Source organism: Carcharodon carcharias, chromosome 8, assembly GCF_017639515.1.
Source record: "Carcharodon carcharias isolate sCarCar2 chromosome 8, sCarCar2.pri, whole genome shotgun sequence".
NCBI lineage: Eukaryota > Metazoa > Chordata > Chondrichthyes > Lamniformes > Lamnidae > Carcharodon > Carcharodon carcharias.
Genome location: NC_054474.1, coordinates 13,985,585 through 14,057,498, shown reverse-complemented (window position 1 = coordinate 14,057,498; position 71,914 = coordinate 13,985,585). Strand labels below are relative to the sequence as shown.

The following is a 71,914-nucleotide window of genomic DNA, read 5'->3' as shown; positions in this document are numbered from 1 at the left end:
GCAAGGATGGCAGATTTCCTTCCCCTAAAGGACATTAGTGAACTATTTGGGTCTTTACAACAATCTGCAATGGTTTCATTGTTCTAATTCCAGATTTTTGTTGAATTCAAATTTCACCGTCTACCATGGTGGGATTCAAACCTGGGTCCCCAGTGAATTACCCTGAGTATCTGGATTACCAGTCCAGTAACAATACCACTACACCACTGCCTCCCCTTGGCCAATAGTACCATTGAGCAGAGACAACGCAGAGTTGGACAAGCTGCTCGGAGAAGGAGGAGGAGGAGGGGGAGGAGGGTTCTCAGCTGGAGGCAGTGAACTTAGAGTCTTCAGGAAGCAATTCTCTTGGAAAATTCTCTTGCTGAGGTACCTGTAACCTCAGGGAGGAACAATGGTTGGTATTTAATGGGGCCTGTAAGAGTGGGAATCGAGGCAGGTGGGTTGACTTAATTAGGCAGGAGCTGAAATCTTGGTTTTCCGATGGAGGGTTGAAATGTAGACATTAAGTCAGTGGCAGGTCATCTAGTGGTGACTCCCTATTTTCAATATGTTTGCATCACATGAATACTCATTATTTTAAAACGATTTCAAATTAAGAGCACAGAATCTAGGCCCACGCCTTCAGTGCAGTACTGAGATAATACTGCACTGCCAGCAGTGTCATCTTTCAGTTGAGAAGTTAAACCCAGGCCCCTGTCTGCCCTCTCAGGTTGATTTGAAGTATCTCACATCTCCATTTTGAAGCAGAGCAGGGGAATTCGCCCAGTGTCCTGGTCAATATTTGTCCCTCAATCAGCATCACTAAAAACAGATGATCTTGTCATTTACCGCCTCACTGTTTGTGGGATCTTGCTGCATGCAACTTGGCTGCCTTGTTTCCTGCATTACAGCAGTGTCATGAAGAGATATTAATGTCTATAATGTTATAGGAAATTATTGTTAAATTGAGATAGTAGTAGGGTCTGTGTCTATGTGTGTGGTTTAATAGGATTAAAGCCAGCTAGTCTGGGTATTTTGATGTATAGTAGTTTGAGATGTTAATCTGATAAACATAAGGAGGAGAAGGTAAAGTGTACATTTGATTTGTTGAATAAACCATTCAAGAGCGGGAGTAAAATCTTGCACCTAACTGGGAGTCGCCAAGCAATGTGTTTACATTACTAATAAAATTGGTGGAATGAAAGGATTATTGTTAGGAGAGATAAAATTAAACAAACCCAGTAATACAATGGAAAATTTACATTCAAAGGGGAAGCTGGGTATAAACAGAAAGGAGTTTGTGTGTGTGTGTCAGAGGCATCTAAGATCTAATCAGCCTGTTAGCCTACAACTGTCTGCAAAGGAACTAAATTGCAAGAGATCTCATTTTGAATTCATAAGGTCAAATGTGCTTTGCCTGGTGTCTGTTTAGTCTATGGGTTATTGTTCCCTTGCTGAAGATTTACCTGGGAGTGATTCATTTGGGGATTTGTATGTATGTAGATGTGTATGTGTTTAATTTGTTGTTAAATTAATAAATATTTAATTTAGTTTTATATAAAAACTCGTGAGGCTTGCTGGTCTTATTCCCAAATTCAGGGCTGCATCTCAAACATGCCAATTGAAAATATAGGTTATGACAGTTGTTCAAGTTTCCCCTGGGATTTAAACAACTCAGCCTTTACCAACTGGTGTGTCATAACAACAGTAACTACACTTCAAAAAGTACTTAATTGGCTGTAAAGCTTTTCTTCAAGACATGGAAAGCATCTCCTCTCTAGTACACACTTCATTTTTGTTCCATTCAATTCCATGCATTTGAAGGTTGGACAGGTTCTACAATGGGCCTGAGATCTGCTCCCTCTAGGTTACTGCCCCAAGTGGGAATGCTAAAAACTGCACCCTATCTGCAGCTCCTGTAGGAGTTCTGTGATAGGGGTTTTGTGGAGTCAACTGAGAGTCAGTTGGATCTACAATCTCAGCTGGTTCAACTGGACTGATTCCAAGATCCTGGTCACATAGAAATATCAGAACCACATGAGAGTTCCCCTTCCACTACACCGCATGTTTCTGGACAGAATGAGGATGCTGTATTTTGGCACGAGCGGTGTGACACTGCACGTAAGGCCCATGGATCCAGAGATTTGGCTCAGTATCTCCCAGATACGTCGTAGATAATATACCAACCAGAAACTGAACTGGACTAGCTGTATAAATACTGTGGCTACAAGAGTAGGTCGGAGGCTAGGAATCCTGCAACGAGTAACTCACCTCCTGACTCCCCAAAGCCTGTCCACCATCTACAAGGCACAAGTCAGGAGTGTGATGGAATACTCCTCATGTGCCTGGATGACTGCAGTTCCCACAACACTCAAGGAGGTCAGCCTCAACCACCGACTTAGGCAGTGAATTCCAGGTGCTCATCACACCCGCTGGGTGAAAAAGTTTTCCCTCATGTCCCCTCTAATCTTTCTACCAATCACCTTAAATCTGTGCCCCCTGATATTTGACCCCTCAGTTAGGGGAAACAAGTCTTTCCTGTCTACCCTATCTGGGCCCCTCTTAATTTTCTACTCCTCAATGAGGTCACCCCCTTAGCCCCCACAGTTCTGAGGAAAACACTTCAGGCCTATCCAATCTCTCCTCATAGCTGCAATTTTCACATCCTGGCATTCTTGTAAATCTCCTCTGTACTCTCTACAGAGCAATTATGTCCTTCCTGTAATGTGGTGACCAGAACTGTACACAAAATTCCAGCTGTGGCCCAACCAGCATTTTATACAGTTCCAGCATCACATCCCTGCTTTTGTATTTAATACCTCACCCGATAAAGGAAAGCATTCCATATCCTTTCTTGACCACCTTGTCCACCTGTCCTGCCATCTTCAAGACCTGTGGACATGCATTCCAAGGTCTCCCACTCCCTCAAATCCTCTCAATAACTTCCCATTTATTGAGTATTCCCTGGCTTTGTTTGACCTCCCCAAACGCATTCCCTCACACTTTTCCGGATTGAATTCCATTTGCCAATTCTCCTCCCACTCAACCAAAAGCTTTGTCTTTATTACTTTAACTATTATTTATATTTCACCTTTTACAACCTCAGCACTTCCCAAAATACTTTTCAGTCAATTAAATATTTTTGGTGTATGGTCATTGCCGTAGTACAGAATTCGCCACAGACAACTTGCACACAGCAAGATCCCACAAGTATGACCAGAATGTTTTTATGGTGTTGATTGAGGGATAAATATTGGCCCCAAGACACTGGGAGAACTCCCCTGCTCTTCTTTGAAATAGTGGCAATGGGATCTTTTACATCCACCTGATTAGGCAGATTGGTTTAACATTTCAGCACATCCAACAGCACAGCACTCCCTCAGCACTGCACTGGGCGAGTCAGCCTGGCTAACGTACTCAAGTTTCTGGAGTAGGGCTCAAACCCCATGGTTCTCTTGATGCAGAGACAAGAGTGTTACTCACTGACCCCATGACAGACACCAATTGTATTCACAATTACTTCTATTAGAAAATATTGCATTCAAAGCTGGATGTGATTGTGTTTTTGTTGTGATGTGTTTAGACTTTGCCTTTTTTCCCTGGTTCCTTGCCAGATTACCAGAGATTCCTGGGCACAGGAAGTGCTCCTCCCCAATGCATTTTGTATTTTGCAAGTCTTCCCTTCATTAGCCTCCGAATAATTCTACCTGACTCTACACCAATTACAGTTCTCCTTTACTCGAATGGATTCATAGAACCTTACAGCACAGGAGGTAGCTACTTGACTCTTTGTGTCTGTGCCAGCCATTTGAAATATATCCAGTTGGTGTCTTTCTCCAGCTTTGTCCCCATAACCCTACAATTTAATCCTCTTTGAGTAAATGTCCTCTTTCATTTTGAATATTCCTATTAAATCTGATTCTGACACCTTTTCAGATAGTGTGTTCCAGGCCCTCTGTGAGAAAAAAAATCTCTTAATTTCCTATCTAGTCGTTTTGCCATTTTAATTCTAAGATCTCTGATTTCTGACCTAGGTATTTTCTTAACTCATTCACAGAATGTGAGCTTCCCTTGCTGGGCCAGCATTTATTGCCCATCCCTAGTTGCCCTTGAGAAGGTGGTGGTGAGCTGCCTTCTTGAACTGCTGCAGTCCATGTGGTATAGGTACACCCACAGTGCTGTTAGGGAGGGAGTTCCAGGGTTTTGGCTCAGCGACAGTGAAGGAACGGTGATTTATTTCCAAGTCAGGGTGGTAAGTGGCTTAGAGGGGTAATTCCAGGTGTTGGTGTTCCCATCTATCTGCTGCCCTTGTCCTTCTAGATGGCAATGGTCTTGGGTTTGGAAGGTGCTGCCTAAGCAGTGCATCTCATAGATGGTACACACTGCTGCTACTGTGTGTCAGTGGTGGAGGAAGTAAATGTTTGTGGATGGGGTTCCAATCAAGTGGGCTGCTTTGTCTTGGATAGTGTCAAGCTGCTTGAGTGTTCTTGGAGCTGCACTCATCCAGGCAAGTGGAGAGTTTTCCATCACACTTCTGACTTGTGCCTTGTAGATGGTGGACAGGCTTTGGGGAGTCAGGAGGTGAGTTACTTGTCGCAGGATTCCTAGCCTCTGACCTGCTCTTGTAGCCACAGTAATTATATGGCTAGTCCAGTTCAGTTTCTGTTCAATGGTAACCCCAGAATGTTGATAGTGGGGGATTCAGTGTCTCCATGTGACTGAACTCCTTCACCTCTGGTCTGATCTGGAAAGGTTCCTCTGTACCCACTCCAAAGGCTGGTTAATATTCTAGATGAGGATTTTGCCTTTAATTTCTTTTTGCCTCATCTCTGACAATGCTGCTTCCAGCCATGCTGTGGCAGATTGTTGGCAGGGGGTGGGGGCATTTAATTGGACAGGAGGGTAGTGGGTGCCACCTTTCTGCCTCCACCCCAGTTAAGTCCCGCCACCAACTGAGCCCCTTAAATGGGCAACTGATGCCCACTTAAGGGCCTCATCCCACTGCTGCTGCGGTAGGCAAGGGGGTCACCATGTGGAGAGCACGACAAGCAAATCCTGGTGACTGGTGTGTTTACTTGTGGGCTCCCGGAGGGGGTACCTTGTTCAAAAGCGCTCAGTGCCTGATCCAGGGACCCGGCAACAGGAAGAGGGAACCTGCTGAAAGCCACCCCACTGCCTGTGCTGCCAATGCCCACCACCACCACCCCCCCCCTCCCCACCCCACCACAACCCAACAATACCCTCTCTCCTACAACCCCCACTCTCCCCACTTTCCAACCATCACTCACCTCTGCCTGGGTCCCTCCTCGATCTGAGACCTCAGGTGGGTGCAGTCCCAGCAGCAGCCACCACCTGCCCAGTGGGGCTGCTGAGTACAGAACAGCTGCCGGCCTCTCATTGTCCAGCAGCCCTCGCCGGGCGGGTCTTCCACCTCTGGGGCCCTTGACCCTGGGTGAAGGCCTGCTGCTGGCCTGTAGAGTGCCCGAGTGGCACGGGATGTAGCAGACCTTCTCGAATAGAGGTGATGAGGCAGTCTCGCATGCTCTCCAACCAGCGGTCAAGAGCCCCTTCACCACCACAAGATTCTGCCCATTCTTTCAAGGAACATAATACGAGAAGGAAGCCATTCAGCCCTTTGAGTCATTCAAGTCAATCATGCGTGTTCTCAGTTTTAACTATTTTTACTCACCTTTGTTCTGTAACCTTTGATATCTTTGCCTATCAAAAAGTCTATCAAGCTCAGTTTTGGAATTTTCAGCAGGACTTCACCATCTTGAGGGAACGTTCAAGTGTGGAGTTCCAGCAAAGTATGTCACAATAGGGGAAGGGGTGCAGTTCAGACTCACTAGAATAATAACAGGTCTAAAAAGGTTAAAGTACAAGGACAGGCTGTGTGGGTTAGTTTTCGATTTCTTTGAGTTTAGCAGGCTGAGGGGTAGTCTGATTCAGGTTGATTGAAATGATGGCAAAGATTCAAGAAGGTTGACAGAGGGAAGATATTTCCTCTGGTTGGGGAGTCTGAAACAAGGGAGCGCAATCTTCAAATTAGGAATGAAATCTGGAAGGTTTTTTCACATCATGGAATCTCTCCCCAAATCTGGAATCTCTCCCCAAATATATGTTGATGTCGATTGGAGTTTTCAAGACTGAGATTGGAATATTTTTGTTGGGTAAGGGAATCAGCTGGAAGGACAGAAGGACAAATGAGTGTGTTGAATCAAGAGTAAAGGCTCAGAAATCAAATAGGTTGTTACGTACAGTTAGAGAGACAAAGGTAGCCAAATTTGGACATTGGAAACAAATTGACAGCCTCACTCCAGCAACAACTGAAGGAGAAATTCAGGGTAAAAACAGAGAGGAAGAAGAAATGTGGGGCAGATGGATAACATTGAAGGAGGTTTGAAGAAAGCCAGAGAAGAAGCAAGACGATATCAATATCCACTAAGGCCATGGTGACAATGAATGAGTGAACGAGTAGTATTGAGGAGTAATGAGCCAAGGCAGGTAAATGAAGTTGAGGTACAGATCAGCCATTATAAAATTAGTGGCAGAACAGACTCAAGGGCCTTATCCCTGTTCATATAAGTCTCAGAAAGGATCAATGATCATCCAAAGACCCTTTGTGGAATGTGCACCTGAATGGATTTAAGATGGAGGAGAGAATCGGGCTTGGCTATGAAGATTATGGGGGCGATCTGAAGAAGGCATGAAAGATGATTAAAGGGTTTAACAGGATAGCTAGAGTGAAGTTATTTTCTCTTGGGGGGTTTCAGAACAAGGGGACAGAACCCGAAAAATAGAGCTAGACAATAAGCACTCCTTCCCACAAAAGGATAACTGGAGATCTTTCCCTTCAACGGAACCCCCAACCTCAGCAGCATTTGAAGATTTCAAAACAGGGATGGACAGATTTTTGTTGGACAAGGATATCAAGGATTGCAGGAGCAAAACAGATGGATGGAGTTAAGATAGAGATCTAACTGAACAGGCTTGAGGGGCTGAATGGCTTTCTATTCATACACTCCTGGTGACTGGAGAAGCTGGAATGTTCATCTTAGAGCGGAGAAGGTTAAAAGGACACTTGACAGGGGTGTTCAAAATCAAGAAGGGTTTTGATAAATTGTTTCCAATGGCAGGAGTAACCGGGTTGGGTAGAAGGAGTTAAGATACAGAGCAGCATAATCTAATGGAAAGGCAGATCAGACTCGAGAGGCCCTCCTCCTATTCATACAGTCTTATGCCCTGAGGATAAACTTGCCAGGATTCGTTTACATGCAACTGTAGGCCTTTTCATGATCAAAAGTAAACATTCAAAGTCCTGAAAACAATTCAAATCGATCCTGTTTGTGTTTTTTTTTTAAATATTAAACCAAATCAGGAAGCAATGTGTCGGGGACTTTCTACTCCAGATTGTTGCTAGGTGATGTGTCATACCTCTTTGGTTTCATTGAAGTGGTATGCAATGGGCGGAGTTACCCTCCCACATGGAAAATCCCCACTGTCCAATTCTGAGGGCTGTATTTATCGAATCACAGAATACAGAGGCCATCTGGCCCATTGTGCCTGTGCTAGCTCAGTCCCACACCCCTGCTCTTTTCCCACAGCTCTGGAACTTATTTCCCCTTCAAGTGTTTGTCCAATTCCCTTCTGAAAGTTACTATTGAATCAGCTTCCACTGTTCTTTCAGGCAGCGCATTCCAGATCATAACAACTGCTGTTGATGGGGCTGATTTTAACACAGTCAAATTGGTAGAATGAAGAAAAAGGACAGAAAATGCTGGATCTACTCAGTAGGTCAGACAGCATCTGTGGAGAGGGAAAAAGACCTAATGTTTCACAAGTTCTGGGGACTTCTAGTCATCGTGCCCTCGGTAGCTCTCTTAAATCTGAGTCAGAAAGGGACTGTTTTCATTAATTCATGGGATGTGGGTGTTGCTGGGAAGGCTAGCATTTATTGTCCACCCCTAATTGCCCTTGAGAAGCTGGTGGGAGTGGAAAGGCCAGGTCAGAGGACAGTTAAGAGTCAAACACATTGCTGTGCTAATGGGGGGGCGGGGGTGGGGGGAACTGAGTCAAGTTCCACTCCCTGGGCATGAGCACAAGCTGATACTCCCAGCGCAGTACTGAGGGAGGACTGCACTGTTGGACATCCCGTCTTTCAGCCGAGATGCTAAACCACACCCCACCCCCCACCCCCCAACATCGATCAATTCTCTCAGGTGGACATAGAGAGCTCTCAGCGCTACTTGAAAGAAGAGCTAGGGAGTTCCCCCTGGTGGCCTGGACCATTGTTCCCTACATTACAGCAGTTGCTACATTTCTAAAGTTCTTTGTTAGCTGTGTAATGAGATGACCTGAGGTCATGAAAGGCGCCATATAATATTTTCACTTCTCTCTTGATGTTAAGGGATATTAAGATTAACACAAAGGGCTTTTACAATTAAAAACAAAAGGCTGACGCAGACCTTTTAAAAACAAAAGCATGTAATATTGATAACGAAAATGAGGAAATGGCCAACTTGTTGAATAAGTACAATGGAGGAAGAGGTTAACGTATCCAGGGAAACTAATGATGAACTAAAGTTAACATAAGCAAGAAAATAGTGTTAAGGAATATAATGGCACCTAAAGGCTGACATATCCCCCAGGAATTGATGGTTTCCACTCCACGTCTACATACACTTTCCGATGGAAATACTGATGCTCTAACCATAACCCCGCAAGGCTTCTTATTCAGGAGCAGTTCCTTTAGAGCAAATTGCAAATTAGCTCTGATACTTCAGAAAGTCGTGCGAGCGAAATGCGGAAGTTACAAGACTGTTAGTCCAACATCTGCTATGGGGAAGTTATTGGAATCTATGATTCAGGGTAGAGTGGCTAAATACTTTTGAGCTGATTAGAGAGAACCAACATGGATTTATAAAGAGTAGTTCATGGCTAACAAACCTCATTTCATATTTTGGGGAACTGACTAAAGCAGTGGACAGGGGATGTCTTCGGATGTAGTTTATATAGGCTTCCAGAAGGTTCCACATAAAAATTGTTAGCAAAATTAAAACTCATGGAATTGAAGGCAAACTATTGATCGAGTAAGGTGATTGGTTAAGCAGTAGAAGACATAGAATAGGGCGAATGGGTTTCCACTCAAATTGGAAGGAAGTGACTACTGGTGTCCTACAAGAATCTTGTGCTGGGGCCTCAATTATTCACTACAGTTATTGATTACTTAGGCAACACAATGGACAGCAAGATTGGTGGCTTAGTTGTGGTATAGTCAGGAGCATAAGATTACAAAGAGAGATATTGATGGATTGAGTGAGTGGGCGAAACTGTGGCAAAATGAATTTCAGTGCAGGTAGGTTTAAGTTTCAGAATTACCTGGAAAAACTCAGCAGGTCTGGCAGCATCGGCGGAGAAGAAAAGAGTTGACGTTTCGAGTCCCCATGACCCTTCAACAGAACTTGAGATCGAGTCCAAGAAAGAGTTGAAATATAAGCTGGTTTAAGGTGTGTGTGTGGGGGGCGGAGAGAGAGAGAGAGAGAGAAGTGGAGGGGGTTGGTGTGGTTGTAGGGACAAACAAGCAGTGATAGAAGCAGATCATCAAAAGATGTCACCATCAACAGAATGTTACCAGGTCCCCAAGGGAGTTCTGTACCCCAGAGGGCTGTGGAGGTTCAGTCGTTGAGTACGTTCAAGACTGAAATCGATGGATTTCTACATATTAAAAACATCAAGGATATTGGGATAGTGAACGAAAATAGTGTTGAATTGGAAGATCAGCCATGATCTTATTGAACGTTGGAGTGGGCTCAAAGGCCTGAATAGCCGACTCCTGCTCTTATTTCTTATCTTCTTATCTTCCCAGATTATGAGGAGGAATTACATAAACTGGTATTCCCTGGAATATAGAAGGTTAAGGTGTGATTTGATTGAGATCTTTAGGAATTTGAAAGGAATTTAATAGCCTAGGAGTAGGGGGCATAATCTTACAATCAGAGCCAGGTCAAGACCTGGCTGCAGTGCTGTAAAAAGCTTAATGACCTCACAAGGTCAAGGTCAGTGAATGCATTTTCAAATGCCAGAACCTGCCCATTATACTCCACCAAACTCTCACACTGTTCAATGTAGCACACCCCCATCACTCACCCATCAGTAATCCCTTTCAATAAGGGCTAACCCTCACCGACCACTTCTGCATGCCTCACACCCACATATCACAGCATTCACATATTTCTAACTATTTAGCTGTGGCAGGCACATTACCCAGACACATTGCAACACACTCACTGACATACTTCCATCTCTCCTGCCAAACAAGTTGGCCCATCATAGGGCAGAGCAGCAGAGAATCCCTGGGGCAGGCATACCTACATCCCCTGCACCCCATGGAGTAGACAATGGTGCAACTTATTTTTTTAATGGTTTTTTTTTTATTCATTCATGGGACATGGGCTTCGCTGGCTGGGCCGGCATTTTTATTGCCCATCCCTAATGGCCCTTGAGAAGGCGGTGGTGAGCTGCCTTCTTGAACCACTGCAGTCCATGTGGTGTAGGTACATCCACAGTGCTGTTAGGAAGGGAGTTCCAGGATTTTGGTCCAGCAACAGTGAAGGGATAGTGACACATTTCTAAGTCAGGATGGTGAGTGGCTTGGAGGAGAACCTCCAGGTGGTGGTGTTCCCATCTATCTGCTGCCCTTGTCGTTCTAGATGGTAGTGGTTGTGGGTTTGGAAGGTGTTGTCTAAGGAGCCTTGGTGAATGCCTGCAGTGCATCTTGTAAATGGTGCACACTGTTGCTACTGTGCGTCGGTGGTGAAAGGAGTGAATGTTTGTGAATGTGGTACCAATCAAGCAGGCTGCTTTGTCCTGGACAGTGTCGAGCTTCTTGAGTGTTGTGGGAGCACTCATCCAGGGAAGTGGGGAGTATTCCATCACACATCTGACTTGTGCCTTGTAGATGGTGGTTAGGCTTTAGGGAGTCAGGAGGTAGGTTTCTCATCGCACGATTCCTAGCCTCTGACCTGCTCTGGTAGCCACAGTTTTTTATATGGCTTGTCCAATTCAGTTTCTGGTCAATAATGACCCCCAGGATGTTGCTAGTGGGGATTCAGCAATGGTAATACCATTGAACATCAAGGGGCGATGGTTGGATTCTCTCTTGTTGGAGATGGTCATTGCCTGGCACTTGAGTGGCATGATTGTCACTTGCCATTTGTCAGCCCAAGCCTGGATACTGTCCAGGTCTTGCTGCATTTTGACATGGATTGCTTCAATGTCTGAGATGTCGCTAATAGTGGTTAACATTGTGCAATCATCAGCGAACACCCCCACTCCTGACCTTCAGAAGGAAGGAAGATCATTGATGAAGCAGCTGAAGATGGTTGGGCCGAGGACACTACCCTGAGGAACTCCTGTGGTGATGTCCTGGAGCTGAGATGACTGACCCCCAACAACCACAATCATCTTCCTTTGCGCTAGGTATGACTCCAACCAGCAGAGAGTTTTCCCCCCGATTCCCATTGACTCCAGTTTTGCTAGGGCTCCTTGATGTCACACTCGGTCAAATGTGGCCTTGATGTCAAGGGCAGTCACTCTCACCTCACCTCAGGAGTTCAGCTCTTTTGTCCATGTTTGAACCAAGGTTGTAATGAGGTCAGGAGCTGAGTGACCCTGCAGAACCCAAACTTGGCATCAGTGAGCAGGTTATTGCTATCAAGTGCTGTTTGATAGCACTGTTGATGACCCCTTCCATCACTTTACTGATGATCAAGAGTAGACTGACTGGGCGGTAATTGGCCAGGTTGGATTTCTCCTGCTTTTTGTGTACAGGACATACCTGGGCAATTTTCCACATAGCCTGGTAGATGCCAGTGTTGTAGCTGTACAGGAACAGCTTGGCTAGGGGCGCAGCAAGTTCTGGAGCACAAGTCTTCAGTACTATTGCCGGAATATTGTCAGGGCCCATAGCCTTTGCAATATCCAGTGCCTTCAGCCGTTTCTTGATATCACATGGAGTGAATCGTATTGGTTGAAGACTGGCATCTGTGATGCTGGGGACCTCCGGAGGAGGCCAAGGTGGATCATCCACTCGGCACTTCTGACTGAAGATTGTTGCAAATACTTCAGCCTTATCTTTTGTACTGATATGCTGGGTTCCCCCATCATTGAGGATGGGGATATTTGTGGAGCCTCCTCCTCCAGTGAGTTGTTTAATTATCCACCACCATTCATGACTGGATGTGGCAGGACTGCAGAGCTTAGATCTGATCTGTTGGTTGTGGGATTGCTTAACTCTGCCTGTCACTTGCTGCTTATGCTGTTTAGCATGCAAGTAGTCATGTTGTTTCACCAGGTTGACACCTCATTTTTAGGTATGCCTGGTGTTGCTCCTGGCACAGCCTCCTGCACTCTTCATTGAACCAGGGTTGATCCCCTGGCCTGATGGTAATGGTACAGTGGGGGATTTGCTGGGCCATGAGGTCACAGATTGTGTTCGAGTACAATTCTGCTGCTGCTGATGGCCCACAGAGCCTCATGGAGTCTTGAGTTGCTAGATCTGTTCAAAATCTATCCCACTTAGCACGGTGATAGTGCCACACAACACGAAGGAGGGCGCCCTCAGTGTGAAGGCTGGGCTTTGTCTCCACAATGGGCAGATGCATCTGCGGCAGGAGGTTGGTGAGGATGAGGTCAAGTATGTTTTTCCCTCTTGTTGGTTCTCTCTCCACCTGCCGCAGACCCTGTCTAGCAGTTATGTCATTTAGGACTCGGCCAGCTCGGTCAGTAGTGGTGCTACTGAGCCACTCTTAGCGATGGACATTGAAGTCCCCCACCCAGAGTACACTCTGCGCCCTTGTCGCCCTCAGTGCTTCCTCCAAGTGATGTTCAACATGGAGGAGCACTGATTCATCAGCTGAGGGAGGGCGGTATGTGATAATCAGCAGGAGTTTTCCTAGCCCATGTTTGACCTGATGCCATGAGACTTCATGGGGTATGGAGTCAATGGTGAGGACTCCCAGGGCAACTCCCTCCCGACTGTATACCACTGTGCTGCCACCTCTGCTGGGTCTGTCCTGCTGGTGGGACATTATATACCCAGGGATGGTGGTGTCTGGCTAAATAGCTGTAAGATATGATTCTGTGAGGATGACTATGTCAGGTTGTTGCTTGACTTGCCTGTGAGACAGCTCTCCCAATTTTGGCACTAGCCCCCAGATGTTAGTATCGAGGACTTTGCAGAGTCAATAGGGCTGAGGTTGCCGTTGTCGTTTCCGGTGCCTAGTTCGATGCCAGGTGGTCCATCCGGTTTCGTTCCTTTTTTGTTACAACTGAGTTGCTTACTAGGCCATTTTAGAGGGCATGTAAAAGTCAACCACATTGCTGTGGGTTTGGGGTCACATGTAAGCCAGACCAGGTAAGGACTACAGATTTCCATTCCTAAAGGACATTAGTGAACCAGATGGGTTTTTTACAACAATCATTGTTAGGCACTTAATTCCAGATTTTTATTGAATTCAAATTCTGCTACCTGCTGTGGCAGAAATTGAAGCCAGGTCCCTGGAGCATTACCCAGGGTTTCTGTATCACTAGTCCACTACTCCACCGCCTCCCCCCATTATTGGTGTGGCAATGACTGAGGCCATTGAACCCTCATCCAGGATGGCAGTATTTTCCTGCCTAACTTACCTTTCCTAAATCCCACTTCATCCCCATCCTGCTATATGGTGTAAAGAACAAGTTTCCAGATACTGCTGCCCATCCTGAGGTGGTGTAATCTGAAGACAGCCCCTCAAGGAGGGGCTGCTTGAGGTTATCCTAGGAAACTGGAAACAGGAGTAAGCTACTTAACCCTTTGCACTTGTTCCATCATTCAACGGAACCATGCCTAGTTTGCAATCTAACTTCACAGCTTAAGCCTTGCAAGGCTATCTGAAGTCTCCCCCACTAAATGTCAGCAGCCTTCCACAGCCTTGCTGCGGCCACTGTAGTGTTCAATTGTGTTGTGTTTGATTATGTCGGCATGTTTGCAATTGACGCTCACTGTGCTTGATGGTTAAGCCTGGGCGTTGACTCAGAGAAAAGTAAACAAAGCTGTAGAAAGAGCTGGAAGCCAGAGTTGTGGCATGGGGTCGACATTTTAAAGCACTGTACACTAGGACAGACAAAGACACCCTTAAAACAGGCACCAAGAGAATGCACAAGGATGATTAATTGAGTTTTACACGTATTATTGGAAGTGTTGTTGGATAAAATTGTCAGGCAATTATTTCTTTGTGTCTTTCATTTCAGAATTTTGACCCAGGAGGACACTTTCCTGTCCTGGAGCTAAGGGATGAAAAGATGGTGGAGTTGTGGAGCAAGGGTGACACTGGGATATTTTCAGAAGAAAATCCGGAGCCTGATTAGCTACTCATGGGAGAGGAAGTTTCTTGGATGTCTCCTTCCTTTCTTCTCCCCCTCCTCTCTCTGTGTAGATCTCCCCCTCTCTGCTGCCTCTGCTCCATCTCTCTGTCATGCTGCAGTTCAGTAGGGTCTGCAACTATAGTCCCCAGCCAGAGAAGGCCTTCAAGGTTGCTTGGAAAAGTCCAGAACCACTTCCTTCTGACTCCAACAGCTTGGACGCACTCCTCCACAGAACCTCCGCTCACTCTGCAGCAGCAAAGGAAAATCAAAAGCACCTCCCCTCAACCGAAATCTTTAAATCATTCTATCGGTGGTCCCTTGTGCAGTTGAATGCAGGTTCAGCTGTGAATGTTTGAGAGAGGGACACATTTTGGCCCAGGACACTGAGGGGAGAATTGCCCTCCTCTTCTACTAGATAGTGGCCATCGAGAGGGCAGCTGGGGCCTCAGTTTAACATCTCATCCAAAGAGTCATGTGTTTCTACACAATTAGTGTAGAAAGCTTCACTCCAATTTGATTGGCTGGTGAAGACGTTCTGCCTTCGGTCAGTTGAACCAATCGCTTTGTAAGCTGGGAATTATCAAGGGGAACTTCGGCTGCAGAACCTCTGTGAATCATCTCATTCAATTACACCATTCCATCACAAAAAGCTCCCCAACATCTTGATCCGACACCCATTCTCATTATTTAATCGAGTGATTGCATCAGATTTGAGAGAAGGGAAATTCTGGTGATTTAGACAGGTTAAGTGAGTGGATAAATACATGGCAGATGCAGTGTAACATGGATAAGTGTGAAGTTATCCACTTAGCTAGGAAAAACAAAATGGCAGAGTATTATTTAAATGGTGATAGGCTGGGAAATGTTGATTTACAAAGGGACCTGGGTGTCCTTGTACACCAGTAGCTGAAAGCAAGCATGCAGATGCAGCAAGCAGTTAAGGAGGCAAATGGTATGTTGGCCTTCATTGCAAGAGGATTTGAGTGCAGGAGCAAGGATGTCTTACTGCAGCTGAACAGGTGAGACCACACCTGGAGTATTGTGTGCAGTTTTGATCTCCTTACTTAAGAAAGGATATACTTACCATGGAGGGAGTGCAGCGAAGGTTCACCAGACTGATTCCTGGGATGACAGGATTGTCATATGAAGAGAGATTGGGTCGACTAGGCCTGGGTTCACTGCAGTTTAAAAGAATGAGAGCAGATCTCATAAAATTCTGACAGCAATGGACAGCCTGGACACAGGGGGATATTTCCTCTGGCTGGGAGCGTCTAGAACAAGGGGTCACAGTCTCAGGGTACGGGGTAGACCATTTAGGACTGAGGTGAGGAGAAACTTCTTCACTCAGAGGGTGGTGAACCTGTGGAACAGAAGGCTGCAGAGGCCAAGTCACTGAATATATTAAAAAAGGAAATAGACAGATTTCTGGACTCTAAAGGGGTCAAGGGGTATGGGGAGAGAGCGGGAGTACAGCGTTGAGATAGATGATCAGCCATGATCACACTGAATGGCCTATCCCTGCTCCTATTTTCTATGTTTCTATGTTTCTGTGGAGCCAAATTCTTCTGCTAATAGCGCACGAACATAATTGGATAGCCAGACAAAGAGGAGATGCAGGTGCGGTGACCAAACACTTACACTGGGATTTTCCCACTGTGGGACCGGAAATTCTGTCAACTTTTCCGTCTTGCCGGCGACCATTCCCACCGGGGGGTGGGACTGGGAAATCCTGGCCTTCGTCGAGGGGTCTCAGAAGGCACCTTAAAGGAGGAGCAAGAAGTTGGGAGGTGGAGAGGTTTGGGATAGAATTCCAGAGTTGAGAGCCTCGGCAGCTGAGAGCAGAGTGAAATGATTATGATCAGGGACGCACAGGGCGCCAGGTTTGGAGGACCACAGAGATCTCAGTGGGTTAGGGCTGGTAGGCCGGGAGGGGTGGGGTCAGGGAGGGATTGGAAAACAAGGGTGAGAATTTTTTAAAATTGAGGCGTTACCACGCTGGGAGCCAACGTAGATCAGGAGCACTGGGGGAACTAGAGTTGGTGCAGGTTAGGGCACAGGCAGCAGAGTTTTGGATGAGCTCAAGTTTATGGAGATGGAATGTGGAATGTGGAAATGAGAGCTTTGGAGTGGTGGAATCTGACGATAGCAAAGGCACGGATGCAGATTTCAGCAGAACGTGGACTGCGTGCTCCGTGGAAGTTCCTCACCATCGCCTCCCCCAGGACAGTTAGGGATGGTCAACAAATTCTGACCTTTCCAGCGACACACACCCCAGCGATGAATGAAACAAGGGAGAGAGGGGCAAACTCACACAAGAACGACACAGTCCACGTAATTTTCCTCTGTCCTTTATTCTTCTGTTTCTCCTTTACAACAAATCCAAATCTTTCACAAATCAGATTAATCAGAAGCCATTCCTCATATCTCAAATGGATTTCAGAGCCTTTCTTGAAACCCACCAATCCCCTGAGCCCGGAGTCACCATTTTACTACAGACAGCACCTGTTTTCCCAAGTACACAATTCATTGCCCAGAACTCTGTTGAGAGACAGTAATGGTCATTTCTGTATAAACCTGCATTCTAGGCTAATGTCCCTATTTCTTAACCTTAACTGCCAACATCAACTCAATTACATGCAGGAAAACATTTATTGAAGCAAATCTTAATTATAATGTGCAAATCTCAAAACAACACAGCTTTAAAATGCAAAACCACACAAACTTCATCAGGCACAGCGATGATTGGTTAAATCTGTTGCAAAAAAGTGCCAATCCAAACTAAAATGAATTAATAATCCAGGATAAGCCTCCTGCTTTTAAGAAAAGTTCTGGTTATAAACTCGTCACTGCCAAAGATATTAAAATAGTAGCTACGTCTTTTTAATGTCGATTGCAAATCAGCAAAAAATTATCAAGTGGCCCGATACGTGATAACACTGGAGAAACCTTTTCCACGCGCTCTTACTCAAACCCAAGCAAAAAAATATGCAATGATATATATTGTTTAAAAGCAGCAATGATTCTCGAGGCCCATCTCAGGCTGACAGAAGAGTTTGGGAACCTGCCAACCCGCCCAGTTCAATGGGGACGTCCTACCATTGAGGCCAAGATGTCAATGGGAGTCACGATTTGACCTGCAAAAGGTGGCAAAGTGGCCAATTGGGTCACCTGATGTCAAGTGCAGCCACTACCCAGCTCAGGGCTTAACCTCCCGCCGTTTCGATTGAAAAACCAACAAGGTAGGGTCTCCAGGAGGAGCCTGTCGCCTTATCAGGTTATTTAACAGAGTAACACTGCTGTCACTGGCAAACACCAGCGGGGGGGATTTGATTGGTTTAGATTTGGCATGTGAGAGAATCAAGGGGAATGAACAGAGAAGAGTTTCCACCCTTGACTGAGTTAAAGTTGATGGTCAAGGATATTAATCTGTCCGCAGGGAATTTGTTTGTCCAGGGCCTTATTAAAGATGTACAAATTTTATTCAAATGGAGGATTAAGGGTTTTCATCTTAGCCATTAATGTGTCATTGCTAATACCGCACAGCAGGATTCCAGCAAGAACACAAGGTGAGATAGCTTCCCCGCTTACCAAGCCCCAGGTGGTTGAGGCCAGTGAACGTTTTTTCGCCTTCTACTTCTTGGTGTTCTGGTTCTGCAGGGATTCCAAATTCCCTCACCTTTCATGCCTGCTGGCTCCAGGTTTAGGAGATTCAGCTTCTACCTCACTGCGTGAGGGAGAAGGGAATAGAAGGGTATGTTGATAGGGTGAGATGAAGTAAAGTGGGAGGAGGCTCTTATGGAGCAGGAACACTAGCACGGACCTGTTCATAGAATTACAGAATCGTTACAGCGCAGAAGGAGGCCATTTGGCCCATCATGTCTGCACCAGCTCTCCGAGTGCCAATAGCCCATCTTCTCCCCATAACCCTGCGCATCCTTCCTTTTCAGATAATAATCCAATTCCTCCCTGAATGCCTCGATTGAACCTGTCTCAGGCAGCACATTCCTGATCTTCAACCAATCATCCCCACTGTTGGGCAGAATGGCTTGTTTCTGTGCTGTGCACTCTCTGTAAATAGTCACAGATTTCTCCTCAAGGTTCTCTCAAGTTCATTCTAATGCGCCAATCATAGATGGAACAGCCTCAGCAAGAAAACCACTCAGAGCCCCAAGCAGACGGCTCAGAATTTCTGCATGAAAGGCTTTGAATCTCTTTGCAAAGACTTGCAAAATCAACTTCCCTTTTCTATTATAAATCTATTGCGTTTGGCAAGTTCTTCTTAAACATCTGAACTGCACCCTTTACATTTTTCAGACTATTATTGAAAGATGCCAGAGCCCTGATACAAGGTGCATCATCGAACCACCAGCAATCCCTGTTGTTACCGCATTCCCTTGTCTACCAACCTTATTGCCTGTCCCGTTTTATAGAGGAAATTTCAAAAGGAAATTGGATATACAAACGTGAAAATGGAAACAATGGCAAGAATATAGGTAAAAGAGCAGAAGGTAGTGGGATCATTTGGCACCTTCAAACAGCCAGCACCAGGCACAATGAGCCGAATGGCCTCACTCAGTGCTGTACAATTCTTGAAGGGAGACCCTGAACCTAGTCAAGGTTGAGATCTCACTGTCATTCCACAACCTGATTAGCTATAGTGCATCAGTTCACCATTCTCCTTCTGTAACATGGGATTGGATGAGTTTGAGAATAGAAATTACGCATTTTATATTTTTTTTCTCTTCTGCTGAGCTGTCATAAAAAACTGGCAAAGCATGATATTTCTACCTCATGACTGATTTCCTGAGCGGTTAAGGATTAGCATGTGGTAGACACAAGGTGAAACTAGCCCTTTATACCAATGGTTTCCTGAGAGTCTGATTTTCACTATTTCTGTTCTTTTTACAGCACACACGTGATTCATTGGAGAATAGAAAAATCGAGAAGGTTTTGTCAAGTCTTTATTTTCATGGTCTATAAGAGGCCATCTTTCTTCACTAAACAAGGGTAGTTTCCTTGACCTTGTGTATGCAAAAGAACCAGAAAAAAGACAAATAGACACTAGACTTTAGTTGCCAACTCTGGTCAAACATATAGATAAAAACAAAAAAACTGCGGATGCTGGAAATCCAAAACAAAAACAGAATTACCTGGAAAAACTCAGCAGGTCCGGCAGCATCGGCGGAGAAGAAAAAAAAGTTCTGTCGAAGGGTCATGAGGACTCGAAACGTCAACTCTTTTCTTCTCCGCCGATGCTGCCAGACCTGCTGAGTTTTTCCAGGTAATTCTGTTTTTGTTCTGGTCAAACATATCCCTGGTGGGTTCATCACATGACCCCCCCTCCTCCATCTGCCCCACCCACACACTCCGAACATCGGTTGCCCAACATGTCTATCTCCCCCACCCCCACCCCCGACCATTAGAAAACCAGGATCATAGCTACCGGGTTGGAAGATGCTCGAGTGCCAGTCAAACAGGCTCATTATCCCTTCTCCACTTCAACCAATAAATGAAAAATAATGACACACAGAATTATTTTGAAATGTGACTATAATTTTTCTCATCCAGATGTGTCCTGGCAATTAATCTTTAATTTTTGGAGGCTCCAGGACAGTGCTGGAGATGTGGCAACCCTGCAATAAACCTTTCCTATTCACTGCTCATAATGTGAGGGCTTGTTATTGGATTGAGGCCTTGTTGCTAGGTCCCATGAACTGGGCTGAGGCTTAATATTTCTGTCAGCCAGATATAGGCACTTCTATTGACGAAATAAAACACAAGAATAAAATTCCCTCCCTTTATTGCAAATAATTTTCCCCATCTACAGTTAGCAATCACCATTGAGTAACAAATAAAAAGCTCAGGAAGAAATATTATTTTTTCATAAGGCAATACTAGCTTCAAACCAAGTGATCAATAACCAGGCATAATATGATGCTCCTGTAAGGTGTGGTAAAGTATGCCTTGGGAATATAAACTGGTACCACTATAACTGGCTCAAACCTTGAACCACAAAATATTGGGATGCGGTCAAAATCACTTCACTTCAAAAAAACAAATTGCAAAGGAACAACTTTTAACCTAAATTATCCACTGATGAATCTGGATGTGGCCAATGATGGCAAGGCCAGCATATAGTGATCATCCCTAGTTGCCCCTTGAGAAGGTGGTGATGAGCATTCTCCTGAAACCATTGCAACCCTTGGGGCAATACTCCTTCCACTCTGCAGTTGGCTGGGTTGGTGGGGGTGGGGTGGGGAAGTGGGGGGTGGGTGGGGGGGTAGCAAGGGAGGTGGGGGATGGGAGGTGGGAGTTTTTGGGTCATGTCCCAGTACAAATGAAGGAACTGAGGTTTTAGATTCAAATCAAGGTGGGGCGTGTGATTAATGGGCAGGTCAGTATCTAAAAGGGAGGTTTATATGACAGTTGGGAGCCATCATCGGAATAGGCCCCAAAGAAGGGGCCCACTCTTCAATCGATGCCCCATTTTGGTTCCCTTTCAGGTGCTGTGGATTACCAGAACTCTAGTATTAATCCCAGTGTTTCAGTGTCCAGTTATTTATGTTCCCTTGTACCAGTCTATATTCCTTTGGGATTTCCATGACTGAATTGTATCTGTTTGGCATTTTACTATTCAAGTGTCCTCATGTCTCAATGAAACCATTTAAAAATGCTAATTATTTTTTTTAAGAAGGCCCTGAAATTCAGGAGATGTTGCTCTCCCGGTCTCCTGTTGTAACTCTGGTGAGAGATCAGAACAAGCCTTGGAAGGGAATGCTGTACAATTCTGCCACTCCCCCCCACCCCACCCCCGGGGAATGGGAACAGAATATCCCCATGGAATTTCCTTTTTTGGGGGAACGACATGAAAAATGTCAGAGATGAGGGCAACTTGTTTCTCTGTTTAAAAAAGTAATCAGTGTGGACAAATCTTTAACAAGAGTGGGAAGTACAATAGCCAGATAAGGAGTCAGCTCTCAACAGTTAGCGATCATACCCAAGGTTAATAAAAATCAGTAGTTGCAATTAATGTATGACTTAGTTATGGAGCGAAGCTAGTCAGATTGTGCTTGTCTCTCCATCATGAGTCCATCCTCATTCTTAATGTGCTGAAATGAAAGAGAAAGAGTTTACATGAGTTTGAAAATTATTCCCAAAATTTTGACATTTCAACTATGTTTTTAATATCGGTTTCTTCTGGATTCTGCATGTAGACAAGTTGTATTGGAAGTTTTCTTTAATTACTCTTTCATGGGGCATGAGTGTCACTGGCTAGCATTTCTACTGCCCATCCCTAATTGCCCTTGAGAAGGTGGCGATGAGCCGCCAAAGGGATAATGACCAAATATCTGGTTTAGGTGGTGCTGATTGACAGATAAATATTGGCTGTGATGCCAGAAATAACTGCTCTGCCCTTCCTCAAAATATTGCCCACAGGGCTTTTTACATTTAGCTCAGAGAGCATATAATAAAGCGCCTCCAACACCGAGAGTGTCAGCCTGGCGATTGTGCTCAAGTCTCAGGGTGTGGAACACACAACCTTGTAATTCAGAGGCAAGAGGGTTACTCACTAAGCTATGGCTGACAGAAATTGCCCTCTTTGATGTTCAATTTGGACCATGTTTGTAATTTCCATCAAAACATGAAACATAAATCTTTTGTGAGCACATTAGCAATATTGCCATAGTCAGCCGAACAGTTCCTCCCCCTATCTGCGAACACTTCACCATCTGCACTCCCGCCCTCCAGGGTTAAATGACAAGGAGAGGCCTCATAGATTAGCGTGGGTTTTAAAATTAAGGCATTGTTGAACTGGGAACTAATGTAGATCAGCAAGCACAGGGGTAACTGGTGAACAGGACTTAATGCGAATTAGGATACAGGCAGCAGAGTTTGGATGAACTGAAGCGTGAAGGAGAGAAGGTGGGAGGCTGGTCAGCAGAAGGAGCCTAAACACCACATGGACCCATTGGGCCGAATGACCTGTTTCCATCCTTTGGGGGTTAAAATTCATTTATATAGAATTTTTCCTCAGGAACATAGGTGGGTGGGTAGAAACCACAATAGGTAGAGTATACATGGGCTGCAGAAGGATAATAAATAGATAGGCTGAGTTTATTACAGCTTGTACATGGGCTTTGAGATGGGTAGGTGTAATGCGTTGAACAGGTTGTTCCTCATTCCTTACTTCACTAGGGTAGTGCATGTACAAGTGCAACAGTCCTTCCTAATCTGGAGGGCAGAGTGTTGTAGTGTCAAACAATTGTACAATCTATTGGACGTAACACAAGTGGACAGTGGCTCCACCCTCGAATCTCTGCAGGCAAGTCTGCTTTGCAAGGTAACAGAATGCTGTACAGAGATAAAAACAAAAAAACTGCGGATGCTGGAAATCCAAAACAAAAACAGAATTACCTGGAAAAACTCAGCAGGTCTGGCAGCATCGGCAGAGAAGAAAAGAGTTGACGTTTTGAGTCCTCATGACCCTTCGACAGAACTAAGTGAGTGAAATCAGGAAGAACTTCACATAAAGTGTAATGGAAAAGGGTAAGGGAGAAATGGAAAGGAAGGGTAACTGGAAGCCTCTTTGGCCTGAAAAGGTTGTGGATGTTGGGGTTCAACTGGATCATTCAAGCCTGACAGATTCCTTTGAAGGTAAGGCCATCAAGGAATATGGAGCAAAAGCAGAAAAATGGGGTTGAGGTACAGGTCATTGAATCTTATTGAATGGTGGAACAGTCTCGAGGGGTTGAATGGTCAAATCCCATTCCTACACTTAATTTTATTCATTCACGGAATGTGAGAATTGCTGGCAAGGTCAATGTTTATTGCCCATCCCTAATTGCCCTTGAGAAGCTGGTGGTGAGCTGCCTTCTTGAACCGCTGCAGTCCATGTGGTGTAAGTACACCCACAGTGCTGTTAGGGAGGGATTTCCCAGTTTTTGACCGAGTGACAGTTGAAGGAATGGCAATATAGTTCCAATTCAGGCTGGTATGTGGCCGGAAGGGAAACTTGCAGGTGGTGGCGTTCCCATGTATCTTCTGCCCTTGTCCTTCTAGGTGGTAGCAGTCGAGGGTATGGAAGGTGCTGGCGAAGGAGGCTTGACAAGTTGCTGCAGTGCATTTCGTAGATGGTACACACTGCTGCCACTGTGTATCAGTGGTGGAGGGTGTGAATCTTCAAGGTGATGGATGGGGTGCCAATTAAGCAGGTTGCTTTGTCCTGGATGCTGTTGAACTTCTTGAGTGTTGTTGGAGCTGCACTCATCCAGGCAACTGGAGAGTATTCTATCACATTCCTGATTTGTGTCTTGTAGATGGTAGGACAGGCTTTGGGGAATCAGGAGGTGAATTCCTCGCCGCAGTTCCCAGCCTCTTACCCACTCTTGTTGGCACAGTATTTATGTGGCTGTACCAGTTCAGATTGAGGTTATTGGCAACTCCTAGGATATTGATGGTGAGGCACTCTGCAATGGTAATGCCATTGAGTGTCAAGGGGAGATGGTTAGATTCTCGCTCTTGTTGGAGGTGGTCATTGCCTGGCCCTTGTGTGGTGTGAATGTTACTTTCCACTTTGCAGCCCAAACCTGAATGTTGTCCAGGTCTTGCTGCAATCAGGCATGGACTGTTCCGAGGATTCATTCCTTAGAAAAGGGGGATTTTTTAAAAACACTTTTGTCAAGTAGTTTAAGAAAACTAAAACATACGTTTGCAGTTTAATTGGTGGCGAGTGTCTGTTCCTTCAACCTTAGTTCCATTCGGGTAAGTGCACCAACAATATCCTGTGCTTGGCCAACATTGCTTCACCTCATAGTTGCCCTTCTCATCACAGCTGGGGCGGTAGGCTCCAGGAACAATCTTGCTTTCCTTGCGGTGCCTCTCACAGTCAGTTTCGACTTTGAGCACTGGACAAGGGAAGTTAATGATTGACATCATAATGATGTTTTTCACATCCCAAAGTCCTCTGCTTGTAGCCTGCCTTCTGGGTTTTCCCAAATCCCTCCATGGCCTCTTCCTTCTCCCCTTCTCTGTCACTTCCTCTATCCCTACAAACCTCCAAGCTCTCTGCGTTCCTCTCATTTTGACCTCTTGCGCACCCTTGATTTTAGTGGCAGCCGTTCCTTCAGTTGCCTAGGCCCTAAACTTTGGAATTTCCTCACTAAACCTCTGCACTTCCCTGCCTCACCTTGTTCTTAAAAGCTACCTCTCTGACCAAGCTTGTCCCAATATCTCCTTATGTGGCTCAGTTTCAATCACTCCTGTGAAGCACATTGGGGTGTTTTACTATGTTAAAGGCACTATATAAATGCGCTTTATTGTTATTGCTTCCCCTCATTAAAATTGATGCCTCTGGGTCTTCATTCAAGGCACGTGTAATTGGGAGATGTTACTGGAGCTGGGATTTGTAACTCCGCTGACTGCACGTTCTCCAGAAAAAGAAGGGACCAGGTTATTCTGAGGGATCAGGAAAGAGAGGCTGTATCCCAACATCCACAGCGAAAGTGAAAGGGGCACTGAGCAAGTCTCCAATGGTATAACAAAAAAATTAAGAGCTCCTTCTTGAGAAGATGTGTAGGTGAAAACCTATGCCTTAAAGACTCAAAGGTACAGCATTCTAGAACATTCCTGATGTTGACCTCAAGTTCCTTTGGATTGTAACTCTGTATGGAATAAGCAGATCAGTCTTGAATTCATCAGCATTGTGACTCAGTGAGGTCAGTCTCAAATAGCTCTGGGCTACACTGAGCTAACGTCTCCCCTCACTCACGTCAGTTATGAAATGAGCTTGCAGCAATTCTTCAGGTGCATGATTCATTAACAGGAGTCCAGCGTTGTACAATGGAAATGCAAGATTAATTAATATTTTATAATTTTTCTTTCTGGGTAACAGGGAACATTAATATAGGACTTTTTTTTCCAGGAGAGTAAATGACTGGATAGAGTCCGTGATAGAGCAAACTGTACATTGTATGATTGACTGGGTAGAGTCTATGTTGGGGCAGACTGTACATGGTACATGGGCAGAGATTGATTGAGAGGGTAGAGTCTATGTTGGGGCAGACTATACATGGTACGGTGGGCAGAGATTGATTGACTGGGTAGAGTCTATGTTGGGGTGTACTGTACATGGTCTGTGGGCAGAGATTGATTGACTGGGTAGAGTCTATGTTGGGGAAGACTGTACATGGTCTGTGGGCAGAGATTGATTGACTGGGTAGTGTCTGTGTTGGGGTAGACTGTACATGGTCTGTGGGCAGAGATTGATTGACTGGGTAGAGTCTGTGTTGGGGCAGACTGTACATGGTCTGTGGGCAGAGATTGATTGAGAGGGTGGAGTCTATGTTGGGGCAGACTGTACATGGTCTGTGGGCAGAGATTGATTGACTGGATGGAGTCTATGCTGGGGTAGACTGTACATGGTCTGTGGGCAGAGATTGATTGACTGGGTAGAGTCTATGTTGGGATAGACTGTACATGGTATGTGGGCAGAGATTGATTGACTGGGTAGAGTCTATGTTGGGATAGACTGTACATGGTATGTGGGCAGAGATTGATTGAGAGGGTAGAGTCTATGTTGGGGCAGACTGTACATGGTATGTGGGCAGAGATTGATTGAGAGGGTAGAGTCTATGTTGGGGCAGACTATACATTGTCTGTGGGCAGAGATTCAATGGTTGGAATTTTCCAGCCGTAATTCCACCCCCACCCCACGGCAGGTTCCTCTGGGTGGGGCCGGTGAGTCATTGAAATCTTTGTTCACATCAGCCCACCCAGAAAATCCCGCCGGGGTGAGGGGCTGGAAAATTCCGGCCAATGAGTGGGTAGACTCTATGATAGAGCACAGTGTATGTTGGCTGTGGGAGAAGATTAAATGAGTGGGTAGGGTCTGTGATGGGGCAGAGTGTATGTTGGCTGTGGGAGAAGATTAAATGAATGGCTAGGGTCTGGGATGGGGTAGAATACATGGATTACAGAAGGATATCAAATGGTTAATTTGCTTTCCTACATGACAAACATTAATATGTTTGCAGGATTGTAAAATAAATGATTGGATTACTGGACTCATAATCCAGAGGTTTGGACAACTAATCTCAGCGCCACCACAGCAGTCTGAATGTTGGAGTTCAGTTCAAAAATATGATGCTGAAATGAAATAGAGATATCAGTAAAAGTGACTATCAAGCTGTTGGATTGTCATTAGTGAACCAACTCAGACCTACTCACATACATGGAGTTAAAATTGGGTCCAAGATGGTTTCCATGGATTTGTTTTGAGTTTTATCTCTTTGAGCATGGGGGTGTCATGTGGTTCTGCTGTTCTAGACAATGTGAATGCATGTGAGTGAAGAGCTTCCTCATCCAGTTTCACTCTGTGCTCTCGTGGGCTCATCTCACTGTTTCGCTGACACCCAAACTCGGAACCACACTAGCCCTTCCCAACCCGCATTTGCTATGGATTAAACATTAGCTGCCATAGTTACCTTTTGATTCAGGCACAGCATCGGGAGAATTGGTCTCCTTAGTATCAGATGCCTTTGGCAGGTCGACCATCATTGGCTTCATGGCTATGCTTGAGTAAATCCTTCTCCCTGTTGCAAACATAAATAATCCAGTGGTTTCAAACGTGTAGTAAAATTACAATGATACATTTGGCACCAATTGTAGGGGGCAGGTTGGTGCTGATGTGATTTGCCTGCCAAACCCATCGTCCCCTATCATTGCCTGGTACCTGGTCTGGCCCCAATTTTAAAATTCTTACCCCTGTTTTTAAATCCCTCCATAGCCTCACTGAAATCTCAGCCTTACAACCCTCCGAGTTATCTGCCCTCTTCCAATCCAGGCCTCATGCACATCCGTAACTTTATTCGATCCGTCTTTGGCAGCCGTGTCTTCAGCTGCCTTGGACTTTAGCCCTGGAATTCCCTCCCTAATCCTCTTTATGTCCTCCTTTAAGATGCTCATTGATCTCGCTTTCTATTTGTGGGAGTGTGCTGAGCACAAATTGGTTACCTCGTTTGCCTGCATAACAACAGTGACTGCACTGCAGAAGAGGCTCATGGACACATGTTGGAATGTCCTGAGGATGTGAAAGGTGCTACATTAATGCAAGTCCTTTCTTTTTTTTCTCTGCATACTGAAGGTGAGCCAGCTCCCTGGGATCACCCCAAGACAAGAGGTGAAAAAGAGAAAGAGAGAGAGAGAGAAGGTGGGGGTGGGCAGAACATGGTCGAGAAAGAGGAATAAAATATTTTTTTTCTTACACGGGATGGGTTCATCACTGGTTAGGTCAGCATTGGCTGCCCATTCCTAATTGCCCCTTGAGAAGGTGGTGGTGAGCCGCCTTCTTGAACTGCAGCAGCCTGTGTGGTGTAGGTACACCCGCAGTGCTGTTAGGGATGGTGTTCCAGGATTTGGCTCAGCAATAGTGAAGAAGCAACGATATAGTTCCAAGTCAGGATGGCGTGTGGCTTTGTGGGGGTGTGTAGGGGGGGGACTTGCAAGTGGTGATGTTCCCATGTGTCTGCCACCCTTATCCTACTAGGTGGCAGAGTCCACGGGTTTGGTAGGTGCTGTCGAAGGAGCCTTGGTGAGTTGCTGCAGTGCATCTTGTAGATGGTACACACTGTTGCTACAGTGCGTCGGTGGTGGAGGGAGTGAACGTTGAAGGTGGTGCCAATCATGGAATATATGACAGATACGTACCAATGGGTTGGGGTTGGGGCTCAGGTTGGGGTTGGGGTGCACTGGGTGTTGGGGCTGCCTCCTTCTTCTCCTGTATGAGTTGAAAGAGAAGCCAGTTCTTGAGCCAAGTGTTAAAGTCCTGTAAACAAAAGATATATCACACGGTCAGCATCTAAGGACTTGGAACAGGTCCTTCGAATTGGATTAAAAATGGAAAATGCTGGAAAAACTCAGCAGGTCTGGCAGCAACTGTGGAGGGAGAAACAGAGTTAACATTTCCAGTCCGTATGACCCTTCTTCAGAGCATCTGAAGAAGTTCTTAAGTCATACAGACTCAAAACGTTAACTGTTTCTCTCTCCGTGGATGCTGCCAGACCTGCTGAGTTTTTTTCCAGCATTTTCTGTTTTTATTTCAGATTTCCAGCATCTGCAGTATTTAGCTTTTATCCTTTGAACTGGATTGTGAGTTCACTTTAAGTGAGAGAATTAGATTTATTCTACTTGTTAAGTATTGACGCATCTCTCATATCAAGCTCAAACACTGAAGGTAAAAGTTTCCTCAAACTTTAAACTTATGAATGATTTTGAAACAGTAGGAGTAGAGAAGATGTTTCCAATTCTTCCTGGTGAAAATATGGCAGTCTCTCCCACAGAAAAAGCAGTAGATGCCAGTTCAATTATTCATTTTATAATCTGACAGTGTTAAATCTTTGCTAGCCATGGGTATTAAGGAGCTACGGAACAAGGTAGGTGGATGAAGTTAAAGTACAGATCAGCCATGATATCACTGAATAGCAGAACTAGCCTGAATTCCAGTTCCTATGCTGGGGAGGGGGGGTGGGGTGGTGGAATCCAAAACTATAGAGATAATCAATGTAAGACACTTACTAATAAATCCAAGAAGGAATTCAGGAGGAACTTTGTTACTCAGTGCGTGGGGAAGAATGTGAAACTTGCTACCACAGGCAGTGCTTGAGGCGAATAGCACTGATGCATTTCAGGGGAAATGCAAGGGGGAGAAAGGATTAGAAGGTCACGCTGATAGGGTGAGGTGGGAGATGGCTCGTGTGGAGCATTAACACTGGCGTGGATCAGTTGGGCCAAATGGCCTTTATCTGTGGTGTAAATTCGATGTAATTCTCTGTGACAAAGCAGGACTCAACACTAACCTGCCAATCGGATTCCGTCATGCTGTCTCTCAGCAGCTTGAGGTTGGTCGGGAAGGTGCTGTTAAATTCTGGAATGTTCTTGGTTGTGTTCTCTTTCTGCCATTGAAAAATCAACAAAATTGTCATAATTGGTCAACCGTTCTACCAAAGGTGCAGTCACTGCCCAACTATGTTAACCCTCCTGCCCAAATTTGTGTTACAAAATTCAAACGGCCTGAAGTTCCATCAAGTGCTTTTCCTTACTGCACGCTTGTGAAATTTGTGTGAATGATCGAAGCCTTCCAATGCCTTTTGGGCCATTTTTTCTACACTCAGGTCACAATATGAAAAATCGTTAGTTCTGCAGGGCCATTCAGCCCATTGTGCCTGTGCCAGCTCTAAGAAAGAGCTGCCCTATTAGTCCGGCACGCACTGCCCATCCCTTTCCCACCGCCCTGCAAGTTTGGCCTGTTGAAATCACTTTTATAAACCCCTCAAAAATCACTGACCCAGCCCCCAGACGGACTATTGCGTCCAATTCCGATTGCCACACTTTTGGAAGGATGTCAAGGCCTTGGAGGTGGGGGGGGAGGTGGAGGGGATTTGTTAGATTGATACCAGCGCTGTGGAGCTTCCATTATGGGGTGAGGCTGGAGAGGCTGGGATTGTTCTCCTTAGAGCCGAGAAAGGTTAAGGTGAGATTTAATGGAGGCGTTCAAAACCACGACAGGTTTTGAGAGAGTAACTAGGGAGAAACAGTTCCCACTTGAAGCTGGGTCAGTAACCAGAGGTCACAGGTTGAAGTTAATCGGTGAAGGTACCAGAGGGGAAATGAGGAGGTTTTTTTCTCACGCAGGGAGTTGTGATCTGGAACTTGCCGCCAGAAAGGATGGTGGAAGCAGCTCAAATAATAAACTTTCAAAGGGAGTTGGATAAATATTTGAAAAGAAAGGAATTGCAGGGCTCTGGGGTCGGAGGTGGTGGAGTGGGACGACTTGGATAGCTCTCTTTCAAGGAGCTGGCATGGGCATGAATGGCCAAATGGTCCCTTCCTGTTCTGTATCATTCCACGATCCTACAATAGCTTCCAAAAATTTCCTCTAATGATACCTCCAGCAGTTCCTGCACTTTTTCCAGCAAAGTCATGGGTTTGGAGGGAGTGGATTTTGGAACCTGTGGAGAAATAATCACAAAGAGAAATGATTATATATTTGTGACCGTTAAAAACTGCCCTCAAATCAACATTCACCGCACAATTTGTCCCGGTACGGTCCTGCCTGATCTGTCGCATTCAGTTCTGGGCCACCGCATCTCAGGAAGGATATGCCAGCTCCCAGCGGGTAACTTTCTTGCCTCTGGGTCAGCAAGTCCCGAATGCTCCAGAGATTGAAACGTTAAAAACTAGGCTGATGCTCACAGTGCTGGCACCGAGGAAGCACTCCACTGCCGGACGAGGTGTTGAACACAGGCCCTCCGCACCCACCCCCCCACCGCCCCCCCCCACCCCCACCCCCACCACCACCAATCTCGGGGAGTCCGGGTCCCGATCCTGCTGGGGTCCAACGCAAGATAGCAGGCGGTCCCATGCCCACCTTGCAGAGTCCCGGCTGAGGCGTGGGCCTCACCAGAGGTGGGGCTTGGTTTGCTCCATTGGAGGCTCATAGGCCTACAGCTGAATACAGAGAATGGTGGTGTTGGAGTGGGGGGTGGGGGGATGGTGCGAGGGGAGGTAAATGTAGATGTTCCTCCAGAATGACATTGGGTGACCTTAAAGTAATGAATTTTCCCTCTGTTGGTTCCACCACTGACCACCCCCCCACCCCCCACCACCCCCCCAACCTCCCAACCTATCACTACACTGGTACATGGTTCCTTTGTCTCCACCAAGCCCCCGGAAGGACTTAGGGCAGGGGCCTGTTGAGATAGCAGCCCAATTTCAGGGACCTTCTATTTGTGTAACACTGTGTCCCATTCTGAGAACAGCTCTGTCCCCAATGTGTTTGTATTGAAGATCAGTCACTGTAATCATGTCGGCCCAAATGCAACAGCCACTGTTATTGTACACAGCAAGATCACAAAATAGTAACTCAGATGACTAGCCGCTGAATGTGCCTTTTGGTGGTGTTGATTGAGTTTCATTTTTATTCACCCATTCACTTAAGTGCAAGTGTTTGCTTTTCCGGATTTGCTGAAAGTTACCTTTGGTTTTTCCATATTTGGGTCAATGTAGGCAATGGGCATATCCATCATCATGGGTCGGAAATGCATTATTGGTCTAGGCCCTGAAGAAATAAAAGGTGATGATATTTTTATTAGTGCATCGCATTGACAACATGAAAGGAAGACATGGAGGCAAATTTTAATCTCCCAGTAGAGGTGTGACGTTCCGGTCGCCACATCATTCTCTTGCGGCCTATTCATGGTTCGGGCAGGTCTTGGCTGAAAAATGCACATACACCACTTCTGAGTTTGAGGTCCCCACTGTGAAGACCCCTGGAAAATTGTATTTCCTCCTGCGCACTATTTTCATGTGCTGGTGTGGGCTTTAAGGAGGCCAGATAAATGCACCTCCTTGAGAGTTTGTGACAACTGGGGAACAGGAGTCAGGAACATTCTGACAGGGAAGAGTTAAATGTTTTCACACCTTCAAACGTTGTTATTAGATGCTGTATTGTAATGTAGCTGAGTTTTTAATGCAGTGATTCAGCACAGGGCTCTGTTCTGTAAAAGTAAGGTAAGCATTAAATTGACCACCATTGTGTAAATGTTGACATGTATTACAGTACTTTTCCCAATGGAGAAAATGCCAAATTGCATTCAAAAGTGTGGAAAATGTGTTGGAAACCCCTCCATGTCATGTTTGGCACTGGGATTTAAATATACAGATGGCCCTGACTGTGAAAGGTAAAAAGAACCTGAGCAATTGCTCCTCTCCAATGATTGACAGGCAATCTGTTTTGAAATGCTATCATCAGTTATTTCAATTTCAACCTTTCGAGTTCAGAAGCCAATGTTTTGCTAGCTGTGGCCATTATGAATGCTTGGCTGAGTTCTGAGATCTGATAGTCCATTGAGACAGATGTTCAGTGGAATCACTGACATTTTTACGAGGTTATAATAACCTAATGAGCTCATTTTGAGAAACAAGTGTCTGGCAATCTGTCACTGTTGATACAGTTGCCAGGTGGCCTCATTATAAATGCTTGGCTGAGCTCCAAAACACAAACAAATTCAATCAGCGGGTGTACTGTTTCTGAAATGGAGTATTGCTTTGATTGACTGACATCTTTATGAGGTTATAGTAAGTTATTCTTTGTTCCATTTTGTTGGTGTTTGTATGTTTGTTTGGACAAGCTAAGAGTTGTGAAGTGAGGGGAAGCCTCTCTTATTGATACTATGAATGGCTCTGTCTGACTGACACTGTTATAGGGTTGTAAGGACAGCAGTATGTTTTTTTTTTCGTTTAGCATTTCAAGACTAGCCATTATTATTATTATTATTATATGGCTCATTGGCTCTGGTGTGTGGGTATGGAAGATACAAAGGCTTGGGAGGGTCTGGAGTGGGTATGGGTAAGACAGTTTACACTTACCTCTCAAAAGGTTCCAGAATCCAGAGTATGGTTCATGGTTCCTCTGAGGGGCCATGAACTATGAGTCATCTAGAACCTGGCCCGATTCCATACTAATTGCAGGGTGATGTAGGGAGGTGGATGGGAGATGCCTATCCTGGCAATGAAGCTAGCTAAGTTGGGCATGCAGGGTGTGGTCTTGCCATGCATGCTCTTACCCTGTGCCAGTGAAAATTGCTGGGAATGGGGACAGGAGTCCCCGAATCGGGTCCAGTCTACCACTTTTAAATCCAACCAATCTCTGTTCCAACATGGACGGTGGCATGAAAATCCGAGCCCAGATTTTGGTTGCACAAGAGTGTTCCAGGTGATGAAACTAAGGTGATAGATGTTAAGATCTAATTAAATGATGGAACAGGCTCAAGGATCTGAATGCTCTACTCCTCCGCCTAATTATCGAATCATAAAATCTTACAGCAGAGGGTGGCCATTTGGTCCATTCAGTCAGTGTAAGAGCTATCCAATTTAGTCCCAAGCCCAGTATTAACTCCGTAACCTTGCAGCTTAGTCCCCTTCAACGTCCATGTGCCTTGTAAAGCTTCTTACATAATCTGATTCTACCGCCTTTTCAGGTAATGTGTTCCAAGCCATACCACCCCTCGTGTGATTCATGAAAATGTAATCATTTTATAAGGTTATTGGGATTCATTGTAAAGTAGGAATAGTGGGGTCTGGATAGTGTCTGTGTGTGTGAATTGTGGGAGTGGGGGGTCTTAACTGAATTACAGACAGCTGGTCTGAAGGCTTCGATGTATCAGAAGAGAAGCTAGGATTGAAATGTTAAATAAGTAAACATGGCTGAAGTTTTAGAGTGTGAGGTGTAGAAGGAAAATTTGCATTCTGAGATAAACCAGAGTAATCGTGAATTTCAGAGGGTTAAATTTTACACTTAGCCAGAAGAAGCCAAACAGTGTGTTTATGTTTCCCAAAGCTTACTGATAAAATTGAAAGATTTTTATTATTAGAAAGGTAAAGTCCGAAGACATATTGAAACAATGGGATTTACATTAAAAAGGGAGAAACATGTATAAAGGAGATGAGGTTATGTTTAAGGAAGAAGGCATTCTAAGATCTAATGAGTGTGAAAAGCCTCCAGCCTCTATGTACCAAGCTGCTGCCTATAGGAACCAAAGCTAAGAGAACTCATTGTGAATATCCCTGCTCAAAGTATCATGTGCTTTGCCTGGGTCTGTTAAAATCTATTTTGTTTTTACTGTTGCCTTAACAGAGGGGCAACTGGGAGTCAGATTAATAAGGGGAGCTAGGAGTTGCCATAGTAGTATGACAGTAGTAAGGTGCCTTGACAGAAATCTTTGTATCCTCACTGGCTACGGGTGAGGTCCCAGAGGACTGGAGAATGGCCAGTGTTGTTCCATTGTTTAAGAAGGGTAGCAGGGATAATCCAGGAAATTACAGGCCGGTGAGCCTTATGTCAGTGCTAGGGAAATTATTGGAGAAGATTCTTCATGACAGGATTTACTACCATTTGGAAGCAAATGGGCGTTTTAGTTAGAGGCAGCATGGTTTTGTGAAGGGAAGGTCGTATCTCACTAACTTGATCGAGTTTTTCGAGGAAGTGACAAAGATGATTGATGATGGAAGGGCAGTGGATGTTATATACATGGATTTCAGTAAGGCCTTTGACAAGGTCCCTCATGGCAGACTGGTACAGAAGGTAAAGTCGCACGGGATCAGAGGTGAGCTGGCAGGATGGATACAGAATTGGCTTGGTCATAGAAGACAGAGGGTAGCAGTGGAAGGGTGCTTTTCTGAATGGAGAGCTGTGACTAGAGGTTTTCCGCAGGGATCAGTGCTGGGACCTTTGCTGTTTGTCGTATACATAAATGATTTGGAGGAAAATGTAACTGGGCTAATTAGTAAGTTTGCAGATGACACTAAGATTGGAGGAGTTGCAGATTGTCAAAGGATACAATGGGGTATAGATCGGTTGGAGACTTGGGCAGAGAAATGGCAAATGGAGTTTAATCCAGACAAATGCGAGTTAATGCATTTTGGAAGGTCTAATATAGGCAGGAATTATATAGTGAATGGCACAACCCTTAAGTGCATCGACGGGCAGAGGAATCTGGGTGTATAGGCCCACAGGTTACTGCAAGTGGAAACGCAGGTGGATAAGGTAGTCAGGAAGGCATATGGCATGCTTGCCTTCATCGGCAGGGGTACTGAGTATAAAAGCTGGGAAGTCATGCTGCAGCTGTATAGAACCTTGGTTAGGCCACACTTGGAATATTGCGTGCAATTCTGGTCACCACATTACCGGAAGGATATGGAAGCATTGGAGAGGGTGCAGAGGACGTTTACCAGGATGCTGCCTGGTCTGGAGGTTATTAGTTATGAGGAGAGGTTGGAGAAACTCAGATTGTTCTCACTAGAGCGACGGAGATTGAGGGGCGACTTGATAGAAGTTTACAAAATTATGAGTGGCATGGACAGAGTAGATAGTCAGAAGCTTTTTCCCAGGGTGGAAGAGTCAATTACTAGGGGACATAGATTTAAGGTGAGAGGAGAAAACGATAGAGGAGATGTGTGGGGCAAGTTTTTTACGTAGAGGGTAGTGAGTGTCTGGAATTCGCTGCCAGAGGAGGTGGTGGAAGCAGGTACGATAGTGGTGTTTAAGAGGCAGCTTGACAAATACCTGAATAGGATGGGAATAGAGGGATACGGACCCCGGAAGTGCAAAATGTTTTAGTTGACGGGCAATATGATCGGCGCAGGCTTGGAGGGCCGAAGGGCCTGTTCCTGTGCTATACTTTACTTTGTTCTTTGTTCTAATTTATAGACTTATGTATTTGCCTAAAAAATATTTCTTTTATTAATAAATGTTTTAGTTTTGTAAAAAAAAACTCTTTAAGACTCAGTGGATTTATTACCACTGAATTTAAGGGCACACATCTCGAAATCAAAATACAAATTGCAAAACAGTTGTGGCATTTGTTTCAAGTTTCCTTCTCGGATTTGAGCAGCTCAGTATTTACCATCTGCTGTGCCTTAAAAGTGTGAAACCTTTGCACCTTATTTTCTCTCTGGTTATTTTGCCAATTGTTTTAAACTGTGACCATTGGTTACCAGACTGGGAAAGCTGTGGGGTCACCTGATAGAGCTACTTAAGATTACGAAAGTGTTGATAGGGTAGGCATCATTGGTTCTACTTGCCAGTAAAACTGGGTGTCATAAATATAAGAAAGTCACTATTAAAGCCAATAGAGAAGTCAGGAGACCATTCCTGACCCAGGGAGAAGAGCGAATGTAGAGCTCAATACTATGTGGAGTGATTGACGCCAATAGCATAGACGCATTTAAGGGAAAATTAGATAAGCACATGAGGGCAAAAGAAATGGAAGGATATGTTGATGTGGCTGGATGAAGAATGGTGTGAGGAGGCTTGTGTACAGCACATACATCAGCAGGGAGCTTTTGGGCTGAATGGCCTGTTTCTGTGCTGTACCTACTGGGTAACTATGTAACAACAAAGCACTTTCCAAAGAAACAATTTCTCCTACTTTATCAAAACCAGTCATAATTTTGGGCGCCTCCATTAAATCTCTTCTTAACCTTCTCTGCTCTAAGGTGAACAACTCCCCGGCTTCCCTGGTCTCTCCAGTTTACTGTACACACCATAAAGGGAAGCTCCCCAAGAAAGCACCTGGAGGGTTCTTTTTTAAATCAAACTTGGGGATCTTTCATGTTGTAGAGGTTGGTTTTGATTCAGCTTCGCATCAGATTACTGTCGCTAACTTTGTGCAGTGTTCGATTATTCGGTGTTTGATTATGTGCGTCTATTTGCTATTGATGCTCACTGTGCTTGATTGGTTAAGCCTGGGTGTTGACTCAGAGGAAAATAAACAAACTGTAGAAAGAGCTAGCCCAGCCGAGAGCTGAGAGAGATTTTCAAGTATTAACTAAAACGCTGCAAATACGCTGCACACTTAGAAACTAGTGTCATCTCTGCATAACTCTGGAATATAAAATACACAACAGTTTGCTTTCAATCAACTCGCTGTCTGGCTGATGTTATGTTGTTCTGCCTTGAGGGGGCTCAGATTTATTTGGGCTTTAATCAAAACAATTGAACTGAAAGGGAGGAAGATGTACGTACTGACTGGGCTCCGGCTTGATGAGTACTTGTTTTCGATTCGATCGGTTGTCTTCTGCAGGTCCGTTATCTTGTCCTGTTGCTTCAGCAAGAACATGACGCTGACAACTTGCCCAGCAATGAGCATGGCCGCCAACACAGTCACTCCACCCCAAAGGAGGCTTCGAGAGCATTTCCTGCTGCTGAAATATAGACCAGACAGGTCAAGTGGAGAAATATTGTAATGCTGTCTGAGGTCAAAAGGCTTGCCAAACTCTGGCTGGATGTATTCCTTGACCTTTCATTACGTAATCTTCTACACCCCCACCCCCCCAACTGCTCACCCCACATTCCCATTCTTCCCACAGCCAATGGGGAAGTCAACAGATTTGCCATCACCTGATTGTCGCCCGAACAACCTTCGCTGCTCCCCCACCCCTCCCCCACCATCTCCAACAATTTTGTGACTGCTAAGATGAAATAATTGCACTTACTGCTGCTTTGAGTTGCTCCTAGCGGTGTCCTGGAGATCAATCCACCATTCCAAGAGATCAGGACAATCTTGCAAGGCTGGTGACCCTACTAAGATCCCCTCCTGTTTTTTTAACTTCCTAACCTTTGTTTATAGTTCAATCATCTAACACTAGCAATCAGCCTCTTGACTGTCCCCTGTCTTGCTTCCAGGACTGTTTTTATTATATTTGTTCTTGGAGTGTGAGGCCAGCATTTATTGACTATCCTTAATTGCCCTTGAGCAGGTGGTGGTGGTAAGCCACCACTGAGACTTGCTAGGCCATTTCAGGGGGCAGTTAAGAGTCTGCGCTGTGGGTCTGGAGGCACATGGAGGCAGATTTCCTTCCCTAAAGGGCATTAGTGAACCAGATGGGTTTTTTAATGACAATTTGATAGGTTTATGATCACTAAGAATGAGATTAACAATTTATTCCAAATATATTTAGTTAACTGAATTTGTGAATTATCTGAGAATTTGACCAATTTACATTGTGTTTCTAGGATTCAAGTTTTGTGGACATCACTGAGAGTCACATAGGAGCCAGAAAGTCTCAAGGAATCCTCCAATCAGTTAGTGCTAACAAGGGGTAATGGTCACTGTGATAAAAAAGGGGTTAATGGTCACTGTGGTAACAAGGGGTAATGATCTGGAAACAAGGGGCAATAGTCACTGTGGTAACAAGAGGTAATGATCACTGTGGTAACAAGGGGTAATGGTCTGGAAACAAGGGGTAATGGTCACTGTGGTAACAAGGGGCAATAGCCACTGTGGTAACAAGGGGTAATGGTCATTCTGATAACAAGGGGTAATGATCACTGTGGTAACAAGGGGTAATGGTCACTGTGGTAACAAGGGACAATGGTCACGGTGGTAACAAGGGGCAATAGCCACTGTGGTAACAAGGGGTAATGGTCATTCTGATAACAAGGGGTAATGATCACTGTGGTAACAAGGGGTAATGGTCACTGTGGTAACAAGGGACAATGGTTGCTGTGGTAACAAGGGGCAATGATCTGGCAACAAGGGGTAATGGTCACTGTGGTAACAAGGGGTAATGGTCACTGTGGTAAAAAGGGGTAATGGTCACTGTGGTAACAAGGGGTAATGGTCTGGAAACAAGGGGTAATGGTCACTGTGGTAACAAGGGGCAATGGTCACTGTGGTAACAAGGGCCAATAGTCACTGTGGTAACAAGGGGCAATGGTCACTGTGGTAACAAGGGGCAATGGTCACTTTGGTAACAAGGGGTAATGGTCATTCTGATAACAAGGGGTAATGATCACTGTGGTAAAAAGGGGCAATGGTCACTGTGGTAACAAGGGGTAATGGTCTGGAAACAAGGGGTAATGGTCACTGTGGTAACAAGGGGCAATGGTCACTGTGGTAACAAGGGCCAATAGTCACTGTGGTAACAAGGGGCAATGGTCACTGTGGTAACAAGGGGCAATGGTCACTTTGGTAACAAGGGGTAATGGTCATTCTGATAACAAGGGGTAATGATCACTGTGGTAAAAAGGGGCAATGGTCACTGTGGTAACAAGGGGTAATGGTCTGGAAACAAGGGGTAATGGTCACTGTGGTAACAAGGGGCAATGGTCACTGTGGTAACAAGGGCCAATAGTCACTGTGGTAACAAGGGGCAATGGTCACTGTGGTAACAAGGGGCAATGGTCACTTTGGTAACAAGGGGTAATGGTCATTCTGATAACAAGGGGTAATGATCACTGTGGTAACAAGGGGTAATGGTCACTGTGGTAACACGGGGTAATGGTCTGGAAACAAGGGGTGATGGTCACTGTGGTAACAAGGGGTAATGGTCTGGAAACAAGGGGTAATGGTCACTGTGGTAACACGGGGTAATGGTCTGGAAACAAGGGGCAATGGTCACTGTGGTAACAAGGGGTAATGGTTATTCTGATAATAAGGGGTAATGGTCACTGTGGTAACAAGGGGTAATAGTCACTGTGGTAACAAGGGGTAATGGTCTGGAAACAAGGGGCAATAGTCACTGTGGAAACAAGGGGTAATGGTCTGGAAACAAGAGGTAATGGTCACTGTGGTAACAAGGGGTAATGGTCTGGAAACAAGGGGCAATAGTCACTGTGGAAACAAGGGGTAATGGTCATTCTGATAATAAGGGGTAATGGTCACTGTGGTAACAAGGGGTAATAGTCACTGTGGTAACAAGGGGTAATGGTCATTCTGATAACAAGGGGCAATAGTCACTGTGGTGACAAGGGGTAATGGTCTGGAAACAAGGGGTAATGGTCACTGTGGTAACAAGGGGTAATCGTCATTCTGATAACAAGGGGTAATGATCACTATGGTAACAAGTGGTAATGGTCTGGAAACAAGGGGAAATGGTCACTGTGGTAACAAGGGGTAAAGGTCATTCTGATAATAAGGGGTAATGGTCACTGTGGTAACAAGGGGTAATAGTCACTGTGGTAACAAGGGGTAATGGTCCCTCTGATAACAAGGGGCAATGGTCACTGTGGAAACAAGAGACAATAGTCACTGTGGTAACAAGGGGCAATGATTTGGAAACAAGGGACAATGGTCACTGTGGTAACAAGGGATAATGATCACTGCATTTTAATGTCTTGTGTATCAGTTTAAACTATCATCCTCCCTGTATCATTTCAGGTGACTTTTTACATGGGTAATAATGTGGTAACAAGGGCCAACAGTCACTTAGAGCTCTCAGAGAGTTGTAGGCTAGAGGAGGTTACCAAGAGATCCAGGGGTTATCATGTGGAGGGGAAACCATGAGCTACTTCAACAGGAGAATGAGAATTGTTAATTTGAGGTGTTTCTGAACTGGGACATGTTCAGGGAGCTGCATTGAGACATATGAGGGAGTTTCCGGTTGTGCTAATGACTCAGATTTATTTTCCTAAGAATGTTATTGAAAATTGAGCCATGACATGGAAATCCCCTCCTATCTGAAAGTAAAGTTATCACAGTCAGGAATTCTGGAAACTTCCACTGGACTGCATACCAAAGAGTAACTGAAGTGATTGAAGGTCATTGCAAGGAACCCTTTTTGTTTTCTTTCTCTCAGTAGGTAACGCTCACAGCGAGAGTAGGTACGTTCTCCCCAGTTTCCTGCTCAATATTTATTGTTTAACCAACATCAGTAAAACAGATAACCTGACCACTACCGCAGCGCTCTTAGTAGGACCTCGCATCCTGTATAAAAATGGCAGCTGCATTTCCTGTGGGTGCTGAGGGATTGTTCCTGCTGCTCAGGGGAATCTAAAACATGGGGCACAGTCTCAAGGTGAGGGGGCCGATCATTTAGGGCTGAGATCAGGAGAAATTACTTCACTCGAAGGGACGTGAATTTTTGGAATTCTCAACACCAGAGGGTTGTGGATGCCCCACCATTGAAAACGTTTGAGGCTGTGGGATAGACGGATTTGTGGTGTCTCGAGGAATTAAGGGAGACTGGGCAGGAAAGTGGAGTTGAAGGCAAAGATCAGCCACAATCGTATTGAATGGCAGGGCAGGTTCGATGGGCTGAATGGTCTCTCCTGCTCCTATTTCTTCTGTCCTTGCACCACAGCAGCTCAGAAAGCAGTTCATTGATTGTAAAGTGCCTAAGGGCACCTGGAGATCGTGAAAGGTGCTATCGAAATGCAAGTCTTTCTTTCACCGCAGGATGGGCAGCAAGTGTTGGCTCACATCCCAGCGCGAATTTTAATCCGACAATTATGTAGCATTTCATCAAATGTCAAAAAAATAATATTTCACAGCATGAATTAGGGATTGCTCTTATAGGCAGCAGCCATTTTGTATCAGTCCAAAGAAGTCGATGACAAGATCATTTTATTCTCTCCTGTTGTGCTTGCTTGAGAAAGACCATGGGAAGTAGTTCATGAGATGAGGTAAGGGAAAGAAAATCATTTTGAAATGGTGAAGCATCCTGGGTGACAAACCAGACAGAATGGGTTTGCCAATGGGTTACCTATTGGACCATCCCACCCCACGCCCACCACACAGCCAGTGGACAGTAATCTGCGGATGGATCGTGCATTCATCACAGGGCACATCATTCCAACAAAGTCAACAGAAAGTGAAAACTGAGCCAGTTTTATGACATGGTGCATTTGGTTCTACCAGATCGGGGAGGGGGGGTTGTGAATTTAATCCCAGCGCCGTGAGCTCATAAGGTTGACTTGAATACTTACACTGGTTACAGAATCACCTTACAACTTTACAGCAGTGGAGGCCATTTGGCTTTCACGTCTGTGCCAGCTCTCTTTGGAAGAGCGATCCAATTTAATTCCACTCCCCAGGTGATTCCCCAGTGTTAGTCATCTTGTCCTCATTGCTGTATACTTATCAGAATAAGCACACAGGGGCCAACACACTAATCCAACTCTGAAAGAATAAAGATTCCCTCTGTTCAGTGAGCAATGAAAGGTCAAAGTGTGAGAAGCTAAATCCAAAATACAGGAAATCGCTGTGAGTTAGGGGGAACAAAAACAAGATTGCGCAATGAGTTTCACAGCTGAATTCAACCCTTTTCAAAATTATATTAGGATTTTTTACTTTTTTTATTCATTCATGGGAGGTGGGCATCACTGGCAAGGCCAGCATTTATTACCCATCCCTATTTGCCCATGAGAAGGTGGTGGTGAGCTGCCTTCTTGAACAGCCACAGTCTCTGTGGTGTAGGTACACCCACCGTGCTGTTAGGAAGGGAGTTCCAGGATTTTGACCCAGTGACAGTGAAGGAACGGATATATTTCCAAGTCAGGATGGTGAGTGACTTGGAGGGGAACTCCCAAGTGGTGGTGTTCCCATGTGTCTGCTCCCTTGTCCTTCTAGGTGGTAGAGGTCGCAGGTTTGGAAGATACTATCAAAGGAGCCTTGGTGAGTTTCTGCAGTGCATCTTGTGGATGGTACACACTGCTGACATTGTGCGTTGGTGGTGGAGGGAGTGAATGTTTGTGGATGAGGTGCTGATCAAGTGAGCTGCTTTGTCCTAGATGGTGTCAGATTTATTGAGTGTGGTTGGAGCTGCGATCATCCAGGCAAAACAAATTATTATACTGGATAAATAATTACCAAGTTATTATACACCCCTTAGTTTTCATAATTTCATGTTGCACCTGCTAATAGAATAACAGCCATTTTAGGATCTAGAAATGCTATTTGTTGTTAACCATTCCTCTATGACAGTTCTCAAACAAAATGGTCACTGCACATACCCAAATGAAAAAATAACCTTAGGCATTTCTTGAAGAGCAGTGGCAGTCAATTAAACACAGAGATAAAAACAAAAAAACTGCGGATGCTGGAAATCCAAAACAAAAACAGAATTACCTGGAAAAACTCAGCAGGTCTGGCAGCCTCGGCGGAGAAGAAAAGAGTTGACGTTTCGAGTCCTCATGACCCTTCGACAGAACTTGCGTTCGAGTCCAAGAAAGAGTTGAAATATAAGCTGGTTTAAGGTGTGTGTGTGAGGGGCGGAGAGATAGAGAGACAAAGAGGTGGAGGGGGGGGGGTGTGGTTGTAGGGACAAACAAGCAGTGAAAGAAGCAGATCATCAAAAGATGTCAACGACAATAGTACAATAGAACACATAGGTGTTAAAATTAAAGTTGGTGATATTATCTAAACGAATGTGCTAATTAAGAATGGATGGTAGGGCACTCAAGGTATAGCTCTAGTGGGGTTTTTTTTTTATATATAATGGAAATAGTAACCTTAGGACTGTTCCTAACGGCTTATCCATGACTGCTCTACATTCTGTGAGGACAAATGTCATGGCAATAGCTTCCCAGGCCCAATTAAAATAATATCTCAAAGAATGAGTAGAAGGGCAGCCATTTTGTTTGACACAGGTTAAGGGACTGTGCTCACATTAACCCTTCCGGGTTCTGATGGCTGTGTTCTTGTTAGGAGCTGAATCCCTGATTTTATTCTAACCTGGTATTAACCAAAGCCTGAGGGAGAAAAAAAGAGTTTCAGGGAAGAGGTGTGGTGTCAATAACACTACAACCTGTGTTCAATACCAGACAAAGCTAATACAAAGTAGATCCAATGCACTCTTGCCTATGGATGAATACACACCCTCCCAGCTCATCTGAAGGGCTACAAGCCAATGTACAGGGTACCCAAACCAAATCCAAATACCTTAACCATACGACACTGCAATGTGAAACCCTTCTAGAACAACGGCAAAAAGAAATGAACCAAAATTCAACCAGAAATGAACTGTTTGTAAGTCCTTCAAAAAAAAACATTTGTTAAACATGTGAAATTGTCCACACTGGATAACTCCAGGAAACCTGGTTCATACCTGAACTCGGGTTCAAAACGAGGTGGCAACTTAACCTTAGGTGTGACTGACAGCTTTCCAAACCCACGGGGTTAAAGATTAAAAATAAATAAAGCCCAAAGGCACCCTGGGTCAGCAGAAAGAATCAAACTCAGCTAAAGATTCTGTTCCTGGCTAATGCCCACAGTTGGTGAGCTTTGTGTGTGTGCATGTATGTCTATGTGTCTGTATGTGCTTTATGTGTGGGCGTTTTGTGTCTGTGTGTACATGTGAGTGCGTATGTGTGTATTTGTCTGTGTGTGTGTATGTGTGTATGCGTGTCTATGTGCGTGTCAACGACGTGCATGTGCCCATGTATGTGGTTGTGTGTGCCATATGTGTATATGTGTGCCTGTATGTGCATACAAGTGCAACTGTCCATTTGCGTGGGTCTGTATGTGTATGCGTGTCCACGTGTGTGTGGGTCTGTGAGTGTGTGTGTCCACGTGTGTGTGGGTCTGTGAGTGTGTGCGTGTCCATGTGTGTGGGTCTGTGAGTGTGTGTGTGTCCATGTGTGTGTGGGTCTGTGAGTGTGTGCGTGTCCATGTGTGTGGGTCTGTGAGTGTGTATGTCTGTGTGCTTGTGTATATTAGGTGAGCGCAGCACTGAATTCACTTTGCAGTGCCCCATTTTTGGTATTGACACTCACTGCCCCGGGTCACAAGTGAAAAATACATCTCTGGGGGTCAAGAGGAAGGGGGTATGTTTGAGGAAAGGAAGATGTTCTCAGATCAATAAGATCAGCCTGGTTAAACAGGTTAGAACAGGCGTAAGCAGGTCCTCACAGCTCATCAGTGACCTCTGGTGGAGGGATTGTGCCTGTGTGTGTGTGTGTGTGTGTGTGTGTGTGTGTGTGTATCTGAGTCTGTGTGGTCCGAGTGCGTGTGTGTGAAGTTGAACATCCTGCTTAAACTTGCAAACCATAAAATTGAGTGGCGGGGAGGTGGTTGGCCAAGACATAAGTGGAACTTTCTTTTCAACATTGCTGGTTTGATGTTGTACAAAAGGGAAAGAGGATGGAGATCTAAGGAACAGACAGAGATCTGAAAGCAGAGAGGCTGGGGCACAGAGGACTCCAAAATTTAAAACAAAAGAAAAAAAAATGCTCAAATCTTCAAAAAGCGAGCAAAAAAAAAAAACCTTTTGAGCTCGGATCCCACTTTACGCTTTTCAGATTCTGATCCACCTGCCGTTAAGTTCCATCTTCTAACTTTAAACAGGTAGAATGGGTCGTATTGCATAAAGACTCTGAGTGACCACCGAGCCACTTTTTTTCCCCAGAACCTGGCACACACCTTTCCTGACTACGAGAGCACTTTGATACAAAGGGTGCAAGAATTATAGACAAAGAGGGGTTGTGCATTCCTGTGGCTCTTTTCATGATCCCAGTTTGTCCGTAAGCGCTTTACTGAAAATGAAGCACTTTCGAAGTGCAGTAACTGTTGTAACGTGGGGAACGCACCCACTAAGTTGCGCACAGCAAGATCCCACAAGCAGTAATGTAATAACGTCCAGGTTGTTTTTTGATGTGTGTGTGTGTGTGTGTGATGTTGATTGAGGAATAAATATTGATCAGGACACTGGGGAGAATTCCCCTGTTCCTGTTTGATGGGTGCCCGGACATCTACCTTTTACATCTACCCGAGAGGGCAGACGTTCTTGGTGTCTGTATCTTCCGAGCAGAACACACCATCCTGACTTGGAAATACTTTGGCCGTTCCTTCACTGCCGCTGGGTCAAAATCCTGGAATTCCCTCCCTGACAGCGCTGTGGGTGCCACATACACCACTTGGGCTGCAGCAGTTCAAGAAGGCAGCTCACCACCGCCTCCTCAAGGGGCAAATAGGAATGGGCAATGAATGCCGGCCCAGCCCGCGATGCCTTTCGCCCCAAGAGTGCGTTAAGGAGAAAGATCATCCCTGACACGATGTGGCAGAATCTTACCCTGTAACATCCTCGGGGCCCTCACAGACTCCAATCTTCTAACAGCCAGCAAAGACCCACTCAATTGTTGACAGGCTGAAAAAGCCTCTTTACTTCTTCACCGGCATGAATTTTAAAATAAGAATCGCTGGAGCGCTGATCTTACCTCTGCCCCGTAACGGTGGTCCTGGCTTCCACATTGGAATTACTGATCAAATCCTGCTGTGAGTTATTCAGCAAAGAGTTCTGCTGTTCGTCGACTGACATTCTGGAGCCTTTGTCCACACAAATTCCACTGGTTTGCAGCACTCTGCACTCAAGACTGTTCACTCTGGTGCAGAAGCCAGGAGTCTGTGCACAGTCTGACTGAGGTTTTTTTTTTATTCGATCTCAGCCACTGCCGAAGAGGAAGTTAGCAGAGACTAGCTTGGAAAGTCCCTAACGTACTTAACTGAACATGAGCCGATTTTCAAATATAACCACCCAGAGCAATTGAACATCCCCAGCTTGGCAGGCAGCCCTCTCTCTCTCTCTTGCCTCTGGTCAGCAGTGAGAGGGTTCAAATTTCAAATCAGGAGCTTGAGCACATAATCCACCTGCTGACACCACCCCTGTGCGGTATTGAGGGAGTGCTGCACTGTCGGAGGTGCCATCTTCCAGATGAGCTGTTAAGCCCGAGGGCCCACAACCGTTCTCCCAGGTGCACACAACAGAAATGAAGAAAACCGCAGCAACTCCTTGGCAACATTGACCATAAGACCATAAGACATAGGAGCAGAAATTAGGCCATTTGGCCCATCGAATCTGCTCCACCATTCAATCATGGCTGATAAGTTTCTCAACCCCATTCTCCCGCCTTCTCCCCATAACCTTTGATCCCCTTACCAATCAAGAACCTGTCTATCTTGGTCTTAAATACACTCAATGACCTGGCCTCCACAGCCTTCTGTGGCAATGAATTCCATAGATTCACCACTCTCTGCTAAAGAAGTTTCTCCTCATCTCTGTTCTAAAAGGCCTTCCCTTTACTCTGAGGCTGTGCCCTTGGGTCCTAGTCTCTCCTACTAATGGAAACATCTTCCCCACGTCCACTCTATCCAGGCCTTTCAGTATTCTGTAAGTTTCAATCAGATCCCCCCTCATCCTTCTAAGCTCCATTGAGTATAGACCCAGAGTCCTCAAAAGTTCCTCATATGTTAAGCCTTTCATTCCTGGAATCATTCTTGTGAACCTCTCTGGACCCTCTCCAGGGCCAGCACATCCTTCCTGAGATACAGGGCCCAAAATTGCTCACAATATTCTGACCAGAGCCTTATAAATCTGTACGGGTGGGTTGGTTGATCCTTCAACCAACACTACTGAAAACAATCCAGTCCTTTTTTCATTGCTTCCTGTGTGCAAAAAATTGGAAGCTGTGTTTCCTACAATACAACAGTGGGCAAGACTTCAAGTTCACTTCATTGACCAGAATGCACTTGACATCCTGATAAAGTGAAAGATTCTTTCATGAGATGTGGGCATCGCTGGCACAGCATTTGTTGCCCATCCCTAATTGCCCTTGAACTGAGTGGCTTGCTAGGCCATTTAAAAGTCAACCACATTGCTGTGGGTCTGGAGTCACATGTAGGCCAGACCAGGTAAGGAGGGCAGATTTCCTTCCCTAAGGGGCATTAGTGAACTGGATGGGATCAGTCAATGGTTGGTCACCATTACTGAGGCTCACTTTCAGTTCCAGGTTCTTATCAGTTACATTTAACATTGACCGACTGCCGTGGTGGGATTTGACCCCATGACCCCGGAGCATTAGCCTAGGCCCCTGGATTAGTGACATTACCACTTCGCTACCATATACACACAAGCCAAGATTGAGCAATGTACTGACCCTCACAAATGAATTCCCGTCTGAAATTTAGCTGCTTGGCAAGGTAATTCAGGGTCTTCAACGAGTGCCAATCGAGGAAGAAGCAGTGGGCCGGAATTTCACGCTTGGCGCGCGCGCCGGGGTTTGTTGGGCACAGGAGCGGACGTGAAATGCGCTTCCGCCCGCGATCGGCCCCCGAGATACAATTTCACGCTGGCTGGCCAATTACCGGTGAGCCAGTGTGAAACACGCACTGAGAAAGCCTCAGCGCTGCCCCGGGGGGTTGGGGGTGGGGGGGTGGGGGGTTGGGGGGGGTGGTGGGGGGTGCGGGGGTGGGGGGCTGGTGTTGGGGATGGGGGAGGGTGGGAAGAGGGCAGGAGCCAACAAAAGTCAGGATGCGGCCGGGCGCTGCCAGTGAGCACCCTGAAGGCAGACAGCTGCCTCAGGGAAGCTGCAGACCCGGACAGGTTAAACGGCAAAGGGGAAAGAGACGCCCCCAAACTGCGTCTCTATCCAACACATTCCAGCACCCGACAGCGGAACTCAAAAAAAACCAATCAGTCGCCAGACATCATTTTTTTTTTTATTATGTTTCACCCCAGACATTTCTTCCTGACCTTGGATGAGGTTTGGTTAAAATTGGGCTGCCCGCCTGCCTGTTTGGCCCACGTGAAGAGCTCAAAAATCTCACGGGCAACGGAACATCGTGGGCAGTCGGGTTTTTGATGGGCTTAATCGGCCCTTTGGTTGTCGGCGGGCGCGGCACTGACTCCCGCCCGTGCCCGCCGACCTCCATGTTGCTCACGTCCGCGGTGATGTCGGGACCCACGCCCGTGCCCACCCACCCACCCGATCAGGGTAACATCCTGGCCCCGTGGTTTCAGTTGACCATTAGGAGGGGAGACAATCCTTTCAGATGGGGGTGGCCGGTGCTGGGTTTTGAAGAGGAAGTCCAACTCTTCCCTGTTTCGGAATGAACGTCAGTCCGGCTGCAGGGCCAGACCTGCACGGTTCCCCGGAAACCTCTTCCTAGACCTCTGACCCAGGAAACGGGGAACCTGTTCCTCCCTGACCTCCGCTGGCAGACTCTCCGGTTGTCAATACAAAGGTTTCGAGGAATAAAGGGAGGGCTTGCATTTTTATAGCGCCTTTCGCCACCTCAGATCGCCCCCCCCCACACCCCCCCACCCCCCCAAATCACTTTATAACCAATTCCGTTCTTTTTGTCACAATCTGCGGAAACACATTAGCCAATTCGGGGTTCATTATTGATCTCACTGCCCTCCTTCAGTTTCAAAACAGAGGGTGGAATTTTCCCAAATTTGCACCAACCGTGGTAGCGGTGGTGGGTTTTCACACCGTACTGTCCCCAGCCCGCCACGCGCGTTCCCAGGAAAGACGCCGTTTCCAGGGCGGGCGGGCTCTCAGTGAAGGGGCCCTCGAGCGACTGCCGGATGCCGTGGAGGCCCCCCACCGGGATGTCCTGTCCTCTCACAGGACGGGCAGGCCATTTGACCAATCCGGCTTGGGGAGGCGGTGGTCAGCGGCAACGCCCTTCAGAGGAGGGCAGCCACCCAGTGCCGCTAGAGGATGAGTGATCCCCTCCACACCGCCAGGGTAAGTCCCTCTTCTCATCGCTCCCAACTCAAACACTCACAAACCCGGCACACACCCACAGGGCCCTCACTCGCTGCCAGTTCAAGGGACATCACCATTCACTCTCTCGCACTCACCGCCATTGTCCTCATCCAGTCCATGGGACCACTCACCACCCGCACAGGCCCGACATACTTATCATCCGGCCCAACAGGCATCCTGCTTACACTCTCTCCATCTCTATCTGTGCGGGGTGAGCATTTCTGGTGGTCGCTCACCAGCTGCACGTTCAGTGAGTGGAAGCCCTTGTGGTTGATGAAATCCACCGAGTGTAGCGAAGGAGACCTGAGCACCACATGAGTGCAGTCAATCACACCCTGCACCTGTGGGAATCCCGAGATCAGGGACAATCCAATGGCCCTGGCATCCTGACTGTCCTGGTCCTGGGCGAAATGCACAAAGTTGTTGCCACGGAGAAGGTGGCATCTGTGACCTCATGGATACAATTGTGGGTGGTGGATTGTGAAATCCCACAGAGGTCACCTGTGGAGCCCTCAAAGGCGCCATTGGTATAGAAATTGAGCATCACGGTCACTTTCACAGCCACTGGCAGTGGATGCCCTCCATGTCCCCTTGGCACCAGGAAGTGGCAGATGTGAGCTACCAGGTCCCTAGACATGTGCAGTCATCGGTGACACTGGTTCTCTGTCATCTGCAGGAATGGCAGGCGGTGTCTATAGACCCCGGGTGTCACTAGGTACTGACCAGCCAGGGCTCACTGTCGCTCCTGGGTAGTGTGTTTGGGACCTCCTGCTGCCCCTTCTTCATGAGGTTACTGCCCCTGTCTCTGTGCAGCCAGGAGCCTCAGTCACTCTCTCCTCCACCTTCTATGGTCTCTGTAGGCCATCAGGCATACAGCTAGGTCTCCAGGATCCATGATCCTGAGGTGGTCCTCCTGCACCATGAAAGAGAGAGAGAGACTTGGTTATTATGGGTGTCTTAGCACCTTTCCTGACCCTGTGTGACTGCCCCTTAATGCTTCGCAGAGAGCGCTGGTCACCCCTATGGATGGCCAGGGATGAGTGCGCTGAATGGCTGCCCTGTCAACCTGTGACATGGGGGGCACTGATCCAAACCAGGATGCTGAGATTGGAAGGGGCTATGATCGTCTCCAGCAGTGACTGCTCCATGGCCAGTGTTGGCGAGGAGATTGTACAACGTGTGCAGTCCAACTGCTCCGCAGTCCAATAAAGTGGTCACGGACTTGCAGTCTGTGTGACTGCGGGGGGTGGGGTAGGGTGGGGGTAAAGTCTGGAGCACTTGGTGGCCCTTTGGTGCCTCCATGTTGCTTACATGGGTGGGCAGGCTAGGAGCCCGACCCCAATCACATCACTGTGGCTGCGCCTGATCTGTCTCAGTTGCAGTGGAATGGTCAGTTTATACAGGTGCCCCTTCCGCATAGGCCACTTCCCTCACTACCCTGCCCCCCCTCCTCGATTTCTTGTGTGCGGGGTCCAACGCCAGGGCAGCAGTTGCCCCCCCCCCCTCCCCGATACCCCTGACAACAGTCACTTCCGAGGCTGGGCAGCAGTGGCCCCAGGACACCCCACCACCCCCCCCCAACAAACGTTGCCTCCGTGGCAGAACGGCACTTCAGCCCGGACCCCCAGCGCTCCTGAAGCCTACAACGCCAAAGGTGACCCCTGCAGGGCGTTGCTGCTCACTCACCTCAGTTTCCCCCAAAGTGAAGGCTGCCAAGTGCACATCGCCCGTGTCTTGTGAAACATGTCGACATACAGTCCGGCGGGGGGGCGGTGGGGGGGGGTGGTCCGAGAGCCTGGCGAGATGGCCTTTGAATGATATACTGCTGTATTGCAATGAGCTCCCCAACAACCCTCAGCGGGAAATGTGGTCCACCACAGCAGGCTGAGCGGACGTCAGGAAACAGATCGTACCATATTGTCCGTGCTGCCGGCTGGCACGGAAAATTCCGCCCATATTCTCGGGGCCCTCTCCTCTCTCCCTCAAACTGAATGTAAAATTCAACCATATTATGGTCACTGCTATCCAGGGGCACCTTCACTATGAGAACTTTAATTAATAATTAATGATCTCATAGTGAAGGCGTCCTTAGATAGCAGCGGCCATAATATGATTGAATTTTACATTCAGTTGGAGGGAGAGAGAAGTGGGTCTGAGATGATGTTTTTAAACTTAAGTAAGGGCAATTATGAGGGCATGAAAGCTGAGCTGGCAAATTAGGTTAAGGAGTCAGTCAATAGAGATGCAGTGGCTAATATTTAAGGGGATACTTCAGAATACACAGAATAGGTACATTTCAATGAGTAAGGAAAAAGTCCAAGGGATAGGCACACCATTCGTGGTTAACTAGAAAGGTCAAGGAAAATATCGAACTTAAAGGAAAAGTACATAATTGTGCAAAGATAGGTGGAAGGCCAGAAGATTGAACAGAATATAAGGAACAGCGAAAGATGACTAAAAGATTAATAAAGAGGGAAAAAATTAGAGTACAGAGAATTAGAATAAGAGGGAGGAACTCAGAAAAATTACAATTCCAGAAAAGTGGTACTGAGTAAATTGTTGGAGCTGTGGCCTGACAAGTGCCCGGGTCCTGATGGACTTCATTCTAGAGTCTTAAAAGAAATGGCAAGTGAGATAGTTAAGATGCATTGGTTTTAATTTTCCAAAACTCCTTAGATTTGGGGAAGGTCCCATTAGATTGGAGGATAGCAAATGTAACTCCATTATTCAAAAAGGGAGGGAGACAGAAAGTGGGAAACTACAGGCCAGTTAGCTTAACATCCGTCATAGGCAAAATGTTAGAAGCTATTATTAAATAAGTTATAGCAGGGCACTTGGATAAGCTCAAGGTCATCAGGTAGAGTCAACGGGATTTTGTGAAAGGGAAATCATGTTAAACCAATTTACTGGAGTTCTTTGAGGAAGTAACATGTGCTGTGGATAAAGAGGAACTGGTGGATGTACTTAGATTTTCAGAAGGCATTTGATAAAGGTGCCATATCAAAGGTTATTGCAGAAAATAAAAGCTCATGATGTAGGGGGGTAACATGTTGGCATGGATAGAAGATTGGCTAGCTAACAGGAAGCAGAGAGTTGGCATAAATGGGTCTTTTTCAGGTTGGCACGATGTAACGAGTGGTGTGCCATAGGGATCAGAGCTGGGACCTCAACTGTTTACAATTTATATAAGTAACTTGGATGAAGGGATGGATGGGATGGTTGCCAAATTTGCTGTAGACCCAAAGATAGGTAGGAAAGTAAGTTGTGAAGAGGATGTAAGGAAGCTACAAAAATATATTGACAGGTTAAGTGAGTGGGCAACGATCTGGCAAATTGGGTATCATGTGGGAAAATGTGAAATTGTCCATTGTGGCAGGAAGAATAAAAGAGAAGCACTTTATCTAAATAGTGAGAGATTGCAGAACTCTGAGATTCAGGGAGATCTGGGTGTCTTCATGCTTCAACTGCAAAAGGCTAGTATACAGGTACAACAAATAATTAGGAAAGCTAATAAAATATTGTCACTTATCTGAGGGGAATTGAATACAACAGTAGAGAGGTTATGCTTCTGTTATACAGAGTACCAGTGAGACCACATCTGGAGTACTGTGTACAGTATTTAAGGAAAGATAAAAGTAGCAGTTCAGAGAAGGTTTACCAGGCTAATACCTGGCATGGGTGGGTTGTCTTATGAGGAAAGGTTGGGCAGACTAGGCTTGTATCCACTGGACTTTAGAAGAGTAAGAGGTGACTTGATTGAAACATATAAGATCCTGAGATCCCCACGGAACCCATTTCTCGCTATCTTGACACCCTCCTCTCTCCCCTTGTCCAGTGCCTTCCCACCTACATCCGTGATTCCTCTGACACCTTACATCACATCAAAAATTTCCAGTTCCCTGGCCCCAACTGCCTCCTCTTCACCGTGGACGTCCAATCCCTCTACACCTCCATCCCCCACCAGGATGGTCTGATGGCCCTTAGCTTCTTCCTTGAACAGAGGCCCGAACAATCCCCAAACACCACTACTCTCCTCCGTCTGGCTGAACTTGTTCTCTCACCAAACAATTTCTCCTTAAACTCATCTCACTTCCTCCAAATAAAAGGTGCAGCTATGGGTACCCGCATGGGCCCCAGCTATGCCTGTCTCTTTATGGGGTATATGGAACATTCCTTGTTCCAGTCCTACTCCGGCCCCCTCCCACAACTCTTTTTCCGGTACATCGATGATTATTTCGGTGCTGCTTCATGCTCTCATCTGGACCTGGAAAAATTTATTAATTTTGCTTTCAATTTCCACCCCTCCATCATTTTCACATGATCCATCACTGACACTTCCCTTCCCTTCCTTGACCTCTCTGTCTCAATTTCTGGTGATAGACTGTCCACCAATATTCATTACAAGCCTACCAACTCCCATAGCTACCTCGACTACAGTTCATCACATCCCACTTCCTGTAAGGACTGCATCCCATTCTCTTAGTTCCTTCGCCTCTGTCGCACCTGTTCTGATGATGCCACCTTCCAAAACAGTTCCTCTGACATGTCTTCCTTCTTCCTTAACCGAGGTTTTCCACCCACGGTGGTTGACTGGGCCCTCAACCGTGTCCGGCCCATCTCCCACGCATCCGCCCTCACACCTTGTCCTCCCTCCCAGAAACATGATAGGGTCCCCCTTGTCCTCACTTATCACCCCACCAGCCTCCACATTCAAAGGATCATCCTCCGCCATTTCCGCCAACTCCAGCATGATGCCACCACCAAACACATCTTCCCTTCACCCCCTCTGATGGTATTCCGCAGGGATCGTTTCCTCCGGGACACCCTGGTCCACTCCTCCATCACCCCCTACACCTCAACCCCCTCCCACGGCACCTTCCAATGCAACCGCAGAAGGTACAACACCTGCCCCTTTACTTCCTCCTCCTCACTGTCCAAGGGCCCAAACAATCCTTTCAAGTGAAGCAGCATTTCACTTGCATTTCCCTCAATTTAGTCTATTGCATTCGCTGCTCCCAATGCGGTTTCCTGTACATTGGAGAGACCAAACGCAGACTGGGTGACTGCTTTGCGGAACACCTTCGGTTTGTCCGCAGGCATGACCCAGACCTCTCTGTCGCTTGCCATTTCAGCATACCACCCTGCTCTCTTGCCCACATGTCCGTCCTTGGCCTGCTGCATTGTTCCAGTGAAGCCCAACGCAAACTGGAGGAACAGCACCTCATCTTCCGACTAGGCACTTTACAGCCTTCCGGACTGAATATTGAGTTCAACAACTTCAGATCATGACCTCCCTATTCCATCCCGACCCCCTTTCTGATCCCCCTTTTTTCCAATAATTTATATAGATTTTTCTTTTCCCATCTATTTCCATTATTTTTAAATGTGTTTCCATCCATTGTTTTATCTCTACCTTTTAGCCTATTTCGATCCCTTCCCCCCCACCCCACCCCACCCCACCCCCTCTAGGGCTATCTGTCACTTGCTTGTCCTGCTTTCTACCCTTAATGTCACCATTAGCACATCCCTTAGCTAATATCACCACCGTCAACACCCATTTGTCCTTCTGTCTACGACATCTTTGGCAATCTCTTCTTTGCCTCTACCTATCACTGGCCCTCTATGCAGCTCTACCTGTCCCACCCCCCTCAACCAGCTTATATTTCACCTCATTTCTATATTTCCTCAGTTCTGATAAAGAGTCACATGGACTCGAAATGTTAACTGTGTTCCTCTCCGTAGATGCTGTCAGACCTACTGAGTTTTTCCAGCTATTTTTATTTTTGCTTCAGATCCTGAGGGATTTTGACGGGGTGGATGTGAAGAGGATGCTTCCTCTTGTGGAATAACCTAGAACCAGAGGTAACTGTTTAAAAATAAGGGGTCGCCCATTTAAAACAGAGATGAGGTGAAATCTTTTCACTCAGAGGGTTATGAATCTTTGGAACTCTTTTCCTGAAAAGGTGGTGGAAGCAGAGTCTTTGAATATTTTTAAGGCAGAGCTAGATAGATTCCTGGTAAGCAAGGGGATGGTAGGTTATCGGTGGTAGGTAGGATGCAGAATTCAGGTGACTATCACATCAGCTATGATCTTATTAAATGGCGGAGCAGCCTCAAGGGGCCGAATGTCCTACACCTGCCCCTTGCTTGTATGTTCATATGTGCAGCAAACTCCCACAAATAAATAATGACCCAATAATCCATACTTCATGATATTGGTTAAGCAATAAATTTTGGTCAGGTCACTGGGGAAAGTCCCCTAACCGTCTTCAAATAGAGGTCACATGGGGTCATTTACATCACCTGAAGTGGTCTGCTCGCTCAGTACTGCATTGGACTGTCAGCCCTGCACTGCCAGCTCTGTTTCTCGAGGTTTCATCAACTGAACTGGACTAGCCATATAAAACCTGTGGTTACAAGAGCAGGCGAGAGTCTCAGAATCCTGTGATGAGTAACTCACCTCTTGATTCCCCAAAGCCTGTCCACCATCCACAAGGCACAAGTCAAGAGTGTGATGAAATACTTCCCACTTGCCTGGATTGAGTGCAGCTCCAACAACGCTCAAGAAGCTCCATGCTATCCAGGACAAAGCAGCCCACTTGATCAGCACCCCATCCACCACCTTAAACATTCACACCCTCCACCACTGACGCACAGTAGCAGCAGTGTGTACCATCTACAGGATGCACTGCAGGAATTCACCAAGGCTCTTTCGACAGCACCTTCCAAACCCACAATCTATACCACCTAGAAAGACAAGGGCAGCAGACACATGGGAATACCACCACCTGGAAGTTCCCCTCCAAGCCACTCACCATCCTGACTTGGAAATATATCGCCGTTCCTTCACTGTCGTTGGGTCAAAATCCTGGAACTCCCTCCCTAACAGCGCTGTGGATGTACCTACACCACTTGGACTGCAGCGGTTCAAGAAGGCAGTTCACCACCACCTTCTGAAGGGCAATTAGGGATGGGCAATAATTGCTGGCCTAGCCAGTGATGCCCACATCCTGAGGATGAGTTTTTAAAAATTAACTTTGGCATAGGGCACAGATGCCCTCTTGTCCTCAATGAATCCAGTGTTTCTTGCTTATAATTTTCTTCCCCTGTTCTGAAGGTGCCGACTGGGAACAGTAATGCACCAACCAACTTTCCTCTGGTTACCCTGTCAAAGGAATAATCTTCACATGTGATCCAAGCAATTAATCTAGTCCAAGCTCTTCAACAAGGGCTACTAGGGATGGGCAATGAATGCTGGCCCAGCCAGCGAAGCCCACATCCCGTGGATGAATTTTTTAAAAAATTGAGATTACCACAGTGCTTGATGAACGCTAGCTGGTTGGCAATCAGGAGAATGGGAAACCTGTCTGAATCCTGCCTGATTCTACCCCCATCTCCTTAGTCCCTTCCCTCCAGCCTTCCCCAAGCCTCCACCCACCCTCACTCCCCTCACCACCCTGGCTGAACTGCCTGGGGATTAAGTCAGAGGCCCCTGTCTCACTATTGCATCATTCATTCGAGTTACAGGCTGCTGCTACACATTGTCTATGGTTGCCAACTGTATATTCCTGGAGGTGTCATCACATGACTTTCCCCCACACTCCAGCCATTAGTCAGCCATCCTTGTGACGCACTGCCTTCCCACAGCAATTGGAAAGCAATAAGACCCATTACCCAATTGGATGAGGCTTGACCGTCAGCCAAATTGCCCTTTATCCCCCCCCATTTTCAATATTTTTACATCTGGTAAATAGAAATGTTCAAAGAAAAAGACAAAAACAACTGTCATTTTTAAGGTCCCGATGGGTTTTCTCCAGGGTTGTGCATAGCAGTGTCCTGGAGATTGATCTTCAATTCCTGGAGACTCCAGGCCAATCCTGGAAAGTTGGCAACCCTACTGCTGTGCGGATGGGAGTGTCTCAGACTCTGGGTGCAATATAATCAGGGTAAATTCACAGAGCGGAGCTCCACCCCAAGGAGCCTGAGTTGGAGATCCGACCTTCGCTGCACAGGTACCACGCTCCCAGGAAAGGTCCGGACTCCAAAGCTGAGCAAGTGAGAGATCAGAATAGAAATATTAAGGGGGACAGATAAGGTAGAGAGAAGCTATTTCTGCTGGTTGGGAAGTCCAGGACTAGGTGACGCAACCTAAAATTTGGAGCCAGAAATTTTAGGAGTGAGGTCAGGAAATAAATCTCCACACAAAGGGCTGGTAGAGGTTTGGAACTCTCTTCCGCAGATGGAAATTGATGTTGGGTCAATCGTCAATTTTAAACCTGCAACTGGTAGATATTTGTTCATGAGAGGGGCATGGGGCAGAACATATGGAGTAAAGTCACAGGCCAGCTGTGATCTCATGATATGGCGGAGCAGGCTGAATAGACTCTTCCTGTTCCCATGGGTGAATGTGATGCTCCGCTTGTCGCTCTAAAGGGCAGCAAGTCATTGATAGGGCTATGATGAGGCAGTGCCATAGAGCCCTGTCACCTGTCCAGGCTGCAGCTTCACCGATCCTACCCACCAATCCCATTCCTCTTCCCACTCTCACCGAGTAAATCGCCCCTTTTATTGAAGTCCAGCTGGGTGAATGAGCACATAGGGCAAGTCAGGCCAATCCGTATAGTTTTACCTCAGGGGAGGCTGTGAGTGAAATTGTTTGTTTGTCGTGAGTTCTATTTCAAGTAAGTCTCATTTCCCCATCTGGCCTTGTTTTGTTTTTACTGTGTTAGAACATATGAAAGAACTCAAGAAAAAGGAGCAGGAATAGGCTGTTCAGCCCCTCAAGCCTCCTCCACCATTCAACTAGATCCTGGCTGACCATCTACCTCAATTGCACTTTCCCACCTTATCCCCATATCCCCTCATTCCCTTAACATCCAAAGATTTTCCGACGTCCGTCTTGCATTCACTCAATGAGTTAACATCCACAACCTCCTGGGGTAGAGAATTCCAAAGATCCACAACCCTTTGAGTGAAGAAATTTCTCCTCAGCTCAGTCCTAAGTGGCACTCCTTATCCTAAGATTGTGAGCCAATGTTCTAGATTCCTTTTATGATTTTGGTTATCCGGTTGGTTTTGCTCGGCTGCGTCCTTGATATTCACACATTAGTTGGTGCTTGAAACAATATAGGCAGGGAGGGACCTGGTGGTTTACTGGGACTAAGAACAGAGCACCAACACCATGTGTGCTTCTTAATCACCTCCAGCTCCAGACTTACAGTTACCCAAGTAGCCCGTTGCTCTGTAGAGATTGGTCAATACAATATGGTCAATTAACTACATTCTCTTAAAGGTGCGTAGCACTCAACGTTACCACAACTCCCCAGTCCAGGAGAACATTTTTTCAGCATCAAGCCCCTTAAGAATGTTATATGTTTCAATGAAATCACCCTCATTCTTCTAAACCAGAGTGGATATAGGCTTGGTCTACCCAATCGCTCCTCTTTATAGTTAACATCGGGGCCCGCTGTATGAGTGAGGGGCTGGAGTTGGTGGATGTTTAGTGGACATTAATCCATGAGTCTGTGAAACAGGACATCAAGAGAAGTCAAGAAAATGTTTTTTTTTAAATTACAAGATCGCTTACAGCACTCTACAGGATGGATTCTTCTGTCATTTGATGAATGAGTGTTCGGCAAGGAGGCTGTTTGTTCATTGTCTAGGTTGGTGTTGTCTCATATGTGATGTGAAACTAAATCATGATTTGCAGATCAGATTGCAAATATTACATAAGTCACGGTTGGAGGGCTGGGTAAAGGCTCTGGCTTTTTGGCGTGTTTGCTTATCCTGTAGGGACCTGATTCTCTTCTCCTCAAGTGTTGAGATTGTTTGATGACTGACATTTCTCCATTTGGATCTCTCCAGGGTTGTTTCTTCCCTGTGTAGTGGGGTCCAACCTATAGGCTTTGTGATTGGCTCTCAGGGTGTCCAAAAGTGAAGTGATGGACATCGGGAATACTCAAGAGGCCAGAATTAGAGGGGCATCGAGGGTGTCTTTGTGTCTGAGACATCAATGAGACACCTTGAAGGGCAGAATCTCCTGACTGACAGTCCCTCAGAGTAAAAGACTGCCTCTTAATCTCTGATCTTGTGATGATGATCTTAAAGGAATTCCATTTACAGATCGGGTAGCCCAGTGCAAATCATTTTTCCTCTTTATCTTATCAAAACACTTTGAACCCTCTGTCAGGTGTGTCCTGGACTGCCCTGTTCAAATACAAAGAGCTCAAATTTATCTTGTTTCTCCCCATAGCCAAAGCTGTATCTCCCTGCTGACCTTTCACCTGCAGCCTCTGAAAACTTGAGCTCATCTGAAATGTTGAAGCCCTTAACAATTTATATCAAGTCCTGTTCACCCATCAGACTCAGTGCTCATTGAACTGCATTGGCTCCCAGCCCGGCAACACTTCAGTTTTAAAATTCTCACCCTTGTTTTCAAATCCCTCAATTGTCTTGCCCCTCCCTATCTCTGTGATCTCTCCCAGCCCCACAGCCCTCTGAGAAGTCGATGCCCCCACTAATTCTGGCCTCTTGAGCATTCCCAATGTCGATCACTTCACTTTTGGTCATTATACCTTCAGCTACCTAGGCCCTAAGCTCTGGAATTTTAAAAAATTCATTCATGGGATGTGGGTGTCACTGGCTAGGCCAACATTTATGCCCTTCCCTAATTGCCCTTGTTCAGAGGGCATTTAAGAGCCGATTGTTATGGGTCTGGAGTCAGACATTAGCCAGACCAGGTAAGGACAGCAGATTTCCTTCCCTAAAGGACATTAGTGAACCAGATGGGTTTTTACGACAATCGGCAATGGTTTCATGGTCATCCTCAGACCTTTAATTCCAGATTTTTATTGAATTGAAACTTCATCATCTGCCATAGTGGGATTTGAATCCTGGTCCCCAGACCATTACCCTGGGTCTCTGGAATACTAGTCCAGTGACAATACCACTATGCAACCACCTCTCCAAAAATTCCCTCCTTAAACCTTCCCCCACCACCACCACCACCTCACACCCCTCCTTTAAGACGCTCCGTAAAAACTTTGGACCACTTTGTTGGCCCCTTCTCCCCAAGGTCTCCTGACAATATCGCCTCATATTCTGCCTGATAACACTCCTTTGAATTACCTTGGGACGTTTTTACTACTTTAAAGGTGCTTCATAAATGCAAGTTGTTGTTGAATTCCTCCTACACCCTCTCCATTGCTTTGTCTACTTCCCTAATAAAGCAAGGCTCACAAAACTGGGTGCAAGGTTAGCTAGAATGTGGAACTCACTGCCACAAGGAATAGTTGTGGTGAATTGCATCAGTGCATTTAAAAGGGAACTAGATAAACACATGAGGGAGACAGGGATGAAGATATTGTGTATAAGGTTAGGTGAGCAGGGTTGGGGGAAGGCTTATGCAGAGCACAGACTGGCATAGACCGACGTAGAACTGGCATCTGCCCTCTCAGGTAGATGTAAAAGATCCCATGGCACTGTTTCAAAGGAGAGTAGGGGCGATTTCCCCCCCCGGTGTCCTGGCCAACATTTATCCTTCAATCTACATCACAAAAACGCAGAATATCCAGTAATGATCAGGTCGTTGTTGGTGGGAGCTTGCTGCGCACAATTTGACTGCCACATTTCCTACAGTGACTACATTTCAAAAGTACTTCATTGGCTGCAAAGCGCTTTGGCACATCTGGTGGTTGTGAAAAGCTCTATATAAATGCAGGTCTTTCTTTAGACCAGTTGGGCCAAGTGGCCTGCTTTCCTGCTGTACATGTGATGGAATTCTATGTGACTGCAGACTAATCAGTTACAATATAAGAACTTCAGTTATGTGGATAGATTGAAGAAACTGGGACTCTTTTTATATTAATTTATGGGATGTGGGCCTCGCTGGCAAGGCCAGCATTTATTACCCATCCCAATTACCCTTGAGAAGGTGGTGGTGAGCTGCCTTCTTGAACAGCTGCAGTCCATGTGGTGTAGGTACACCATTGTTAGGGAGGGAGTTCCAGGATTTTGACCCAGCGACAGTGAAGGAACGCCGATATATTTCCAAGTCAGGATGGTGAGTGACTTGGAGGGGAACTTCCAGGTGGTGGTGTTCCCATGCATCTGCTGCCCTTGTCCTTCTAGATGGTAGCAGTCGTGGGTTTGGAAGGTGCTGTCGAAGTAGCCTTGGTGAATCCCTGCAGTGCATCTTGTAGATGGTACACACACTGCTGTCACTATGTGTCGGTGGTAGAGGGAGCGAATGTCTGGGAATGGGATGCCAATCAAGCGGGGCTGCTTTGTCCTGCGTGGTGTCGAGCTTCTTGAGTGTTGTTGGTGCTGCTCTCATCCAGGCAAGTGGAGGAGACTAAGAGGGGATTTGATAGAGGTGTTCCAAATCATGTAGGACCTGAACAGACTAATAGGGAGAAACTGTTCCCATTGGCGGAATGGTCAAGAACCAGGGGACACCGACTTCAAGTGATTGGCAAAAGAAACAACAGCGACATGAGGAAAATCTTTTTATGCAGCGAGTGCTCAAAAAATAATTTTCTCTCTAGAGGAATGGGGGCAAGGCGAGTTGCTCTTGCGGGCCAGTGTGGGCAGGATGGGCTGAATGGCCTCCTTCTGTGCTGTAACCATCCTATGATTCTATAGAACTAGAAAACACAGCCTCGGCCTGTGAAGGGATCGCGAACGAGAGGGCACAGGCTTAATGCAGTTGGTGAAAGGAGGAACAGTGACCTGAGGAAAATCTTTTTTCAAGCAGCGAGTGGTTAAATTCTGGAATGCACAGGCTGAGAGTTGGGGGGGAGGGGAGGGGAGGGGGGCGGGGGGGGTTGCGGGGCGGTGGGGGAGGTTCAACTGAAGTATTCAAAAGGGAATTAGGCTGTTATCCGAAAAGGAAGAAGATGCAGGGTTATGGGGAAAAGCTGGGGAAATGGCATTAGGTGAGCTGCTCATCCGAATGGCCTCCTCCTGTGCTTTAACGATTTGGTGATTGTTGGAACCAGTGCCGAACTGTTAATTGTCACGTGACACTCCAAAAACTCAGGCTCAACGTGCAACCTTTCCTTGGTAACTAGTGACTCACTCACTGACGGCTGACCAGTGGTTTCTTTGATGGTTTTGCTGTTGTGGTTTCATCCTTCTCCTGCCTCTGCCCCCTTCTCCTCTCCCCCCCTTCCCCACTCCCTCCCCCACTCTGGCCCCCCCGCCACCCCCCCACAACTGTCCCCCCACCCACCCTCCCCCAGCCCCACCTCGATGATTGTGTTTTCACTGTGTTTGTTTCTGCAAAAAGTATTGGGGCTTTTAGAGATGCCTTTGAGGATTTGAGAACAGGCAAACAATAATGAAGAGATTATTTTCCGCCTCACCCAATGGCTGACAAGTCTTACCAGCAGCAGGGCACCGATTGGCTAACTGGAGGGAGGGCTGCTAACCTCAAGATTTGGCCAATGTGGGAGGGAGGGAGGGAGGGAGGGAGGGAAGGGTACCGAGCTGCGATTTGGGGTAACATTGAGAGGCAGTCGAGAGTCAAAGGTTGGAAGGGTCTCCACTTGCCCTCATGTTCCTCCTGATCCTAAAGAGGATTCACCACCCCTACCTTGCACCCCTCCCCCCAGCACCCACCCCCACCTTCACCCCCACCACCCCAGCCACTGCGGCTAACCCCAGCGCAAAGTGAGGGGCTCACTCCCAACTAGGGCTCGCTCAATAGCGTCCGGGGGGGGGGGCGGGGGAGGCAGGTGGACGAGCTGCTCCAGGGTGGATTTTGTCCATGGGGGAATCCCCCCCCCCCCCCCGCCAGGGAACGATCCCGAGGCACAGGATCCGGAATTTTAAACAAATGGAAAACATGAGCCTACACTATCCGTTGCGGAGGAATCGAATCTGCTGGCCTTGCAACATGAAAGGGGCCCTTCATCCTTCACACCCATAATCCCAATCCGAATTACGCCAAAGGGTTATTCACTCTCTTCGAGGCAGCCTCCCGGAGAATGGGAATCAGGGGGTGATTGCTGCTGGACACAGAGAGACCCAGCAGAGTATTTTTTTTTTTTTATTCGCTGATGGGACGGGGAGGTCACTGGTTAGGCCGGCAGAAATTGCCCTCGAGAACTGAGTGGCTTGTGAGGCGTTTTCGAGAGGAGTTAAGAGTCAGCCACATAGGCTGTGGGTCTGGAGTCACGTGTAGGCCCAGACCAGGTAAGGGAGGGCAGATTTCCTTCCCTAAAGGGATATTTGTGATCCAAGATGGGTTTTTTTTATAACAATCAGCGATGGTTTCGTGGTCATCATCAGACTTTTATTGAATTAAAATTTCACCATCTACTGGGATTTGAATCTGCGTCCCCACAGTGTTACCCTGGTCTCTGGAATATTCGTCCAGTGACAATAGCTCTACACCACCAGCTCCCTTACTGCACAGATACTTCAGTCCAATGATCCATGGGCCTTTGAATGTTTCCAATGGAAAAAAAACTTGCATTTTTATAGTGCCTTTCACATCCTCAGGGGAGTCCAGAAGTGTTTCCCAGCCAATGAGGTACATTTGAAGTGTAATCACTGTTGTAATGTTGGAATCACGACAGCCAATTTGTGCACACCAAGATCCCACAAACAGCAACGTGATAATGTCCAAATAATCTGTTTTTGGGATGTAGCATAAGGGAAACATATTGGCCCCAGAACACTGGGGAGAACCCCCCCCCCCCACAATCGCCGTTCCTCGAATGGTGGCATGGAGTCTCATACTTCCATCTGAGAGGGCAACTGGGGCCTCGGTTTAATGACTCATGCAAAAGACAGCACCTCCAACAGTGCAGCATTTCCTCAGTGCTGCCCCTCTGACAGTGCAGCACTCCCTCAGTTCTGCCCCTCTGACAGTGCAGCACTCCCTCAGTTCTGCCCCTCTGACAGTGCAGCACTCCCTCAGTTCTGCCCTTTTGACAGTGCAGCACTCCCTCAGTACTGCCCCTCAGACAGAGAAGCAATCCCTCAGTATTGCCCCTTTGACAGTGCAGCACTCCCTCAGTACTGACCCTCTGACAGTGCAGCACTCCCTCAGTACTGCCCCTCTGACAGTGCAGCACTCCCTCAGTTCTGCTCCTTTGACAGTACAGCACTCCCTCAGTCCTGCACTGTAAGTGTTAGCCCTAGATTACGAGCTCAAGTCTCTGGCGTGGGATTGAAGCCACAAACTGCTGTGTTGACACATAATCTGCACAATACGGAGGACATGAGTTCTGGCTCATTGACAAGTGACTCTATAAAACACAGTCTCAGCTGGAAACCTTTCCCTGACAACTAGTGAGTCACTGAGCAGCCAATAGATATTCTCCTGTTGGGATACCTGTCCTCAATATTGGTTTCTGACAGCATAGAAATGAAACTGCAACATTGCACGGGAACCAAGTTAACCTCCATGGTCTGGATGTGTACTGCTAACTTGGCTCTGAGTTTATCTCTTATCCATTGCCTGTTGTTTAGTAAAACAGCCTGGAATCTGTCGCTTATAGGAACAGGAGGCTATTCAGCCCCTTTCAGCCTATCGCACCATTCAATTGGATCGAGGCTTATCTGAGTCTTAATTCCATTTACACACCTGTCACCCTTAATACCCTTACCCACAAAACTCTCGCAAAGTCAGTTTTGAAATTTTCATGTGACAACCAACCTCAACAGCCCGTTGTGTGAGGGAGTGCTTCTTGATATCACCCCTGAACAGTCTCTGATTTTGAGGCTTTGCTCCCTTGGTCTGTACTTCCCCCAACACAGAGAAAATAGTTTCTCTTTATCTACCTTCACAAATCCTTTAATCATCCTAAATGCCTCCATTACAGAGGGTGGGGGGTCGTGGTAATGTCAACAGGACTAGTAACGCTGAAGCCATGGGTTCAAATCCCACCACAGCAGTTGGTGGAATCTAAATTCAATTAATTAAATCGGGAATATAAATCCAGTCTCAGTTATGGTGACCATGAAACTATTATCGATTGTCCTAAAAACCCAACTGGTTCACAATGTGTTATACAGCACAGAACCAGGCCCTTTGGCCCATTGTGTCTGTGCTGGCCAAGGAATCTCAGGATGTGCTAAGGAAATCTGCCATCCTTATCCAGTCTGGCCTATGTGTGACTCCAGACCCATAGCAACGTGGTTGACTCTATGGCCTAGTCATCCACTTGGTTCAAGGGCATTTAGGGATGGGCAACAAATGCAGGGGCCTTGCCAGTGACACCTGCACCCCATGAAGGAATTTAAAAAAAAAACACACCTTAATCTCGGATACTCAAGCCTTAGTGAACAGCAACGCAGTCTCTAGTGTGGCAGTGAACTGTTCAGGGGTTTCCATATCTTTGTTGTTGGTTGTGACTCAGTGGGTGACCCTCTCTTTCGTCTCTGTGTTAGATGGTCGTAGTTTCAGCTCCCACTCCAGGAACTTGAGCACACATTCAAGCATGACCCTCCCAGCGTGGTAGCGAGGGAGTGCCGCACTGTCAGAGGTGCCGTCTTCCAAGTGAGATGATAAGCTGCGGCCCTGTTGGCCCTCTCAAGTGCATGTAAAAGATCCCACGGCGTGATTACAAGGAAGGGCGGTGGGGGGGGCGTTAGGGGGTGGTTTTGTCTGGCACCCTGGCCAAAATCTATCCCTCAACCTGAAATCACTGAAACAGATATCTGGTCATTCAGCAGCTTGTGGGGTCTTGCTGCGCGCAAATTGGTTGTGTTTCCTACCTAACAACAGGGGTCACCCTTTTAAAAGGTGCTTCACCAGCTGTATCAGTCGCTGGGGCATCCTGAGGTTGTGAAGGTCACTGTGGGGTTACGGGTTCATTCTGTTTGGCCCCCGGTCTGTGCTGAGTTAGCTGAGCTCAACCAGGAAAGCGTTGGAACGCGGCACAGCCAAAGGTCCTACTTTTGAGCGCCAGTTTGGGGGAAGCACCAGTCACCAAACACCACAGTCGAACAGCTTGCTATTGCCGTTCAGTGAGCTGTCACGGTGGGAGTGTAGGGGGAGGGGGGAAGCAGGAGATTTACGAAAATCAGCCATGCTCCTTTTTATCTTCTTCTTTCATGGGGTGTGGACGACGCTGGCGAGAGCAGCATTTGTGGCCCACTCCGAATTGCCCTTGAGAAGTTGAGCCAGCTTCTCGAGCGGCTAAGGTCCAGCTGGGCAGTGTGGCACAGAGGGCATTGCTCTGGGTCTGGCATGTTCTCCATCGCTAGTGAGTGTCACCAAAGAGGGGGCAATTGGCCTCAAGTGGAAAGAGTTGGTGAAAACTCACCTGCCACCACCCCCCCCACCCCCCCCAGCCACACGCCTGAAACATGAACATATGACTCGAGGTAGAAGCAGGGGTTCAACATTCTTGGGATCACACCCCCCAACATGGAGTCAGCGCCTTCCAGCACCGAAAGAGGAACTTACGTCCTTCCCAAGTTTCAGATCCACACGGTGTCCCGCAGTGGTTTGCTATGAATGGTTTAATTTTTTTTAAAAAAACGCTGTTTTGTGAAAAAAAAGGTGGCCACTGTTCAACAACAACTTGCATTTGCGTGGCACCTTCAATGTGGTAAATCCCCACCCCCCCGAGGCACTTCACAGGAGTCTCATCAAACAAGCGATGACCACACAAGGAGATGACAAAAGCTTGGTCAAAGAGGTAGGTTATAAGGGGGAAGGTAAGCGAGAGAGACAACAGCAGACACAGACGCCAATGGTGGAGCGGTTCAAATCGATGATTACGCACAAGAGGGCAGAGTTAGAGGAGTGCAGATATCTCAGAGGGTTGGAGGGCTGGAGGAGATTATAGAGATAGTGAGGGACGAGGCCACGGAGGGATTTGGAAACAAGGATGAGAATTTTCAAACCAAGGCCTGGCTTGACTGGGAACCAATGCAAGTCAGCGAGCACAGGGGTGACGGGTGAACAGGACTCGGTGCGAGTTAGGACAAGGGCAGCAGAGATTTGGATGCTCTCAGGGGTAGGAGGTGTTGGAATGCATTGGAATAACCAGCTCTAGAGGAACAAAGCCATGGACGAGGGTTCCCAGCAAATAAGATGAGGTGGGGGTAAGGTTGGGCGTTACTATAGAGGTGGGGGTCGGCTGTCTTAAGAGATGGTGTGGATATTTGGTCAGGGCCTCATCTTGGGGTCAATTATGACACCAAGGTTGCGAACAGTTTGGAGGAGTTTTACAGAGTTGTCAGCGAGCAAAATGGAGTCAGTAGCTCCCGAGCAGAGATGGGAAACCACGGCTTTGGTCTTCCCAATACTTAATCGGAGGAAATTTCTGCTCATCCGGTACTGGAGGTCGGGTAAGCAAGGTGACAAATCAAAAGCTTTGGAGGGGTCAAGGGTGCTGAGAAGAAAGTGGGCGTCTTCAGCTTTCGTGTGGAATTGTTGGTTTGGTTTCTGTCACTTGATTTCTATAAAACACAACCTCAAGTAGGGACCTCTACCCGGCAACTAGTGAGTCACACAATAGCCAATCAATGTTGACCATTTGGGGTTTGTGTTTTTAGGATTTGGTGTTGGTGCCATCTGTCTGTAGCTGGAGGCACTGCAGCCACACAACAATTTGCATTTATGTACCATCTTTCACACAGTAACACATCCCAATCTGCTTCACAAGAACGTGGTCAAACAAAACATGACACCGATAGAGTTGGCCAAAAGATGCTCAAAGAGGATTTAAGGAGTGCCCTAAAGGAGGAGAGGGAAATAGAGGGTTGGAGAGTTTTAGCAATTTCAGAGTTTCGAGTCTAGGCAGCCGAAGGCATGGCTGTCAATGGTGGAGCGATTAAAATCGGGGATGGTCAAGAAGCCAGGTATCTCAGATGGTGGTGGGGCTGGAGGAGATTACAGAGAGGCCATGGAGGGATTTAAACTCATTTAAAATTGAGGCATTGCTGGACCCAGAGACAGTGAGCAGAGGGGGATGATGGGTGAACAGGACTTGCTGCGAGTTAGGGAGACAGTCAGAAGAGGTTCGAGTGAACTCAAACTTGCGGAGGACCTGGGAGGCTGGCCAGGAATGCTTTGGAATAGTTAAACCTGAAGGTGTGAGTGGGGGTTTCAGTAGCAGAAGAGCTGAAGCAGAGGCAGAGTCAGGCAATGTTACAGAGGCGAAAAGGGGCGGCTTTGGTCATGGTGCAACTATGAGTTAGAAACTCATCTCAGTGTCAGATATGGCATCAAGGTTGCAAACTGTCAGGTTCACCATCAGTCGGTTACCAGGGAGAATATGGAGTTGATGCCTGTAGCTAGGGAACAGAGTTTGGAGTGGGGGCTGCAAATAGTGGCTTCGGTCTTCCCAATATTTAATTGGAGGAAATTTCTGCTCATCCGGTACTGGGTGTTGGATAAGCAATGTGACAAATCAAAAGCCCTTGGAGGGGTGGAGAGTGCTGACAAAGAGCTGGGCATCCAGACATTCTTTTCCTTTCACTTCACTAATAACTCAGAACCGATCCAGAACCAATCCAAGCCCGGGCAGAAAAGTACAGAGATTTCTATTTCCAACACACCACAGGCATTCTGTCAAACATAAAACCATCTATACTGTGAATCTGCAAGTGTACGTCTTTCAGAAAAAGAATCACGCTTGCTGTACACCCGCATGGTACATGTACAAACAATCCTTGAAACACTGGCCTGAAAATCGAAATGCACAGAATACGTTATCAGCAATAACGTAGAAGAACGATGAAATGATATGAAACAATATTTGAAATCTTTCTGATTGGAAATGCAACAGGCAGCGCTCCTTTGTCTGTTTGTGTGGCTCCTTCCGTTTGCTTGTTTTCGATAATGTTGCGTGACACTTTCAATTTGTTCAAGCAGACAGGAGTTATACTAATCACCCACACAGTTGCTGTGACAAGGTCAGCTTTATGCTTCATTACTGCAAAAGAAGTTGCCTTCAATTATTTCGTTGAGTATTGGGAGCTAGCTGGGTATTAGCTTCTCCATCTGTTAGAACCAACATGATAGAAATGGATAATTGGATAACTTCGGAAAATACTTTCCATTGATATCTTCAAAGTGCAATGAGAGAGAGGCTTATATTTTATACAATCCAAATTGCAGCACTTAGAATTAATTGCTTTGAAGGGCAGTGATTGTTGTGGGGTTGGCAAACGAAGGAGATATTTTGCACTAATTATCTGCAGTCAAAACAAAATTGCAGGGTCGGAGGGAAAAGTTGAGGAAGGGGTTGTGTGAGTGAGTAGCTCTTATAGGGAACTGACACGGACACAATAGGCTGAATGGCCTCCTTCTGTGCTGTAACCATTCTATGATTCTATGTTGGCTTAGTTTCTGTCGCCTGATTCTATAAAGCACAACCTCAAGCAGAGACTTCTACCCGGCAACTGGCAACTGACACAATAGCCAATCAGTGTTGACCACTGGGGGTTTGAGATTCCAGGGTTTGATGTTGGTGCCATCTGTCTGTAGCTGGAGGTACTGCAGCCATAACCAAAAGACAACTTGTATTCCTATATTATCTTTAACACAATGCCACATCCCAATCTGCTTCACAAGTACATGATAAGGCAAAATACGATAGCGATAAAGAGATATTAGGGCAGGTGACCAAGAGCTCAGTTGAAGAGATAGGTTTTAAGGAGCATCTTAAAGGAAGAGAGGGTGAGACGGAGAAAGTTAGGGAGGGAGTTCCAGACCTTCTGGCCCAGGCAGCTGAAGACGTGGTTGACTATTGTGTGGTGGGGTAAATGAGAAACCCGCTCAAGCTTGGGGCAGCTGCTGTGGAAACACGTCGGGGAAAGGCCCTTCAGATGTGGTGCACCCAGTGGGTGGAAACTGTGAAAAACCCCTCGGGCTGAATGTTCGACAAGGAATGAGTAGGGTAAAAATTAACTGTAATTTTAAATGTTTTGAGTAACATACAGTATTGGAAAAAACTGATTTGGTTTGCACCTTATGTAATGTCAACTTTGAACTGTCATTGAATGTACTTCTATGAACTTATCAATAAAGTATATTTTTTGGGAAAATAAAGGCAATGTTGTGGTGAAGTAATTAAAATCAGGGATGGATGAGAAGCCGGAATGGGAGAGGCATTGATGTCTCAGGGGGATATAGGGTTGGAGGAGGTTGCAGAGATAGGGAGGGGGTGGGGTGATCACAGTTTGGTTTGAGTTAGGATACAGGCAGCAGAGTTTTGACTGATCTCAAGACCACAGGTGGCGGTTGATGGGAAGCCCACCAGGAGAGCATTGTACAGGGAGAAAACGTGTTTAAAACAAGACTTTTAATACCATCGAATGATCCAATCCCCGACTGTGGTGAACTCACAATGCCTCTATTTATATGTCGTCTGAATGTGTCAAAATATTTCAGAGCATTTCACATTTCAATCATTCTTCAGTGATGGTATATGAAATAAAGAACTTGCATTTATATAGTGCCTTTCACCACCTAATGGTGTCCCAACTCACTTGATGGTGAATTGCCCTTTGAAGTGTAGTCACTGTTGTAATATAGGAAATGCAGCAGCCAATTTGCACACAGCAAGCACCCATAAACAGCAAAGTGATAACGACCAGATAAGCTGATTTTAGTGTTGGTGGTTGAAGGATTTTTTTATTATTTCATGGGGTGTGAGCTTCGCTGGCTAGCCCAGAATTTGTTGCTCGTCCCTAATTGCCCTCCAGAAGGTGGTGGTGAGCTGCCTTCTTGAACCGCTGCAGTCCATGCGGTGTAGGTACACCCACACAGTGCTGTCAGTGAGGGAGTTCCAGGATTTTGACCCAGCGACAGTGAAGGAACGGCGTTGTATTTCCAAGTCAGGAATGGTGAGTGGCTTGGAGGGGAACTTGCAGGCGGTGGTGTTCCCATCTATCTGCTGCCCTTGTCCTTCTAGATGGTAGTGATCACAGGACAACAGGGAGAACTCCCCCGGTCTTTGAAATGGTGCACGGGATCTTTCAGATTCACCTGGGAGGACAGGCAGGCCCTGGTTTAACATAGAGATAAAAACAAAAAAACTGCGGATGCTGGAAATCCAAAACAAAAACAAACACAGAATTACCTGGAAAAACTCAGCAGGTCTGGCAGCATCGGCGGAGAAGAAAAGAGTTGACGTTTCGAGTCCTCATGACCCTTCGACAGAACTTGAGTTCGAGTCCAAGAAAGAGTTGAAATATAAGCTGGTTTAAGGTGTGTGTGTGGGGGGCGGAGACCCCCCATCCCCACACACACCTTAAACCAGCTTATATTTCAACTCTTTCTTGGACTCGAACTCAAGTTCTGTCGAAGGGTCATGAGGACTCGAAACGTCAACTCTTTTCTTCTCCGCCGATGCTGCCAGACCTGCTGAGTTTTTCAGGTAATTCTGTCCTGGTTTAACATCTCAACCGAGAGCCAGCAGCCCCGGCACTGCAGCACTCCTCCCACACTGCACTGGGAGTGTCAGCCCAGACTTTATGCTCAGATTTCCGGATTGTGGTTTGAAAGGGCAGCAGGAATTTTATTTACCTTCTGCCACCAGACTCTGGAAAATGCAGTCTCAAGCAGAGACCTCTCCCTGGCAACTGGCGAGTCACACGACAGCCAATCAGAGATCTAGTGTGTGTTTTGTGGATTGGGTGATGATGTGCTGACAGCACACAGACACCTTTCGCACCCTCTCTCGTGGGACAAATGTTTCCTAAATCTGTGGCATCTGTAAATCTTTAAAAACAGGGCAA

The 71,914-nt window shown here is 46.4% G+C and overlaps 1 protein-coding gene across 2 annotated transcripts; it reads right to left on the bottom strand.

Annotated features, from left to right (window-relative positions):
* Positions 1-16,714: 16,714 nt before the first annotated feature.
* LOC121281582 (H-2 class II histocompatibility antigen gamma chain-like) lies at positions 16,715-46,173 on the bottom strand. Of its 2 annotated transcripts, none has more exons than XM_041194581.1 (9): positions 45,872-46,173; positions 36,962-37,140; positions 31,413-31,495; positions 30,324-30,386; positions 29,235-29,330; positions 28,087-28,204; positions 26,865-26,972; positions 24,090-24,287; positions 16,715-21,491 (listed from the first exon to the last, which is right to left on the bottom strand). In XM_041194581.1, the coding sequence occupies exons 1-9, from the start codon at positions 45,970-45,972 to the stop codon at positions 21,484-21,486; spliced, it is 954 nt and encodes a 317-aa protein (XP_041050515.1). In that variant the 5' UTR covers positions 45,973-46,173; the 3' UTR covers positions 16,715-21,483. The 2 variants fall into 2 exon arrangements, with proteins under 2 accessions (XP_041050515.1, XP_041050516.1); XM_041194582.1 differs by having other exon boundaries at positions 36,962-37,137; positions 45,872-46,115.
* Between the last annotated feature and the right edge of the window lie 25,741 nt (positions 46,174-71,914).

Bases quoted from the DNA above. Each gene is read 5' to 3' on its own strand.
- LOC121281582 (XM_041194581.1), bottom strand. From the start codon at position 45,972: ATGTCAGTCGACGAACAGCAGAACTCTTTGCTGAATAACTCACAGCAG. The intron at 37,141-45,871 runs GTAAGATCAGCG...TCTATATTTCAG, and splicing joins ACCACCGTTACGGGGCAGAG to CAGCAGGAAATGCTCTCGAA. The intron at 31,496-36,961 runs GTACGTACATCT...TTATTTCTTCAG, and splicing joins ATCAAGCCGGAGCCCAGTCA to GGCCTAGACCAATAATGCAT.